General features: G+C 46.1%; 4 protein-coding genes and 1 non-coding gene across 11 annotated transcripts; 2 read left to right on the top strand and 3 right to left on the bottom strand.

Annotated features, from left to right (window-relative positions):
• Window positions 1-752: 752 nt before the first annotated feature.
• On the bottom strand, window positions 753-25,725 carry NCAPD2 (non-SMC condensin I complex subunit D2). 3 transcript variants are annotated; one of them, XM_027730387.2, is made up of 31 exons: window positions 25,100-25,723; window positions 24,930-25,005; window positions 24,764-24,822; window positions 24,125-24,306; window positions 23,401-23,540; window positions 22,951-23,078; window positions 22,743-22,866; window positions 22,514-22,661; window positions 21,379-21,576; window positions 20,730-20,864; window positions 20,080-20,164; window positions 19,311-19,488; window positions 18,936-19,057; window positions 17,783-17,992; window positions 15,795-15,969; window positions 14,232-14,316; window positions 13,949-14,082; window positions 12,848-12,980; window positions 11,217-11,298; window positions 10,960-11,121; window positions 10,510-10,724; window positions 8,763-8,874; window positions 8,338-8,461; window positions 7,978-8,133; window positions 7,585-7,762; window positions 6,472-6,566; window positions 3,947-4,027; window positions 1,704-1,890; window positions 1,357-1,483; window positions 1,063-1,224; window positions 753-890 (listed from the first exon to the last, which is right to left on the bottom strand). In XM_027730387.2, the coding sequence occupies exons 1-31, from the start codon at window positions 25,230-25,232 to the stop codon at window positions 808-810; spliced, it is 4,209 nt and encodes a 1,402-aa protein (XP_027586188.2). In that variant the 5' UTR covers window positions 25,233-25,723; the 3' UTR covers window positions 753-807. The 3 variants fall into 3 exon arrangements, with proteins under 3 accessions (XP_027586188.2, XP_027586189.2, XP_039244839.1); XM_027730388.2 differs by having other exon boundaries at window positions 19,311-19,485; XM_039388905.1 differs by lacking the exons at window positions 753-890; window positions 1,063-1,224; window positions 1,357-1,483 and having other exon boundaries at window positions 1,799-3,585; window positions 25,100-25,725.
• On the bottom strand, window positions 24,381-24,703 carry LOC113992795. The gene has a single exon (XR_003542357.1). It is a non-coding gene; the product is annotated as a small nucleolar RNA U85 (small nucleolar RNA).
• Window positions 25,391-26,190, top strand: MRPL51 (mitochondrial ribosomal protein L51). Its single transcript, XM_027730406.2, has 2 exons — window positions 25,391-25,769; window positions 25,932-26,190. The coding sequence occupies exons 1-2, from the start codon at window positions 25,496-25,498 to the stop codon at window positions 26,126-26,128; spliced, it is 471 nt and encodes a 156-aa protein (XP_027586207.1). The 5' UTR covers window positions 25,391-25,495; the 3' UTR covers window positions 26,129-26,190.
• A 2,339-nt stretch (window positions 26,191-28,529) lies between these two features.
• VAMP1 (vesicle associated membrane protein 1) lies at window positions 28,530-43,940 on the top strand. 4 transcript variants are annotated; one of them, XR_005566335.1, is made up of 7 exons: window positions 28,530-28,614; window positions 29,195-29,354; window positions 30,021-30,179; window positions 30,429-30,480; window positions 33,253-33,343; window positions 38,717-38,832; window positions 42,462-43,940. XR_005566335.1 is itself a non-coding variant. In XM_027730401.2 (6 exons), coding segments are annotated over exons 1-5 (426 nt in total). In that variant the 5' UTR covers window positions 28,530-28,612; the 3' UTR covers window positions 33,306-33,343; window positions 38,717-43,940. The 4 variants fall into 4 exon arrangements, 3 of the variants coding, with proteins under 3 accessions (XP_027586202.1, XP_027586197.1, XP_027586206.1); XM_027730401.2 differs by having other exon boundaries at window positions 38,717-43,940; XM_027730396.2 differs by lacking the exons at window positions 33,253-33,343; window positions 38,717-38,832; window positions 42,462-43,940 and adding an exon at window positions 31,492-32,309.
• SCNN1A (sodium channel epithelial 1 subunit alpha) lies at window positions 39,397-46,956 on the bottom strand. 2 transcript variants are annotated; one of them, XM_039388907.1, is made up of 13 exons: window positions 46,894-46,956; window positions 45,957-46,330; window positions 45,288-45,543; window positions 44,239-44,426; window positions 43,335-43,435; window positions 42,486-42,649; window positions 42,069-42,167; window positions 41,785-41,902; window positions 41,456-41,534; window positions 41,078-41,135; window positions 40,895-40,950; window positions 40,272-40,347; window positions 39,397-40,057 (listed from the first exon to the last, which is right to left on the bottom strand). In XM_039388907.1, the coding sequence occupies exons 2-13, from the start codon at window positions 46,304-46,306 to the stop codon at window positions 39,731-39,733; spliced, it is 1,872 nt and encodes a 623-aa protein (XP_039244841.1). In that variant the 5' UTR covers window positions 46,307-46,330; window positions 46,894-46,956; the 3' UTR covers window positions 39,397-39,730. The 2 variants fall into 2 exon arrangements, with proteins under 2 accessions (XP_039244841.1, XP_027586195.1); XM_027730394.2 differs by lacking the exon at window positions 46,894-46,956 and adding an exon at window positions 46,567-46,670.
• Window positions 46,957-60,669: the final 13,713 nt, after the last annotated feature.

Genomic DNA, 60,669 nt, shown 5'->3' with positions numbered 1-60,669 from the left:
GTGCCAGGACTGACTTGAACACTGATGTGGCATTCCTGGAAGAAAGAGGGTAAGTGCCAGTCTTATTTGAAACATAATTGGATTTGCAGCAAATACGTTCCAAAAAGCACAGTGAAACAACCAATGCTATCAGTATACTTAACTACCTGATCAAATCAGAGTTATTAAAAGTTAAAGTTTTCAGTGTTATGTTGTTTTTGTTTTGTTTTTTTTAAAACTTTTAAAAGATTTATTGAAGTCTTTGGAAGCACTCTAGTCTAAGTTAACCTCTCTCTCTCTCTCTCTCTCTCTCTTTCTCTACAGCCCCCAATCCCTCAACTCTTCTTTGATGAGATCTGTACAAGAAAAAAATGCAGGTAACTTCCCCTCAGAGCCCTGCTGAGCTTTACAGGGCAAGAACTCCTAAAAGGATCAAACATAAAAACGCCTAAACCCAGCAAAATCGTATTGGTCCTGTGTTGAAAGAAGCTGAATATATAAGCATATACAAAATGAGAAAAGAATGAGAAGTAGTTTGGCTCTTCTTAGAAAGAGTTTCTTTCAAAGATTTTTTTTTTTTTTTAATAAAAGCAGCTTACTCTTATCTGCAAAGCCAGGGCAAAATTGGTCAAAGTGGCAGCTATGTTCAGCACTGCCTTTCTTTGTGGAGATCCCAAAAGGCAGGATTGGAATTGCTTTAGCCTGGTGTTAACTTCCATTTTGTCTTCATTTAAAGCACTGTCATATTATGGGGTAGTTCAGACGAGAAGATGACTGCTGCAAGGGATGAGTTTTATTTTTAGTTAAAGACAGTGGCAGATGGTTCCCTCAGCGCAGCCGGCGAGCTGAAGATCTGGTGATGGGAGTTGTTTTGGTGGGGGTTTCTTCCTCTCTTAATTCTGCCAATAGCTCTAAAGAGAGTAAAATGTGTCAATAACCAGCACTCCACTGCCTTGAACAGAGAAATCTCCAGGCAACCTCCACAGTGCTCTGAATCCCACTACCAAAGGAACATCCCTGTTGGGCCAAACCTCTAGTTCTTCTCCCCTTTCACCTTTCAAGGGCACATGCAGGATGCCTTACCATCCTCAGAGCTGTTCTCCTCGTCACTGGAGAAGGTGATCACAGCTTTTTTGCGTGGACGGCGCTTTTGGGCACGCTTCTGGTTTCGGAGGGTACAAGGCTGGGGTGTGACAAAATCTTCATCATCCCTGTTGACTGGGCTCAGGGGCTGGCGGCACGAACCTGTCAAGAAAAAGGGGAAAAAAAGAGAAAGGTAGCAGCCATTCTCTCTGGAAGGGTAAGGGAAAACCCCTAGGTGTCTCTGCTGGACTGCAGGATCACAGGGAAGGCTGCAGCCTCACAAAAAGAACATACTTCTTATTGTTTTCTGCTTGGCTGGCACTGACACTGGAATTTGACTGCCTTCCTGGCACGTCTCTGTTGAATCCAGCCCTCGGTTATGGGAGGCAGACAGCTTCTGCTCCAGCTCTTCAGCTAGAGCCTGATGGAGATGTAAAACAGTGCAGGGGGGGAAAAAGAGAAGGTGAAGGGAGATAAATATTACATCCATACCAGAATTGCCATCAAGTTAAATAAATAAATTGGTAAATTGTTAGGGATGAGTAGTAGTCTGTTTAAAATGGAAAGCTGCAGGGTTTTCCAATCAATATATGTAAAAAGCAATCGCTTTTCTGGCCTGGACACTTGTCCCATATCCTTACTTTAGCCTCAGGTTTGACACCTGCTCTGCGGAATCGAGCAAGCACAGTTTGGAAACAACTGTAGACAGCTGGATCTTGGAGCTTATCTGCAAAGCAGTCAAAGTTGTCCTGCAGCTTGTGAAGGCCCCGTTCCGAGACTGGAAGCAGAGTAAGGCAGTGGGACAGATCCCGGTATTGACGCTCCGTTCTGAGAAAGACAAAGATTGCCATTAGCTCTTACAAAAAGCGGGTTGTGAGGGTGAGCACATCTCACCTAGAGCTACAGCATTTCCTGCAGGTGCTTCTGCCTCGCAGAATGTGAGATTCAGGTTGTTCTGTTACAGGTCAGTGACAAGGTGCTGTGCCATACCACACACAACCACCACTGTATGCCAAAGACACTGATTTAGTGTCTGTCAGAAAAACATGAAGGCTCCACTGCTGAAGAACACAGTCACTTGTTTAGAAAGTATGAGAAGTTATTGCTGACTAGGAAGAAAAGATGACTCAGAGAGGTCAGGACTCCTCTTGAAGGGCCTTATTATAAATAATAAAAAACCCCTGGCTGCTCATTTTTGCATGTTTGAGATGATCTCAAGCAGAAGCTGTATTTGATGTTCTCTCTCCCTCTCTTTGCTGGCCAGAAAAGGACATAAAGAAGGTCATATTCATTAAGTTATGAAGTCAACAAATAACAACTGCTGTATCAAAGGACTACATTCAAATTCCAGCAAAAGTTATAGGGAAAAAAAACAAAGGGAAAGAAAAATAAATGCACAAACTATTAATGTAGCTCACCGTGATGGAATGGGAGGGGAAAAAACTGAGGCCAAAGCCCCTATTATTAATATATACTAAGCAGAGGGCCTGAAGTCTGTCTGCATCTGCTCTGTAAGAATGCTCTGCTAAAACCTAAACAGATGCAGAATAAAGCTGCAGCATCCAGGTATTTACATCTTTAAAGTCTGTATGATACTTGGCAAGTTGCTACATTTGGAACTCCAGAAATGCTGAGGAGGGTGATAGTAGGGGCAAAATCTTCTCTGATAAGCTCCTGTTTTAACGTGGAGAGAGAGCCTTGCTTTGGCATTACCATTAGTGTTCATCAGGCTGATCATCTTTGTGGTACAGAAATATCAGGACATTTTACTAAAGGCTAGACACAACTCACACAAAGATGGTTATTTACAATGTTGTGTGAAGAGCTCACCAGTGTTCCTGGGAGGCAACCTGGGAGAGAGGGACCACTCTCCACTCCAATTCAGGAAACAAAATCCAAATATTTTGGGAAATATGCAACTCCCTGAAGCAGCTGAGCAGGTCACATGCCCAGGCACTGTGTACAAATGGCCAAGATAAGCAGACACAGCTTAAACCTCAAGGGCAAAGCCACAACAATGGGAAAGGAAAACCACAGGAATGGAGGAAGCAGGGTGCACCAAAGCCAGTGGAAGTTAAAATGAAGATATCATTGGAAGTACATAACAGGGAGGCAGATAAATTTGTTACCTTTCTTCTTGGGAAAAAAAAAAAAGTGTACACCTGGGTTACAGCTTGGGGAACAGGCAAAAAGAAGCAAAAAACTCTAAAACCTACAAAGCAAAATGATATCCCAGATTCATGGGGTAGGCCCTGCACTATATACTCTGTAATCAGCACAAGGAGCAATGCATACATGTCTTCCAGATAGAGCAGAGCAAAAGCCTAAGTGAAGCCCTTGAATAACATAATTAAAAAAACCCACCCAAAACAGAGTCCCAGGCATAGAGTTAGTACTGAGCAGCCCATGCACATAGAACAAGGACAGGCCTTTATCAGCTGTCATAGCTGAGATGACTGCTGGGGAGATCCCAACTTCTTAGTTGAACACACTGATTTCCCAGCTGAGCTACAAGGGAATAGCCTGTGGAGAAGGACCACAAAGATACGTAAAACCCGCATGTGGGATGTCCCCTTGCTCAGCTGTAATGCAGATCTAAACTGTCACAAAACTTTTTTCCTTAAGAAAGGAGGGAAGAGGGGCCAATCACTGCCTTAATTTATACACATTTATTCATGTATTTTTAGGAGGAAGGTAGTTAAAAAAAACCCTGGGACCTAATCCAGGTTATGTCAGCATTTGTCACTTTGCTACATGAAGATTATGATGGGAACCTGTAACAACTATCACTGTACAACAATATAACAACTATACAAGCTTGTTTCCTCTAACAATTCCTAAGAAACAAAAGTGCTTGTCAGGAAAATTAAGATTACAACCCAACCTGGCAGTCCGGAATCGCTGACAAAGTTTCTCCACCAAGCTCTCTGTCTGTTTGTCTTTTGTAATATATGAGAAGAGATGTCTGCAAGGGAAAAAAAAAAAGCAAAGTTGAGAGCCCAGAGAGGAGACCTCATTTCAGGTAGGAGGGGTGCTGAAAAGGCAGCAGTGCTGACTTCCTTCTGTCCAGTTTTAAGAGCAGGCAACACTTTCAGATGATCTCCTCACTTCACAAGTTGCACTGACAGACTAGTATGTTTGAGAAGCAGACCTTGAGAGTAGCAGTGTGGCATGCAGTATTTTTTCCCCCCTTCAACACCATTCTTGTGACTTTTTCATTATTAATTTGCTGAAAGCGTGTTGTATTTTGGATCAATGCAAAAGTGAGCATTACTTGGCACTAAAATGGGAACAAAGCCTAACAGAAGTTAAATGCTAACGTAATCCCATTTTTTCTTAGTTTCTTGAGGAATAGAGAGATCTGGAATTTCACACAGTTAAGTACTTGTGCATTTTGCACTATGTCCTCATAGAAATCACTGAATAACTTCTATTTATTAAGAAGGTCCTACTGTCCTCCATTTTTCTTGTACCAACATTTCTGTTAACTTAAGCTCAGTCAGGTTGCCACTGGCCTTGATATAATTGCTCTAAAGCACCTCCGTGTTCAGTCTTTGTTATGTCTTCAGCATTCACACCAAGCTATTTTTCCAAGATACAGAACACAGACAGCATTCTCAAGAGTCCTCCCTTTGCAGTTGTTCCAGCATCAATTCATCATTAACTTAAGTGACCAGAACTGTGGTAGTACTCCAGGCAAGGTCTGACCAGCACTACCAATGCTTCCCTATACCAGAAAAAAACTTGACTGCTAAAGCAGGAATTGGAATGTATCTCTAACTTGAGCCATAGCTTTACAGAAGACGTTAAACAACATTTAAACATTCAACTTCATGCTTATTATGCTAGTTTTCATCTCAGTTATTACTGCTGTAACTCTCTCACTCTTCAAGTTAGTCCTTTAATGCTGACAGTTCCCCCACTCCCCCTATCTTTTTTACATGTCCCTATTCTCTGGTTTGGCAAGTATCCCTGGAGTATAAGGCACTGCTTCATTCCTAGCTTGTGCTTTTGTCCACCACAGTTTCCAAGTTAAACCAGATCCTCTTCACTTTGGAAGGATTTCATATAGTGCTACATGGGGAAATAGTTCAGTTTCAACTACTATTCCCTTTTTTCCCCATTTAAAGGATATCATGTGGTGTGATAAGTGATGATCAGGTCTTCTTGAAAATCATTTAGGCTAATTTGATACCTGTCTACTTTGTTAAATCAATACTGCCTTTTCTCTCATTTGCCAGATACAGTCTCTCCCTGTATGTTGCTGGAAGTCAGAGAAGTCCATCTATAGTTTTCTTAACCCCACTAATCACACTTTAATGTGAGTGCTACACGTATTATTCTCTAAGTCTGTGGTAACACCTCCAGTTTGAAATTTATTAAAAATGGTACTGAAAATTCCAAAATTACTTGGGATTTTTCTGCATGCTGCCTCTTGTCTCTCTATGATGCTTTGCTTCGACTTCAGACATTAACTTCCACTTCTACAAGTGCTGTCAGGAGCCACATGCAGTATTTCACATTACCGTCCTTAATGAAAGCTGAAGCAAAATATCCATCTACTTTTGCTGCCATAAATTATTTTCAGTCTCAATTTCAGCCTCAGTAATAGGCTTTTCTGTGTCTTGCAGTTCCTACCTGTCCAAAATCCCATCCCTCTTCCTAAATCCACTGGATTCTCACAGATAGAAAGGCTAGTTGAAAAATCACGGGAGATTTTATTGTTCTTCTCTTCAGCAATAGCAATACTTTTGTCCAATACTCCCCTCTGTAATCCATAGGGATTCAAGCAACTCAGAAAACCCGCCACGTGGTTAAGTTTCAGACATGAGTGGTAAATATGTGTACTTTACTAATAAAGACATTATTTGTGTTATCTATGAGCAACCAATAACCTCAGATTGAAATATTCCAATGTCTCTATACTATACAGTAAGGCTTTCTTAAAAAAAAAAACACAACAAAACACAAAGCACCAAAAAAACCACCCCAGACCCAAACCTGTAGTTATAGTTACTATAACTACAGCTTTACTAAAACTGCTTACAAAAATCCATTAGGCCACCAACATGACAAATGCAGTAGTCTTCAAAACCTGTTGTGTTCTCCCAGTGTTGCATATCCATATTCCAATGTATAAAATCAACTATTTTCCTTTTCTAGAGGGAAAGTAATTTTGAGTTAGTGGTAACTCTTTGTAGAGTCTCCTCTCACCCCCAACTATGTGGCTTTAAAATCAATTCCCCTCAGCATGAATCCATTTCAAATACAGACTGAAAAAGTCAGATCAAGGAGAACAACTGAAATAGCACTTTGCATATGTCACTGTAGTTTTTCTTCCCTGGATCTGGCACTCTCTTTGCATAAACATAGTCCTGGTCCTAAGAGATTTATTTAACTGCAAAATACCTCATAATAGTGTGGAAGGATTCCTCCTCTATGGCGCAGTCAGGATTGGAGAGATGACTGATTATGTCTGGAAGCAGGTTATAGATGGCATTACCCTGTGCAGAACACAAGTTTCTATATGAGATACAGAATTATAAAGGATAACTTGAGTAAAGCCAATTAAGCTGCTCATTTAAAATTACTTCCTTTTTCCCCATCCCAAATCTACTGTCAGAAAACACCAGCTTTTTGAAACGAGCTGTACACAGTCAGCCAAACCTTTCCAGAATACTTGACTGAAGCTAAGGGGGAAAAAAACCAGCCAACCAACAAGCTGTAACTGCAACCCAGCTCTGCTCTTTGGCAGACTTGGATGCAGTTTCTTTGCTTTCCAACCTTGTCAGAACCCAATGAAAAAAGCTTCCTGATAAAAGAAACAGCTTGAGCTGAAGCTCAAGGAACTGCTTCCCATCTTGCCTGAAAAGGTCCAGTCCATATTCACTTTCCCACTGCTTCTACATAGTTTTGTCATACACACTGAAGAGATAGCAAGTCAGCACAGTCAGGTGGCTGGCTCTGCTTTAATGGAGCAAACGAAGACAGAAAAGCCCCAGTGTCACTGCAGTCTCTCAGGCAGTAAATGTCAAACTCTGAAGGGCCCATGTGAGGCTACACTTTGAATGAACAGGGGGTAACCTGTACTGTTCTTACCTGTTTGGGCTAAAACTGCTTCAGTTTAAGTATCTCAATGTCACACAGCCAAGAACAACTTGGAAAGGTTTCAGAGAAGGTGCCTGAGCCATAAGGTCAGGGAACTCTGCTGTAAGGCCTAAAGGTAAGCTGCAGAAAACTGCTCCAAACCCTGTTGTATGCATACACAAGAAAGCAAAGGGACAAGACACTGTTTTGGAGCCTGCTTTCCAGTGTGAATGGATGAGATCAAATTTTTAGCAACATCAGGCAAAACTTGTATTGCAAAGTTTCTTTTAGCTACTCTTATTTGGGCAACACAGAGGGACAGACAGCTGCTCTACACCACTAACACACCTCTCCAGGACCCGGGTCATTCATTGATCCAGCCTCCAACAGCCCTTCCCTGCTCTTGTGAAATAAGGTCCCTGATCATCCACTTGCCTTGTTGGAGAGTTCGCCAAAAAAGTTCTGAGCCACTCCCACGACTGCCTCGTCTGGGTCTATCAGCAGAGCTGCCATTTCGCTCACTTGGCCCTTCACCTTCACCATGTCTTTGAGGATGAGGTGAGTCATCACGAGTCCAGCTGTCTGCCTCACACTTGGGCAGGGGTCCTGCAACCTGACAGAAACAAAGAGTTACTGCGGGAAGCAGCGGAGTGAGGGTCTCTAAGTTACTGATGCTCCTGACAGCCTATTCCATAGCCAGGCCTGTTGTCTTCCTGCACTATCTTCAAATTTGGTTTCCTGGGTCATTCTCGCCTTCTGGAGGTCCAGTGTAACCCTTCCACAGAGTTTTCATCACCTGTCCTCTCCCAACGATGAGTGTAGCATTACCTGGCATAGAGATGTGATGTCCATGGCTCCACCAGGTTGGGGAAGTGGATGGCCAGATCTCCTGCTGCAATAATGAGGTTGGATCTCACACCAGGCAGGGGGGACTTCTCCATCATCGTGAACAGCAGACGCAAGTGAGAGTCACAGAACTCAGAGCTGACAAGACAGGGTACAGGAAAGAAGGGATAGATACCAAAATTCCATCTCTCACAGAGCAGAGAAGAAAAAACAGTTAAAGAAAAAAGTAATTTATGAACACTCTTCTGTGTTTGTTCTTTCTTTGGAAAAGGAGTTACAACATTTGCTTATGCTTAATACTAGGAAAGCTGGGAAAAGAACTCTGGCATGGCTCAGTGGTACCTGATCATGCAGAGTTTGCCAAGAGTTAGGGCTGCAGCAGCTGACAGTGCTGAATCGCTGTAGAGTCCAGGGTTGTTGCAGATCTTGAGCACCAGTGGAACAAAGGCAGAGAACAGGTGCTTCCCTAGAGAGTGGGGTTAAAGACAGTGAGTATAAGAGCACTGTTTGTGTATCCTGCTTTATAAACAATTACTCAATTTATCCCAGAACTGCTGCAAACTACAGGAACTGGTTGACTCACTTTCGCCACAAACAACCACCTCCAGAGAGGCAGAGCAAAAAACCAGCCACATGGAAACTGACACCAGGCCAAAATGACTGTTCCCTTCTGAAGAAAACAGCCTTCCTCCTTCAGGATACCCACCATACCTGTTCTTTCACACAGGTAGACAGAGCTAGTGCTCCTTGGTGGCAGCCACACTTACCATCTAAAAGTTCTGTCTCACAAATACTGTGGATGAACTCAGCCTCAGTGTCATCAGCCGTGGCTGTCACAAGGCCCAGCTCCTCCTCCATAGTGGTCTCGTTTCCTGTGGCCTGTGCAGAAAGGAAGACTGTAAAAAAGATGTCAGGCAACAATAACCTCTTCCTTCACAAAGTTCTCTTCTCTGAAGTGTGAGGTATATGCATATTACCAGCCGCACAACTAGAATGGAGAACAACAGACTGATGGAGATTTTATAACCCAAGAACTCAATGAAGTTGTGAAGGATAGTCCAGGATTTGCCAGCCCACATGCCACAGAACACTAACCACAGAATCACATAGTGAGGTTGAAAGGGACCACAGTGGGTCATCTGGTCCAACCTCCCTGCTCAAGCAGGATCATCCTAGAGCACATCGCACAGGATTGCAGCCAGACGGTTCTGGAATGTCTCCAGTGAGGGAGACTCCACAACCTCTCTGGGCAAACTGTACCAATGCTCAGTCACCCACACAGTAAAGTTCTTCCGCATGTTTAGATGGAACTTCCTGCGTATCAGTTCCTGCCTATTGCCTCTCTTCCTAGTGGTTGGCACCACCAAGAAGAGTTTGGCTCCATCCTCTTGACACCCTCGCCTCAGACACTTATACACATGGATAAGGTCCCCTCTCAGTCTTGAGGCTGAAGAGGCCCAGCTCCCTCAGCCTTCCCTCCTAAGAGAGATGCTCCAGGTCCTTAATCATCTTTGCTGCCCACTGCTGGACCTGCTCCAGGAGCTCCATGTCTTTCTTTTACTGAGGAGTCCAGAATGTAAAGAAAGCTTAAGCTACCAATGCTACTAAGATGAGACAGACTTAGGACACATCTGGCATCAATGTGGGAGTCCTGTACAACTTGAGGGACATTCAACTCCTAAATGCAAGCAGCCTTTAAATTGCTGGTCTCATGAGCAAGATTATGGGAAACCTTATAATAGCAAGGCAAAAGTAACATAAGGGAAGAAGAGAGACATGGGTGTTGCAGTGGGGACCAAATCTGTATCCAATTGCCGCTTCTTGGAAAATCTCATAGTAACCTCCTCCTGTGTGGAAAATGGTAGTGACACGGATAAGCAGGTGGATGAGGAAATGAACTACAGAGTTCTCTGGGCATAGCAGGAAGCATCTAATAGAGACTGGATACCTAGGGACATACAACATTTTTCTCTATTCTTACCCAAGAAAGTCAGCCTCATTACACTCCGGAAAATGTTCCAAGGTAGACCTAACCAAACAGGGCATTTCCATCACATAGATCCCGTTAAGAAGGCTCCTGTTAAGCCTTCATCATTACACCTAAGAGAGGACTAGACTCTCAAGTTTCTGGATCAGGGTTCCAGAACCCAGGGAACAAATGGGTGTTCTTCACCACCAGCAGCAATTGCAAAAGACTGCACTGGTAAAAAAAGAGGTGATGAGTGAAAAGGAAATGTTTACCTAAAACAGGAAGATAAGTACGGCCAGGACTTCACTCTTCATTCCCTCCCCTCTGCCTCTCCAAAACCCAAGACCAATGTGAGAGTTTTACTGAATAGGGTCACTCAAGGACTTCAGCTCTCCCTGTCAATCCTGACCAACATCTGTTTGTTTCTACTCCCAAAGCACACATTACCTTGGACCTTGTGCAACCTTAGTAGTGCATTCTCCAGAAGTCAGCTGTAGCTGGGACACTACAAGAGCTGCTCATAGGAAAAAACCCTTGGTTCTCACCTGGGATCTCCGCTTCTTTTTGCTGCTGTCAGAATGCTTCTTGGTCTTCTCCTCTTTGAGGATGCGGCGTCTGCGTATCTCTGCACTCACTGACACTTCCAAATGTGCTACCTGCTGCAGTGCCACTTGTCCCACGAGGGACACCAGGTGCATCAACATGAACGTGGGGAGACTGGCAGCACCACCAGAGTCTCTGCTGGGAGAATTCCCTGGATCTGAAGGAGAAAAATTACTACAGTTCAGTGTTTATCTAGATCTCTTTCCCATTAGTTACTGCCAAGTCTCACTGTATAGCCCATCTCCACGCTCCACAGACTCCTTCACAGCACTTGCACCCTTCCATGCCAGCACCTCCACTAGCCCCTCAGCTCTATTCTCCTGCAGTTACTCTAGGCCACACAATTTTAGCACTGGAAACTATAGATATCCTTCATCAGCTTTTTTTCTCACCAGAGTTCTGCTCATCAGCCTCCTGCAGCTTCTCCAGAGCTTGCTGACTGCACACTTGCAGGATGTGAGCACATATCTCCTCTGGCCCTTCTGCCAGCTGGTAGATGAGCATCACTGCTGCATCCATGAAGGGGATCCAGTGAGTACTTGGCTGGGCAAAGCCTGAAGAGAAGAGGTAGCAATGTACCACATATACCAGTGACAACATAGGCAGCCCAACCTTATCTCCTCTAAACCTACTGCTAACTTGAGCTCACCTTTACTCACAGTCTCACTCAGGCAACCAAAGAGCATGTGATTCTGTGGCAGTCGAAAAGGTGCACTGTTCTTCTTTGCTGGCTGCAGAGAGAACAGATGAGTTACTCATGTAAGAACAGCATGTGAGATTCCCCCCATGCCCTTCCCAGTACTTAATCTTGCTGTGTGCACAATGCTAATCAAACCCATGCTAGGCCCGTGACAGGGATACCCAGTACTGCTCTGCAACTGAACATACAGCAGGGACATTACTGTCACTTTTGAAGGCATGGTGACAGCAGTGGGTGGATTTAAAGCTTGGCCAAATGATGATCCCAGGCCAACCCAGATAGTTTCACTATTTCACCTTAAATCAAAATAACTCTTCAAATCTCAAAAGGATTCTTTTAAAATCTGATATTATTGATTCTTTCTTCACAACAAATGAAGAAGGAAACCTTTAGAGCATCTTCAGAGTCATCAACAGTAAGCCAATGAGAAAACCCTTGCCTAGGGGTACTCCAGAACCACAAGGTTTTGTTTAAAACCAAAATACCATCAGAAGAAATAACAGAGGATAAGTCTGGATCCAAGACCATCTCACATTAGGCTGTTGCATATACTCTGTATCACTCCCATCACATTTTAGGTTGGGCATAAGATAACCTTGAGAACTACTAAACCAACTGTGACAGTAGCCAAGCTGTCCCAGCACATCTGTATCCGCCTGATGAAGATATACATGACCAAAACAGAGGGTTTACCAGCTTTCAGTAGCTGGAAACAAAAATTCTCAATTCACCACAATCTGTCCTCTGTACTGAATTTCTGGTCAGGAGGGTGGGGGGGGGGAGAGAGGAAGAGCTACTACAGTCGGTCAAGTATTTTTAGTTCTGTCCCTTCTCACATACAAACTTAGCTGCAGACTTCAGTCAACTTAAAATTGAATTACATCCAATTACAGAACATTTAAGAATGTTGTGATACACATTAATTCACGAAGTTCCTGCAGCAACATCCCCAGCAGAAGGGGCAAACACAGAATGACGGTGCTGTGTGAAGGAGGGCTGCTTTTATGATAGAACTCCTGAACCAAAATGCCCCAAATGCTTGAGTCAAAAAAAACAAAGAGAGGTTTTTTCCCCAAGTGCATTAAAAAAAAAATTATAAATTGTTTCCCAGGCAAAGAAGCCATCAATCATCATGTTGTTCTAAGTACAATATGGACAGGTTTGAAAACCTTTCATGTTTTATATTCTGCTGTACAGCTGACAACTCCTGAATATCAATTAATAGGGAGGGCAAAAGAATCACACCACCAGAAAACATTAGCAGAGGAAAGGGCTTCATGGTTGAGAAAACACAAATCAGTTTAGAATTGGGAGTCTGAAGAAGAGAATTGAAAGGAAAACATATTTTCTTGTGCACTGAACTCTTTACTAATTGAATTCAGCCTGTTGCCTAATGAAAATTCTTTTATTACATGCTCACTGATGTGTGCTAAGCTTTCCAGACAGTGCTGCTGAATGGTCTCAACCTGCTTAATTTCAAAATCTGTAAAAATTTAATTACTTCTCTCTCCTCTCAATACAAACCATTTCCCCCCCTTCTTTGTTTCTGGATGACCTCAAGAACAAACCAAGAGTCTCACCTTAGGGTCACCACCAAGTTTGGAGATAACATTGCATACTTCTTGAGCCAGGCAATAGTCTTCACACGCCTTCTCAGACAACCCTACTGTTATCAAGATGTCCAGGTTGCTACCTATGATCTCTGGCTTCCCTCTGTGGAATGGAAGGGATGGGGGTATTACACGAGGTGCTGCTGAAAGTTTACAGAAGTGTGGATAACCAAGATAAATACTCCTTTGTGCCTTCTGGAAAAAAATAAAACCCATCCAATGGATCAAGATATAGCTATAGGAAGAGCAAACAATATTCCTCAAAAGCCAGTGTAATCCATACTCTACTAAGAGATGTAGTTCTCCAAAGTGATCAACACTGGGCAGAGCGTCTTTACAAAGGAAGAAGATTTTTGACTCTTCTTCTTTATCAGAAAAGAGCAAAACTTATAAGGGTAAGACAAAGAAAAATGTTGCAAACTAGAAAAGAGCCCAAGAGCTCAGGATTGGTGACACGTGCCATTTCCTCCCCTACTGTGGGAAACAAAATAAAACAATAACATCATCCAAACCCCCCCCAAACCCCACACCCACCCATTCCCCTTTCTGCTTGTCAAAGATCATCATTATGCAGGCCTATTTTTGACTGATGAAGAACTGAGGTAGGGACAGCGAGAAGCAATCAGCAGGTAAATCGAATGCCAAAGGGTTACTGGGCTGGGAAACTGAGGAAATGAAAACCTTATAGTGCAGATACATTCTTTTTGCTCCCAGAAAGTGAAACAGATTTATTTCCCTTCATGCTATAAGCTCCAGAGATCTCTACTCAGCAGCTTCTCACTGTTCTTATTCAAACACAGACAAAGCTGCAGAGCTGTGACACAGTAAACTCTGAGAAGGGATGGACATTCAGAACACAAGGAAAATAATGTCATACTCATTCAGAGGCTGTGCTGGTGAGACCCAGCACAACTATGTTTAGTACCAGGCTTCATTACCCCATGATAGGGTTACTGTTTTTGAAGTTACAAAACAAAACAGTCAGCTGATGCAGCACCCACAGTTCTTCAATAAAAATCGACTGCCTGTACATCCTCCCACTCACAGGATTCGACCTGACCCCAGGCTCACCGTGCCATCATCCCCAGCAGCATCACAGCAGCACGTTGTTCTAGTGACGAGCACTGAGATTTTTCTGTGAACTGCTCCCAAAGCAGCTGGATCACAGCAGGCTTTATTTCATCTTTCTGCACAAACTCTGAGATCTGGAAAAGAAATGCAATTAAAAAACTAGGGAGAGGCAGAGGAGGATGGACTTCAAACCAAAGACAGTAACTGCAGTGACTACCATTTTAACATAAAAGACATCTAGAATCACAAAGAAAATCCAAACCCAGGCAAGGCAGATACTCACTATTTCTTCTAAGCACTGTATTGTTCCTAGCGATGCATCCACCATGATGAGAGAGAGAGAATGCACCAGGCTCTGGGCCTTGGCCCTTTGAAAGGGGAAAAATAATAACAAAAGAAATTAAAGGTAAAGAAAAAGCTACTGTCACAATTACTATCCTATTAGAGAGCTGAGAACATCTATTAGGTAACAGAGTTAATCCTTGGGAACAGGAAAACTTTCCCCACCACAGGCTTGAGTATTCCTAGCCACCCAGCTCAAGTGCCAATGAGCATGACATGGGCTCAAAAGTCCATGCTCCTCCTGGTGCTCAAAGACCCAGCCAGAGGCACTCAGCAGCCACTTCCCAGTTTACTCTCAACCACAAGTCAAAGTACGATTCCCTAGACCATAAGACACTGAAAATTTCTCTATGAACAATTAAGGCCAGAGCTCAAACTGCAGGGGAGTTGTCTCCAGGCAATACTGTCAAGAAGAAATAAGAAGCAGTGGGTGCTTTATATTGCCCTGAGGTACAAATGAGGGTGAGGTATGGTGCATCTCACCAGAGATCACACTTAACAATTATTGTATGTGTATCCAACAGGATTTACAAGTGGGCAAGCGCTAAAAAAATGGGCAAGTGCCAGAGCAGAGAAGAGACACAGCTCTTCTCCAGTACAAAAGAAACAAGCCTGCAAGTGGTACCCAGCTCCCACCCCCAAATCCTCAAAAAGAATAAACAACAAAGAGCGTTTAATATCCTCTCATCTAACACACATAGAAATTTGTTATAAAAAGATTTAAGATCATTTTGACTGAAATACAAATAGAATTCTGTGTGAAAGCACCCAAATGATAATAACAACTAACCTTCAACAGTGTGAGGAATAAAGAAATGGTGTATTACTGAAAAACCGAAGACACAACAAGGACAGCAAGACCCCCAGCAAACCCTGAGGAATGTATTGTGTACATCAAAAGCAGAGTGCCTACACTCAGATAAGGCCACAGGATGCATGACTTGCCAGCAAAAAAACTTGAGCTCTGGTAACAAATATAGCTCCAATTTCAGACAATACTGTATACCATTCCTCTTATTATCCCAAGAGGATGAGCAAACTACAGTTATAAGAAGCTCAAAATGGGGAAACAGACACTGGCCGCCAACAACTTTGCCCACAGAGGGTGAAATGTACCAGATTCTTGGACACGGGATGACTCTGTCACAGCAGTTGACTCCCAAAGGGTTGAAACATCCATTCAAAAAGACTAGTTAATTGTTGCCAAGCAAGAACCCTTCTGGCAAGAGAAACACGCACAGTTGACACCCCTTGGAGTTTTGCTGCATGAATTTCCCATACCCGAACACTATGACAATCCAAGAGCAGAAGCTCAGCAGTATGTCCTGCACGAAGGCTGGGATACCCAGCTATATAACCTTATGTTTCAGCTCAGCATGAAGCATGGCAGCTTTTAGTTCTCTTCCTGTCCACACCCCATTCCTAACAGCAGAAAGGGGGGGTGGAAAGATGAAATAAAAAATGAAACAAACCCATAACACCTTCTGCTTACAAAGGCCCATACCTCTCGGAATCCTCGCTGGGGCTCAGATAGAGTTGCCTGTAGGCGTTCAGCACGGCCTCCTTAATGCCAGGCTCCTTTGACCATATGAGAGGGAGCATCCTGCGGACTCCAAGCAGTGCCTGGGGCACACCAAACTGTGAGACCGTCACAAAGAACTCAATGGCTTCCTGCACCACTGCAGAGGGAACAGTTGCATTAGTGCAGTTCTTTCCCAATTCCCATTAGAGAGGCCATTCAAACAAATTCACAGGGGTACTGCTCTCACAGCAAACTCTACAAGCATCTAAAGATCACTGCTAATGTCTGCAGAGGGCTCAAGTCAGAATGGGATCACTAGTACACAGACATAGGAAAAAAAAAAATCTCATGGTCGCAGCAGACAACAGCTGAATATAAGTCCCAGGGCAATACTATAACCAGATTAACTAAGCTATTGATGTACAAATGGGCTCTGGAATAACGCATTTGGTTCCAGCTTGACTACTCCTGAAATATACTGCCCAGTCTCCTGCTCATAAGACAAAAAAAAACATTAAGTAAGCCAGCATTCCCAAGAGAGCCAAGGTAGCTGTACAGAGAAGCTGTACAACAAACAGTTCATAGTCTGACCTCTGGTTAAGTAGGAGTTTTTACCAGTATAAGCCCCAATTTCCAAATCTGAATTAAGTACATCTATGAGAAAAGCTGGTATGCTTTCCCTGCCTCCAGTCATACCAGAAGGTATAAGTTTGCAACAGAAAAAAATTTAAATCTTCAAATATTAAATCTTTAATTACAAAAAGCTAAATCTGAGCACACACATCCCTTAGTACCAGCCCCTCATCCAGCAGTGTACTCTTTCCAAATGGAGACAATGTCTCAAAACATCTCCACTGTCCAGACACTGAATCTGCCTTCCTGACACTGCATCACAGGACAACAGGGAGATGGAAAGTTAGTAAAGTCTGCACAGCCAGAAAAAAACCCCAACCAAAACCCAGGTGTTTAAAGTGTCAGATAGGGGCACTCTCTTGACCTTGAACTTCAAATGACCTGTAAAGACATTGAACTCAGGAGTTCATTTTTGTGTGTGCAAATAGCTAGATATCAAACCTTGCTGGAGAAGCCCACATGCTTATCACAAGTAACATGTGAGTTCTTAACACAGTTGAAGCCTCAGAAGTGTTTCCATGAAGCCAGGGCGCTGTTGCACCAGACCCATCTTATCCCAGATCTGTGCAAGTGGACATGCTGGAGAGGATGGGAGAGGGAATTGTGCCCCTCTGTACCTCAGCTCCCTTGGAAATGCCAATTCATGATAAACATTTCAAAAAAAGTCTAAATGGTTACAGTAGTTCTAATTTTAAATATGAACAGCTGAATTAACTCAAAACACCTTTCACTACAGCACTGAAGAGAACCAGGCCACAGCTCATGTTTAGCCATAAAATAAAGTTTGAGGAAAGGTGAGGTGGATGAGATCAGCTGCTTAGTTCCCCTCTTGTGGCCAGCATAACACCTGAAGCTCTATCAGGGCACTGAGCATGTAACAAAGCCCAGTTTCACTGGCCATGCTTACTCTGGGAGAACCTCAGCCAGGACGATGAACATACATCCTTTCCCCACAGGAGGCAGAATAGCTTCCACAAGTGAAGGCATTTTGGTCACCTGACTGGTGACCAATAAAATGGTTCAAAACCATTTTATTTCAAATGTTTTCAAAAACATTTTTTAAAATATTTTAAAAACACTTCCAACTTTGATATTTAAAAAATGGATTCCTAAAGAGCCCATTCATGCCCTATTCAGCCCCTTCCTGACATTCATTTAGATAGTGACTGCTTTTCCAATATCCTGGAAGTGCCTGTGACACCTGCTCAGCAAAGAGCAGCTCCTCCAATCTTTTCCCCTTCTCCTGGAGCTCCATCACTACAACATCTCTCCAGCAAGGGGAGAGACCTGGAAATGCTGAATGAGGAAAAAAAATGCCCCATGGTTATTTCATGTACCTGAGACAGAGTTTTCATACATCAGCTTGCTGATCAGGTTCAGAGCTTCTGTGATTTTCACTGAGAAGTTGTAAGCATCTTGCAGGTATTGCACCAACGTCTCCTGTTTGAGCAGCTCTGTTTGAGACTGCTCTTCCTGTACAACTTCTTTGGTCTTATGACTACTGTTGTCATTTGGAGGATCCTCACTGTTCTCTCCTGGGCATGAACCTGCACAGCACACTTGTTTGTGAATAATATAGAAGACACAAGAGAAATAGGCACGGGTTCAGGACATTTTAACCCTTCTCTCCCCACCACATAGTGACACCTTCCACGAGCCACGATACAGAAGTCCAAATTTTGCCTTCAGATCTGACTACAAAATCTCAGCATTCTCTAGGGCAAGTTCCAGTACTACAGTGAGATGCTCCACAGACATGCCAGCTTAATACAAGGATGTAGAAAGGCCCAGTCCAATTGGTGTAAACTCCATTAAAATCCTGAAGGGGTTAATCTGAACTTGACAGCTCCCCAAAGATAGATGAGGCACTAAAAGAAAAACAGGGCAGAGTAGGGAGAAGGCAAACACTACTACTCACTAGCAAAGTTTGTGCGAGTGTGGAAAGTTGACAAAGTTAAGAAGATTTTTAGACAGTAGGCTTCTGATAGAAATGTGGTCAAGGGGATTGGCTAAGTAACCTTATGCTGAAACAAATACCAAACAAAGCACATGAAGTCTTGCAAATACACCCAGAGACTCAAGCCCCAGATAAACAAGACTTTGCTTGAACCAGATACTTGGTCAAGGCTAAGTGTTATGTGCCACCACCTGTTCAGGAAGCAGAACTCCTAAATAATTCACACAGGACAGAAAGGTGTGAGTGGGTAACATGGCTTCACTCCCCTCAGCAGATATTACATGAGGTAAAGCATCAGAAATGCACTTCTACTGGGAACATGGAACTGTTCTGACCAGAAACGAAGTAAGACCAAGCAAGACAAAACTAGATGAGTAAATGATCCACAGACGGTGCAACTCCATAAGCTGTCAAATACACATAGAATGAGCCCCAGAGGTCAGAAGGAGTGACAAGGCATTCCAGAGGGTTTTGGTCTAGTTCTGGTATCATCTTGGACTTAAGAAACAGACAAAATGATCTGAAATAGTTACCTGTGTAAAGTCGCTTCAGAACATCCAGGATTGTTGCCTCCTCATTTTCCTCCATGAGGCTACTGAAGGGTTCCTTCCCCTGGAAGCGACACAGGGCCTTCTGTGTAAGGCAGGCTGCACTCCTGGACAATGACATTGCCCAAGAGAAGAATATTAGCGACCCACCAGGGCAGAACACAAGGGAAACCATCCAACTTTGCCGTGAACACCAGGGAAAGCAGCTCCTACCAGCATCTTGTGCTGGGTGGCCATGTCAATCTCTTCCTACAGAGTAATGTTACTGGAAATCATCCCTCCGCCCTGGAGCTCAAACCTTTCTTGAACAGAGAACATCCCTGGTGGAATAAACACTCTTACACCGCAGAGCCTTCTTACTTGTAATTCAGCTTCCTCAGCAGCCCAGTGATTTGCTCCACTGCACTCTCCACTGTTTCCTCAACTTCCAGCATCTCCTCTTCCCTTTCCTGCAGTGGTTGAAAGAGCTGCTGTGTGGCAGCCCTAACTTCTGGCAGCATCGCTTCCCACTCTTCCTCTGGGGTGATCACTGGAGCTAGTTATAAAACAGAAGGAACGAACAACTCAAAGACTCGGGTGACACCTTAAACAGGGAGAAAAACTCACCTGGAACTTAGGAATTCTACTTCCCCCACTCCCTCCTTCAGCAGGCACTATTTCCATTGCTGACCCCACCCAGACTACAGTAAGAGTAAGACAAGAACTCTGGCACAACAAAGAAACCACTGAGGGTAAAAAAAAAAAAAAAGCCATCATTTGTTTAGCCTTGGACTTGCTGCTGCCTACAAATCACGTTTAAATTAATATCAGACCAAAATTACAGCTCAAGCAGTCCTTTGGTGGTTGAAAACGGAAACCTGGGAAGGTGTTCATAGGTATTTTCAGTTCTTACCCTGAAAATAGGATATTTAGTTACATGGACTGTTGATCTAGATCAACATCACTATGATCCCTTTATAACACCACTATACGAAAACCTGTTCTGAGTTTAATCCCAGTTATCTGATCTCACAATCTCACACAGCTAAGATCAGAGACAAAAGCCATCCCACCTGGGAGCAAATTTAAAATGAGGAAAAGTAAATTCTGGACTGCCCTGGAAAGGGAAAAGATGAAGAAAGGAAATTACCTGCTGTGGATCTGACACGGTCCCTCATTTCTTGCAGTTTCTGCACTTCTTTCTTCAGTGGCTTGTCCAAGTCAGCACAGCTTAGCTGAAGATGCCACGAAGAGAAGAAGAAATATGTTACTTATCCTTTTTTTTTCTGAAATGCCAGACTTCTCCTTTCTCTTCCACTCCCTGCTTTAGTTGTCAATCCCCATAGATAACCCTGTTTTGGGAAACTGGAGTAGCAGACGTTGGCCCCGATCCTAGAACAGGAACTGCTGCAAATTGCAAGTCTAAGGCTCAGAAACTTGGAAGGAGGTGCGGCTAAACAGAGAGCTGCAACTCCGTGCAGACCATTCTAAAAAATAATTCTGATCCTAAGGAAAGAAACCCCACAGTGGATTCAAATAAAACTGCTGCAGGTTTTCACCTCGATCAAATACATCCCTCCTGGCCTTCAGTAAAGCTACCAGTTACACCAAGAGAGAGAAGAGCCTGAGACCACAAGATCTGAACCTGGGAAAACAAGAAAGCTCCCATCTGCATAGTCAAAAAGCTACGCTGTCCCTCCCACAAGACACAGAAAGGCTGCTCCCCAGGCTATAGCACACTGCAGATATTTGGCCTGCAAAACAGACATACAGCATATCCATCACACTAATCATAATTACCTTGCAGGAGAAGGGGTTGTTGGACAAAAATGCGGCCAGGAGCTGGATTGCATTTTTAACTACTATGACAGATTTGTCATTGAGACGTCCAACAGCCAGTGATACCACAGACTGGAAATGAGTCAAAGGCAGGGCCTAGCACACAATGAGAGCACAAAGTTATCAGAGGCTTAGAGACTTGGGAAAAGTTATTTTACTGAAGATGTATTCATGTATTAAATGGCACAGATTATAGATTTACAGAAAAGTCTAGGTCTGAAAGGATCTCTGGTATCTTCTGGTCCAGCCTCCACTGAAAGCAAGGACTTAGGTTATACAGGGTCCTGTTGAGTCTAGTCTTAGCATATCTAGCAAGGGTGATGTTCTCCCATACTAGTGTCCAAAAAGAGGCTGCATGCTGTGCTCTTTCTTCTAGTTTGTCCCAGTAATGAAGAGCACCATTTAATTTCTGCCCCCAGTTCCCTCACCCCTAGATGTTTGGTCTCTTGGAAAAAAGGAACTGCAAACACCAGAGTACACAGGGACAATACCTTTCTCTGTTAAAACTTTAGTCTCTGCAAACAAAAGGCAGAGTGGCAGAAATTCCTTCAGAAAACACAACAGGGGAAGGGATGACTGAGGCAACACCTTTTCCCCAGCACAGACTTACCTTGCACTGAACGATTCGAGTGAAAAGCTGCAGCACGCGGCTGCGCACGAAGCTATGGACGTCACACACGTGGGCCTGCAGCATACTCAGGAACTCGTCCCGAGTGCCACGGGCAGCTTCCTCCAGCTGGTCACCATTCAGCACCTGCATCAGCGCTTCTGCCATAGCTGCCAGAATGGCATTTCGCATCATGTAACTCTGCAAAGAGTAGAGCTGTTGAACCAGGAACAGCCAAAAGACATGACTTGATATGGCAAGGGATGGCCCAGAGTTTGGGTCGTCCAAGTCCCAGGCTCCAGCCTTAAGTGAGTTTTTTTATTATGGACATTATATTAAACTTGAACATAGCTGTGCCTGCAAGACAGAGTAACCTCTCCTATGCAGACAGGCCAAGGGAGTTGGTGTTGTTCAGACTGGAGAAGAGAAGGTTCCAGGGAGACCTTATAGCACCTTCAAGTTCCTAAAGGGACTACGAGAAAGCTGGAGAGGGACTTTTTACAAGGGCAAGTAGTGATAGGACAAGGGGGAATGGCTCCAAACTGAAAGAGAGTAGGTTTAGATTGGATATTGGTAAGCAGTTCTTTACTGTGAGGGTGGTGAAATACTGGAACAGATTGCCCAGAGAAGCTGTGGATGCCCAGTCCCCAGAAGCATTCGAGGTCAGGTTGGATGGAGCTTTGAGCAACCTGGTCTAGTGGAAGACGTCCCTGCCCATGGCAGGAGGGTTGGAACTAGATGACTTTTACGGTCCCTTTCAACACAAACCAATCTACGATTCTAATCCAACCCTGCCATCCAGCTGGGTCCACAGAGGCGAAGAACTGACATAAGAAACACTTAAGAGAAGGTAACACAGTGACAAACTTGTTAAGTACTGAAGACCAAGAGACAACAGCTGGGAGCTCAGACCAGTAAGCAGTCTCCCTTTCTCTGACATCCAACCATGACTACCAGGCAGTAGATGTCATGGTTTCTGTTTCCTTTGTAGCATTTAGGTAAGGGAAGAACCTATTACAAAGGGCAGGTTTTGGCTACTTGAGCTCTGTGAAAGAGATTCTGTTTTCAGACAGAAAAACTGGATAGCAGCACCTCCACCACTTGACTTCTCTGGACAGGTAACAATGCAGAAACATACCTCCCCATCCAAGTGGTGCAGGAGAACGCTCATGTTGGATAGCACCAGAACTGGAATCTCTCCGGCCAGTTCAGTTACAAAGGTAGAATAACCCTTGACTCCAGAAGCCTCACGAGCCAAATCCTGTGGACATTTCTGTCCAATTTCCCTGCAAAGAAAGATGAAAAAAGGAATAGGATGCCTTAAGTTGCTAGGGGTAGAAGGACAAGTGTCAAGGTATTTTTCTCACCTTAGCAATTCACCCACCAGGCTTTTCAGACCATACTCTTTAGCCCAGAGGCTCACGGCCTGTGCAAACACAGGGGCTACATGTTCAAAGTGCTGCAGCATCTGCGTGATCTTCAGCGTGGCACCTTTCACACGAGACAAGGAAGAAAGAGGTCAGGGAAAGTGATTGGGAATGGCTTCAGGAAGAGGGCAGAAGAGCAGGAACTCACTGAACATTTGACGACAGTGAATCAGAGCTCCAGCAAGCAGATGTGTCACAGCCTCCCGTGTGGCACGATACTTCTGAAGACCGATACTTGGATTCTCCAGGATACGGTAGCAGCTTCCCATCATTAAGCTAAAGCCACAGAAGACAGACAGCAAACCTATCACAACTAGAACCAATATCATTCTACCACACCACACTAGGCAAACATTTCTATCAAACCAAACAGATTCTCCAATATCTTCTAAAAATTAGCAAGCAACATCCGAATTTTTGAGGAAACAAAGTGGTTCCTATACACACTAATTTTGCCTCAAGCTGGTTTCCTCAGTTTCCCAATGATCTGCACCCTCCAGATGACTGTAATGCCACCTCATTGGTCGACTTAACATTTAACCCTCCCTTCCAGAGAACCAGTCAGTCATCCCACCTTTACATCTGCTCCATCCCATACCTGACAAACTCTTCTTCCACCGATAAACCACCCCAAAGCTGACGGAGATCCAGCTGCAGCACCTGCGTAAGCAGCTGTAAGACTGGCTCCCTCTCCTCTTCCCAGAAGGATCCAGAAGTCTTGGCATGGTTCTTCTTGTTCTAGAAGGGAGATTAGACAATATGATAACACCAGCAGCTTGATAACAGAAAAAAAATAAATCACCAACCTTCTTCCCTCGAAATGTCTGTTAATTCTACAGCATTAGGAAATGCACAGTGATATGCATGACATCACAGAGTCACACTGGACTTTCCCAAATTCTTCTCTCTGAGCTCAAGCTGCCCCACTGTCCAGCACAGGTCACAGCTGGCACCCATGGGCACCTGGACCGAGGCCAGCACTGGTGTCTCCCGTGGTCTAAGGACATACCTGCATCCGCTGCCTTCCTCTTTTCCCACAGAAACAAACTCATGAGAAAATACTGGCACACTAAGTACCAGCCAGACAATGAAGAGCAAAACAAAAAGGCCTGAGCATCCCAGTCCCTGCTGATGTTTAGACATGACTGTCCATTTGTTTTCCACATGCAGTTTCACAGAAACACCAGCCCTCCACCTTATGCACTGCTTTTGCTGGCATCAGGCTTAAATAAACCCAGCTATAACATCTCATAGATGTTCATCAAGCTTAAAAATTTTTCTGACTTTTATCATCTTGTTTTTCTCCCAATCCCCTCACCTACCTTCCCACCAGGATCCGCCTCTGACAAACTGTTCTTGAGGGTTTCCATTTCAAAGGCATCCACCAGGGAAGTCAGCAAGTAGCAGTTCATCTTAAGAGCATTGAGGTGAGTGGCACGGTCTGCATGGCTCAGCCCAGCGTCACTCAGGATGCCAGGAAGTTCATTGGAATGATGGGACACCACTGAAGAGAGGCAGAAAGTCATGAGCACTCCTTGCCGGGCCCCTCAGCCATTCTCTCTTTTGGAGGATTAGAGCAGTCATCAGATTACCAAAGATGTGTGCTCACATCTCACCAGCTGTAACACGGGCTGCCCCTTGCAACCCAAACCTTGGACACGCTGTCTTATCCTATCCCCGCAGCCCTTTTTCAGCTCAGAGAAACACTCACTCTGAGCTGATGCATCCTGAAAATGTATTTTCCAGGGATGTGGGCTGAAGGATTTTCTGTTGGTCTGCCCTTACAGCGAACATGCACAGCTCAGCATCGTCCACCAAGATTACAGACCCGTATGATAGGAGTGGGTTGAGGGTGCAGCCCAGCTGGCTGAGTCACATTAGCCTTTATATCATCATTGAGCTGCCAGGGGAGAGCAACCTCTCCCTTAGTCCTGCTTCGGCCAGAAACAGCGGATACCCACCGTTCACCATCAGCTCCAGGGCGTCCTCCTTGACAGCGGTGCCCACGGTTCGGAAGTGGCTGTGGGGCAAGCACAGTGCGTGAGGGCAGCGGGCAAACAGCGCCTGGCGAAGGGGTGAGCGCCCGCCTCTCCGCCTCCCTCTCCGCCCGCTGCCCCCCGTACTCACTGGAGCACGCTGTACACCGAGTCGAAGTGCTGCAGCACGGCCAGCGCACCCCGCGCACGGAAGGCGGCCCGGAAGGCTGCGGGAAAACACGGGGAAGGGCGGGGGAGACACGGTCGTGAGCCGCGGCAGGACCGGGCCAGGTCGGGAGGTGGGGTGCGGGGACAAGTTACCTGCGAGGGCGGGTGGCAGTTCGCGGATGGGCAGCACCTCCTGCACCACGTAGTCCCCGCGGCCATCGTCTCGCAGCAGGTCGGCGGGGGAGACGGGCAGCTGGAACTGCGGAACCGCCACCGCGTCCGCCATGGCCGCCACAGCTCAAAACAGCGCGCGCGGGCCGCGATCGCCCCGCCGCCTCCACGGGCCTATCACCGCCCGGCGCCCTCGCCGCGCGCCAGCGTCGCGCCCAATCGCCGGCCCCCTTGCGCTCGCGGCCGTTGGCTCGACGTCACCGGCGCGTCCCTGCGCTCCCCGGCGGAAGGGGCAGCACCGCCGCCCGGCCCTTCCTGACCCTTCCCGTCCTTCCCTCTCGTCCTGTCCCTTCCCCCGGAGCACCGGGGGTCACCCCGATGGCGGCAGCGGCGGCGGCGCTGCTGCTGCGGCCGGCGGGCCGGGCCGTGCTGGGCCGTGCCGCGCCGCTGCTACGCGCCGAGCGGGGCATTAGCGAGGGCGGCGGGGCGTGCTGGGCGCCCGTGCGGCCCGGCCTCCCCGTGCCCCTCTCCTCGCCCCTGGCAGGGCTCACCCGGCCCATCCGCATCAAGGAGCCGCCGAAGCGCAAGCAGGTGGACCGCTGGACGGAGAAACGGGCCTTGTTCGGGGTCTACGACTACGTGGGGATCCTGGGTAAGACGTACAGCCCGCCCGCAGGAGGGGGGGGAGGTTGGACCCACCTGCGGGCTGGCGCCTCCTCCAGCAGCCAGAGGGGGGGGAGGATTTGGGCCGGCCGCCCTAGGAACAGCCTCCTCCAGAGCCTGGCTTCACCTCTGTCTCCCCTCCTGTTCTCAGGCGGCTTCCAGATCCACCCGAAGAGTCTCATCAAGGGGCCCACGTGGCTGCGAGGCTGGCGGGGGAACGAGCTGCAGAGGTGCATCCGCAAGAAGCAGATGGTGGGCGATCGGATGTTTATAGAGGACCTTCACAAACTGAACAAGAGGATCCGGTACTTGTACAGGCGCTTCAATCGCACCGGGAAGCACCGCTAGGGTTCAGCATGTGGAGCGTGGGTTTGTGGCATTGCAGTCAGAATAAAGACAGCTTTCATTCAGTTGGGTTCCCAGTGTTTCCTACAACCTTTGCTGTGTATTTCTAGCTGCTCCCAAGGTCCTGCTGCTGCTCCAGCCCTGAGCTCCTCTGTGGAAGTTCTTCTATGCCCCCTTAAGCATTTCTGACGTACTTCTTGCAGACATCTGTTCCAGCCTGCATCTCTGAACTTAACCCTTGGGTCTCTATTTTTTGGTCAGGTTTCTAGCATCCTTTTAGTCTCTGTTAACCCCAGGTTCTCACATCCTATTTGACAATTCCAGTATGCTCCAGCTTAGATAACCAAATTTTCAAGTTAGTGCCAAGAGTGCCTGCTAATATGTCTTCCTGCTCACTGCTTTCCCCCTTGCCCTCTACTTATTTGTGATTAAGTGTGAATGATCCAAATGTTAGTTGAAATGCATCAAAACTTGTCTTAAGAATGGGATTTGTCTCCTGTTTCACACTTATGATGACTTAAACCCCTACTAATGACATTTAATGGCCAAATGGCCTTTTGTTTATAATTTAGTTAGGATTTGCAAAAGTAATTCAGGTGTTTAACTGTTTTTAAAAACTCTAGCTTCTAGTTTTCCATAACTATTACTGGTTCCTTTAGTGGAGAAGTTACAGTGAGTCACAGCTGGCATCCCTCTAGTCCAGCATCACAAAGACTTGGGAAAAAACTGTAGGATGATCAGGCATTTGCCTACCTCTTCTCCCTTAGCTGTTAATTTGGCTGCTGAGTAATTGGGGAGTTACATCTGCTGACTTGATGTATCTTGCTACAGAGCAACGCTGCTCTGTCTCCAACAGCACTTGGTTGGAAGTGGCAGGGAATGAATGGAAAGAACTTTCTTTATGTCTAAGCCTGGGAAAAGTGAAGGCAAACTCTATTCAAACAGCTGAAGTTCACATTCTCAGAAGCAGGGTGACAGACCCGTGGGAATTGCCAGAAGGTGGTGTGGATTCAGGAAACGTGCACAGATTCAACTGGGGACTGAGTAAACACCTGAAAGAGAGCAGCTAGGGGTTATTACATATGTAAACTGTAGGTGTAGGAAATCCTTAGCTGAAAATATGTCAGAAACAGGAAGAGTGTCAGAGCAAGTACCTTGTACCCTTTGTCATCTCTTAATCCCTAAGCACCAAGCTGGCAAGGGCTCTGTGGCCACTACTTCCATAAGCTCCATAAGCTCTGTCTTTGGTTATTTGCAATGGTTATTGGAACAGGCCTTGGACTGCGGTGGGAAGGTTGCCAGGCTACAGAAGCTTCTTCCATAACTTGTCCCTTCGCAGCTTGACTGAAGGCTCATCTTAAAAACCTTGAGTTCTGCTGAGCCCAGTGCTAGTCTGCTCCCATCTGCAAATCACCTGGCTCAAGTCACAACCCTGTATTATGTGTTCACCTTGTAGCCGTGGTATTTTGGTTCCCATGCTGTCATCTATAACATATCTGTCTTGTGTATCTACTAATCTATCAGATCTGATACTAAAAACTTCTATGAATGTCCTGTATCACCTTACGAAAGGAAAAGGTGTTTCAGTGTGTGAACCCACGCTTGTCATCCTACTCACCACACCAAATGCCCTATGAAGAGACTTCTTGTTCCAATATGCTCCTGCCTCCTTTTGTGTCCTGAATTGAAGAATCTTCCCGTTTGATCCATCAGGCTTCTCCAGATCTGCAGAGGGGAAAAAATGCAAGCACGTTGCTGTTTGCGGGGCTGCTGCAGGAGCCTCATTTCCCCCAGCAGGCTGCAGAAGCTCAAACGGGACTTGTTCAGGTTCCCTTTCATGCTGTGTTGTATGGTGGAAGTGGGCCAGCGACACCATCTCTTAATTGCAAGGGCAGCGGCTTCCCCAAAGCCAACAGACACACTGCGGAGGTGGGATTACGGAAGCGCTCCGCAGTCCCCACCGCTACGGCACCCACTGGGATGGACTCCAAGGGAAAAACCGGACGGGGCGGATAACCACGTTCAGGCTCTGCGTGACCGACACGGAGTGCGGCGGACCCGCTCAGGGCTGGCGGGGCCGGAAAGTGCAGCGCCTGGCCACGGGAGAGCCCTAGATCGGGATGGGGATTAAGATGGGGGCCGAGTCACCCCCGGTTCCGCAGGGGTGGGGCGGGGCCAGCACGGGGGGCGGGGCACTGGCCCCTGTCCCATTGGGCGGCCCGCAGGGGAGTCACTGGGGGGCGGGGCTTGCCCCCGCGGCAGTCCGGGGGCGTAGCCGAGTGGCTCGCAATCGCGGAGCGCTGATTGGCTGAGGAGGAGCCCAGGGACGGGGCCGATCTACCACTCCCGGCGGGACAACTTTTGGTTGGCTGCTGGCTCTGTGGGCGGGGCCCGGCCGGCTATAAGTGCGAGTGCCGGGGTTCCCTGGCTGTCGGTGAGGAGCTTTAGCTGTGTGTCCGTCCTGCGGGGTGTCGGTCCGGCCCGGCCATGTGAGTGTCCGACCGACAGACTGGCCGCAGGCTGCGGCGGGCGCGGCGCGGGGGCGGTGGCTGGAGCGCGAGGGAGCGGGGTCAGCGCAGAGCCCGCGTCCCGGCCGGCGGCGGTGGGGCCGAGTGGCGCATTGCAGCAGCCGCAGGCAGGGCTGCCCGCACCGCCCCCGGGCGGTCCTGCGCTCCTGCCGGCTGCGGGTGGGTGGGTGCGCGGGCCGTGCCCCGCTGGCGATGCGCGGAGCTGTCGCGTCCCCCTCCCGGCCGGTGCCAACCTGGCCGGCGGCCACCGCTGCACCCAGCCCGGGGGCTGCCGCGTCCCCACGGGTGCCCCTGCGCTGTCTCCCCCTCCCCGTTCCTCCCCCTTCCTTCCCCGTGTCCCGGTCACCTCCGTGCGGCCCCCCTGCACTGCCGCGACCGATCCCCGCAGCCCCCCTGGGCTTGTCGCTGCTCCGGGCTCTCCAACGAGGCCGCCTGCTCCCGGTCCGAGGGATCCAGGGAAGGTGCGGGCCCGCGGGGCTTCGTGTAGATCTGGGGAGCTGTCTCTCGAGCGGCCTCTTTGCCCATGTGTGTCTCTCCCTAGGTCTGACCCAGCTCCGCAGCCTGCTCCCGGGGCCCCCGAAGGGGGAGCCCCCGAAGGAGGAGCTCCTGAAGGGGGAGCCCCCGGTGCAGGCCCCCCCGGGGCTCCCCCTAATCTGAGCAGTAATCGCCGCCTGCAGCAGACCCAGGCCCAGGTGCAGGAGGTCAGTAGCTCAGCCCTGCTGGCTTCCCCATAGGATGCCTGGACTCTTCTCCCGCTGCTCTGCAGCAGCGATGTTCTTGACAGATGTCTGTCGGTGCGGGGGTGGCTCTTCGTGTCACACCAATGCCAGAAATGCATTAATACATAAACCTATAAAGAGGCTGAAGGAGAGACTGGTTTTTGTTTAAAAGCTGCTTAATTCTAGATATGACTTCCAAAGAGCAGGCCAGTTAGATTTTTTTTTTTTTAAGCACTTCATATCGTGCATCTCTTATGAAAATAAAGCTATACGGCATCCAGGACAGCTCTTAATCCCTGCCTGCTGCTTCAAGGGAACAGTGTGTGTGCGGTGGGATGTGGGGGTATCCTTGCCTGGCTTCCCGGGATCAGTGCCTGCAGCTTGGCTGCTGCCGTGCAGTAGCGCCTTTGTGCCTCACTGGGGCAGCAACAGGAAGCTCCTAAGTTAATTTTGCAGTTGCCGGGGAGTGAGCATATCATTCCTCTCGCGAGGAGAGTGGCTTTGGCTTGCTGCTGGATTTGAGAGCTTTTAAAAGCAGGTGAGAATGGGGGGCTGAAGACCTGGTTTAAACGTTAGTTATTGGCCTACTTCTTATTTTTTTAACCGTCTTTACCGATACAACTGCTGCTACTATTCTTCCTTCTGCAGGTGGTTGATATAATGTGTGTAAATGTAGACAAGGTGCTGGAACGAGACCAGAAACTGTCAGAGCTAGATGACCGGGCAGATGCACTTCAGGCCGGTGCCTCAATATTTGAAAGTAGTGCAGCAAAACTCAAAAGGAAGTACTGGTGGAAGAACTGTAAGGTGAGTTTCCTAGTGCCATGATCTCCTTCAGCAGAGGGGAAACTGGGTTATTCCTCTCCTGCAGGACTTTGCAAGTATACTTGGGGCTTAATGACCATTTCTAATGCTTAAGATTCTTTCACTGTGGAAAGACTTTGAGGCCTTGGCTGCCATGCCTTCAGAGTCTCGCTTACTTTCCCTGGCCGTCAGGGAGGATGTGAACTTGTCCATCTGTTCTGAGTATTACTCTTTGACAATCTTTTTCTCTAGATGATGATCATGATGGGAGTGATTGGTGCCATTATTGTGGTGGTGATTGGAAGTAAGTACCAAAAAGCTCAGGCTCAAGGGTGAAGAAACACCAGCTCTAGACTACTTTAATTTTTCCTTTTTGGTTTGAGATCTCAAGGGTCTTAGTTGCATAAGTGTTAACTTCAGTCCTTGGGGAAGGGAGGTGGAAGTGCTGGAATTCCCTCACTTATTGCAGAAATACATACTTTACATAGTAATAGAAAGAATTGGGGATGCCATCATTGTAGAAATGGGAAATTCTGCCTGCAAAGTCAGGTAAACTTGTAAGTATGAGGGGCCTTTTCCCTGGAGTGGGTGGGTTGGCAAGTCCCTTCCCTGGTGGGTAGTTTGGAGGTCTCTGAGGGACCTTTGGTATAACTTGCCCTTTTGTTCTTTCCTTTTCTTTCCCTATTGCTTTGTCTCCAGTCTACTTTTTTACTTAAATGTAGCTCCTTCAGTCTGCAACCTACTGTCCCCTATCACCTTGCCTGTCTATTCTTGCCTCCAAATCTTTAATTTCCTTCCCTTTTCTTCCCTTTCCTTCCCTTTCACCTAGCTTCTTCATTGATTTCTTTATTGTTTTTAATCTGTCTTCTGTATAGGACTCTGAGCCGCTTACCAAACATTGCTAGACTTTTCAACAGTTGCTGCAGCTTTGGGGAGGGTCCTCTATGTTTAGAGGAAAGGGAAATAAGGAGGAGTGGGTAGCTATTTGCTTCTACTCTTCTGCAGGGAATTTTGGGGGTTTATTTTCAGCTGTGAGCTTGTCAAATAGTGCCTGTGTGAACTCTTGCAAAATAAGAATGCCTTAACGCAGTGCCTTTGGGGATGAAGGACTTCAGCGTGTGAGATTCTTTAGTGTTCTGCCTAAAAAGAGTGGCAGCATGACTTGACCTTTTCATTGAGTTTCTGAGATAAAGGCTAGTTAGTGATAGCCAGTGACTGTGAGCCGTCTGACTAAGCTAGACATAGTGATGTAGATTTCTCTAGCCATGGAGAGATGAGCACTTAAATGATTTATTCTGCCTGTCCTTATTTTCAGATGACTTGATGTCTGAACATGGCCATTTCAAGTTTTATAAAGGCGAGCCTACATGATTACCTCAGTCAAGTGCAACAGGCTAAACACAGTTAAGTGAAAGGAGCATTGTTATTATCTAAAAGGCATGTGTAAGAGTAAAGTCTCTCTCCAGAAAGAACAAAAGAACAATAATTAGTCTGGTGGGAGTTGTCAAATACTCCTTTCATCTATGCACACACAAGCCAGGACCCTGTAGCTTTCTACTATCTTGTAACTTTCTTGAAGGAAGACTTTGGGGCAGAATGGGAATGGGTGTTTGCTTTTGTGTTACTGGGTTGGATGTCAAAGGAAGCTCACTGCTGTAGCAAATGGAGGTGAAGGGGACTGGTGATATTCCAGATGAAACTGAATGAGCTGCACAGCTTTCTGATTAAGAGTATCTGTTCCATTTCTGCTGCCACAAAACACTACCTTTCAGCAGGAGTAGGAAAATACTTGAAATGGTTACCTAGGGATTCAAAGGGAAATGCTGCTTTAGGCGTGGATATTGGAAAGTGACAGCAGATGTTTGGCAACTTAGGTCTCTAGGGATCTATCAAGCCGAAATCCTCCTACTTGCTATGGATTCTCCTGAATTTAGATCCAGGGTGGTCTCTGCTGTAAGTGAACTTGCAGTGTGGAATGCTCTGTCATTCTGTAAGGAAATCCCCTTGTTCTTCTCCATCAAAAGTAACAAGAGCTGTGAATTGCTTCAGTGTGTTGTCAGACATGGCATTAAATGAGCTGCCCTGTTTCTGTAGAGTCTTCCAAGGAATGTGTATCTTGTCTTTTTTTTTTTTTTTTTTTTTTTTTTTTTTAAAAAAAAAATCTGAGCTGTAGCCTGTAATCTAGACTGGAAAGAGGGTGCTCCTTTAATTTAGACATGAGAGGAGATGGGGAGAACATCACCAGAGTTCCTAGATGGGAGCAAAGTACAAAAGATGGGAGGAGCAGATGTTTTTTGTTTCATTTGGTGTGCTGGGGAAGCCCCTTTCTTCCTCACAGGGCATCTGGCAAGAGGTTAGGTTTTGCATGCTCACTTCCATGCCCCAGCATTTCATTTGCTCAAGTTCATCTCCCTGCAATTCCATTCCTATCCACCTTGGGGGAGGGCAGAGATGAAGATCTGGAGTGAAGCAGCCCACGTCCCCTGAGCACTTCCCTAATTCCCTGTGGAACTGAGATGTGATGGATGGTCGGAAGTGCATCTACTGAAGAGGAGCCAGGGCCTGCTTGTGCTACTTACTGCTGTCATTTTAGGGGGTAGGCATACAAGCTTGAGGCTCCCAGACCAGCAATTCTCTCGAACTCTTCTAAACAAGCCTTTGGTGCCCCATTCCTCCTGTCTCTCTGGGGGCTGAGGTTCCCCCTAGGCTGTCTCTTTCATTTCTTTCTCTTAGATGTTGTGTGTTGCCTCCTCCTGTGCTCCCTTTCCCCTCCTTTGTCTCTGTGCATGGGCAAAACAAATCACCAAAGGCCCTCTGAGTAAAAGTGAGGGACTCTGCTGCCCGCTGCATTACAGCCACTTATGCACGTGCAGTTTATTTATTTAATTTATAAACACAACTGTAATCTCCTATGGCATGTTCTAGAAATCAGCTCATGTACTTTTAATGGTCTCTAAGAAACACAATTCACCACCTTACTGAGTCTGTCTGGTCTGTCAGTGAGTGGGGAGGGGTTGGGATGCCAAACTGGTTTTGGAATGTCTTTTTTTTTTTTTTTTTTTTGTCACTTCCATAGCATACACATACCTGAAGTTCTGGCCCTCAAAGCAGTGGCTGGTTTTCCATTGAAAAATGATGGTAGTTCCAGTTGTGCTGGACTGACTCTGGTAAGTCTGTAACAAAATGTACGAACCAGCAGCTCTGGAGTAATAGTCTGCCCAAGCTAACTCTACTTCCAGCCACCAAACATCCAGCTGCTGTGTCCTATTCAGGGGACTACCTTCCTATGCATTCGAGTGTGTTAGTGACAGCTCTAGCTCTCAGGCTGTGTTGTCTTTGGGTTTCAATAACCTCAGATCCTTAAGCCCAGAAAACAATTCTCCATTGGTGTTGGAATATAAGTTCAAGATCCAAATGAACTCCAAGAATAGCATCCTGTTCACAGCATATCTTAGAGCATGACTGGAATAAAGGTAAGTGCCCCATTGTTTTGCTTCACGTGAAACAATAAAACTCATTGAAACACTTGAAACTCATTAAAAAGAAATGACAGATCTTCGTCCCGTGCGGACTTATTTTAAAATGAGGTATTTGTGCCCTTGTCGGCCTCTACTGCTACAAAGGTTAGACTGTAAAACAGTATTCCCTGTAGCCTGGAGTTCCCTTATGATCAATCTTTGTCCAGTCTTAAACATCACCAAAATCGTACCAGAACAATGAACACACCAGAACAATTCAAAATGGTGAATTTGGAGCAAGGCAGACTAATTCTTCAAAGATGAAAGCTTTCCTGTGAAAGGAGGGTGTCTGGACTGGCTGGTGGATTAAAGCAGCATGTACAGTCTAAAATTTCACACAGTTCGGGCCTGCACAACCTGAACAAACTAGTCATGCTACAATTCCTGCCAATTTGTGTGTTGTCTTCCTGTCAGTTCCCAGCCTCATTCATATAGGGGGATAGGGAAAATGTTTCTTGGGACAGATGCATTTTTAGACTGTTCACTGTGCAGTCTCAAAGTCTCTAGCCAAACCTGGGGACTTGAATGCTCATTTTCCAAAGCTGTCCAGCTGGAACACAGAGCTGGAGCTGAACATACTGCTGAAAGTTGCCCCAGGGTTGAGCCCAGTTCATGAGTCACGTTGCGGATGCTTGCAAAGAGTTGCATGTTTAACCGTAAATCCTACAGTAGGTGTTGGAAATACCATGCTCTGCTGGGAGCTCATCTTCTGAGGTGCCATCCTTTAACATATCAGCATTTCTGCTGCTCCTGCAGAGTCTGTTAACCTGGACAAAACATGGTTTTAAATGTGCTTTAAAAGCAAGGCCAAGGCTTTGGGAGAATGGTTCTTCATAGGTCTAATTAAAAATTCAAGCTCTGCCTTTAAACATGAAACATGTTTAACATGCCTTTGAACTGGAACAGATTGCCCAAAGAAGTTGTGGATGCCCCATCCCTGGCAGTGTTCAAGCCAGGTTGGCTGGAGCTTTGAGCAACCTGGTCTAGTGGAAGGTGTCCCTGCCCATGGCACAGGGTTGAAACGAAGATGATCTCTAAGGTCCCTTCCAACTCAAACTATTCTCTGCAACATGCAGCTCCCATATCAACTCTTTCATCCTGATGTCTTTAGATTTGGTGGAAGAAAAGCCCCAACTATACTGCTCTTAAATGGATATGCCTTAAACCTTTATGTTTCTAGATGCCTAAAGCATTGCTCTGACCTCTCCTGAGGTCTCTGGGCACTGATCAAAGCAGGCTGCAAGTTCTCATCAGTGGTGGGGTTTGTGGTCTCAGCTGGCGCGTAACCAAATGATAGTGGGGAAGACAGATTTTTCTTCAGAGTAGAAATGTAGCATCAACATTTGTTTAATGGACTTAGCTTTCCTGTGAAGGGACAGAGGTCCCTGCTCTGATGTATCCACTGGGGTTGGAAGCCTTAACTTGGTGAAGAGAAGCAATAATGGGGAGGTATAGAGGTTTTATCTTTGTTCTGACCTCTTAGCAAATAATTACTCTCTGAGATGTAATAGATAAAGATATAGGTTTTACAAATAGGCAACTCAGCTGTGACTGTTGGATACTTCAGCCTCCATACTTCTGATAATCTTTGACCTATTTTTTTGCCAGAGATAGAGTGCAGCACCTATTGAGAACACCCTTACTTGCTCAAATATGACCAGGCCCATAACATCCTTTCCTTCAGTGCACAGACCCACTAAATGATTTCTTCAGAGGCCAAAGTGACACTTTCCTTTCATGTTCTTTCCTGCCAGGCTTCTTTTCCAAAAGACTTTGTACTATTTTTTTAAATAAATTTGTTGTAATCTCTAAAAAAGCTTTTTTTTAGTTCATTGCTTTTAAGCATGTACTTGAAAGCTGAAGGCACTTTCCTCTCTTGTGCTCAAAAGCCTCTTTTAAATATTGCACATTGGTAAGTACAAAGAACTGCAAGACTGAACACAGACATCTCTCTGGTATGTTCCTGATCTCCGTGGTTCCCCTCTGTCCTTTCACCAACAGCACTGCTACCCTTTTCATTCCTTGATGTACTCCATCTCCACCCCTTAGCTTTTAATGAACCTGTCCAAAGAGCCTGGTAACCCTTTCCTCAAATTCATTCTTGTTTTGACCTCAGTCTATGAAGACAAACCTTGCACCTATCTGTCCAGCTTCCCTAAACCCTCCAGCAAGCAGAGTTTAGTTCTTCTAAACGTACTGGTTATTTTTCCAAGTGATCATTTTTTCATTTTTTTCCCTAGCTTTCTTAGAAACTTATGTTGTACTTCCATGCATTTCCTCTATTACCTTAATTTTTATGGAAAAACAGTAGTTTTGATATCTGTCAAATTGTGACTATCTCATTCTGGAGGGACAAGTTTTCAGCAGATAGCTGGGTATGCCTGGCTATGCCTCTGTCTCTGTGTTTCCTGCCTTCTCAACCATCCTGTGCTTAGTTTTCCTCCTTCATGGAGGGTCTGACCCATTCTTTCCTTTCTCCCAGTACTTCTTTCCATTCCCCCAATCTCACTGCACTCCAAATTTCCTTAGAGGTTCTCAGATCCTCTGAAGTCATCTGATCTCACAGTTGGAGTCCTCAGAAACTTCAGTATCCCTACATTTCCCAGACACTGTATCCCTTTTCTCTTCTAGCACATGATTTCCAAATGCTCTTAACACTCAATCAACTTGCGAATGTCTGTCAACTCCACAGTCCCACAGGTGCTGGGGCCCTTTATACCCCATCTCTGCAGGTTGTTTCATATCCAAAAGAGCCCACCTCTCTTTCCTTGTATTTCAGCTGTATCAAACACTTAAACAAATATTCTATTGTTTTTTAGGCCGTAAACTCTCATCCCTCTTCTTCCTCTGTAATTTCTCCACCATATAAACATTCCTCTTTCTCGCTCTTAAATACATGGAACTACCGACTTCTGTGCTGCTTACTCCTGCAGAACAAACCACTCTAATACTCCAACTTATCCACAAAATGTTTTCTCTTCTTCTGCACTTTCCTTTCCCCTTCAGGCACTTGTATTTCTACTTCTCTGCCTTCTTCCTGCACAACAGGTGCTCCCAGTCCAAAAAGACACAACTCGCTCTTCTTCAGTGTCCTGTGACCTTCAGGTGCTCTTTGTGTGTTTTCCATGTGCTCCAAATAACTGTGCTATGCCTCTACTGCGCATTTACATCCCCTCAGCTTTCTCCTCTGGTACAAATCCACCCCAGCTCAGACCTTTAATTTGTCTTTTGCTGACCTGCAGATCCCTCTAAATGTGCACTTTCTTCCCTTTTCTCTGCTTTTTCACATTCTTGGTGAAACACTCCCATTTTCTGCACTCTCACTCCAGCACTGCTGGACTCGCCTCTTGTTTTCAGCCAGACCAAGCTCACTATACATCTGTTGAGCTGATAATTTGTGGTCTTGTCAGCCTACAAAAAGTGTAGGGATATTCCTGGGAGGATCACCTGATTTCTCTCAAGATGGCAATTTTTGCACTGATTCTCAGGAAAGGGAGGGCTAATCTACTGACCAACCTGTATAACATCTTCTTCATGTTTGTATAGGCTTTTAAATCTGGATTTACAGCTATCCAGAATGGTGCCATTACTTTGAGTTCATCAGTCAAAGCTCTTGCTTTCTTTTTTTTTCTCCTTATTTTAACACTTCTACAGAAGTGAGAGAATATGATGCCAACTTCTCCCACGGAATACTTCACCACCTTCTGCAGCTATATTTCTTTATGATGAAGAGAACTTAGTTTATGCCTCTGATTAATCTTTTTTAATCACCCACTGTGATCACTGTGTGTGATGCAGCGGGTCTTATCAATTTTATGGTTATTAGAAGGTACCATGTGATGTGAAGAATCGTGTCTTACTCTTTGGATATTCAGGAAAGATCATGCTCACCATATGAATCATCATACATTTATGATATACAGAGACTGTTTTAGGTGTTACACCTGCTCTTTCTCCTTTACTTCTCTATCTGCCATTCTTGTTTTAATTGTGACCAAAGTTACTTTTAGGAACTAAACCTAGCTTTTAGCTCTGCTTCTTGGGCAGTGTTTTTACAGAATATGAAAGTCCCTTCATCAAGGCAACTTAGAGATTTCATTCTTTAATTCCCCCTTTTTCTTCATTTAAAATTACCCACAAACACAGAAAATGGACTTTTTTCATGTTTGCAGATGCCCTGATTTTTTCCAGGGGCAGCCTCCAAAGAGGAATACATGTTCCCATACCTCTAAGTGCCTGTTGCAGGACTCTCCCTCCTGCTGGGCTGCCACCCTTGCTGAAGGACACCCCCTGAATTGTTTGCTTCTATTCCCAGCAGAAAGACATCATCATTTTCAAACCAGGGTCATCAGCTGAGCACTGGGATAAAATTTGAAAAACCATGAATATCTGTGCGATAAAGAATGTAGAGTTTGTGTATGTGAAGAAGAATAAAATCACTCTCTGCTGGGAACTGAAAAGTGTGTTTATGTAATTGAGGCAAGAGCAATACAATCAGCATGTGTTTAGCATCTCAAAGGGAAAAATTAGGCAACAGTTTATAGACTGCAGTAAACCCCTCCAACTTCCCAAGGGCAGTGTATCTACCTTAATTTTTAAAATAACTTAAGTTTTTCTTTTGTTATGATTAACTAGTTTTTAAATTCAAAAGCTGCTCTTTGCAATGTGATTGGGTGCATGGTACCACAGGTCTTTGCCTAAACTATATGCTTAAATTCTGGTATCTGTGTTTGTGTCTTGTGAAGTGGATAATCCTGTTTGTTAAGGACATCACCCTTGCTCTCTTGATACCCCATAAAGTGCTGTGTGAACACCATTGCATCAGAAGTCTGAATATTTGTAAGAAAAGAGTATGGCAAGCTTACTGCAAGAAATAAGATGTGTTCTCTTATGCAAAGATCCTCAAATTAGTTTCCGAAAGGAGGACCATCTTTGCCTATGTGGTCCGATCGAATAGGATAAGGCTTTAACTGGACGGATTTTTGACTAAAGCCTGCAAAACTTCTCCTGTGCTTCACTTAGGAAGAAGAGCCTCAGCAGAGTCTCTGTGGGTGGACCAGATAAGGGTCGGGTCAAGCAGAACAGGCACTGCAGGACCTGTGCTCTTCTGATTTTTGTGGGATCCCATGGTAGCAGAGGTACTGTTTGGGATTTTTTGAGGGTGTGCGTAATCCTGCCAAACTCTGTTTCCCTCATGAAAGCAGGGAGGGCCAAGCAGGTGTAGAGATCAATTTGTCCTAGACCTGTTGGCAAACATTTAAATTGCCGGATGTACACGTGTATGGTGCATCACAAGGAAGGGAGGCTATACACCCCTATAGATCTACAAGTGCAACACAGGCAGCTTGAAAAGGGAAACCTGGCTCTGCCAGAGGTGTTTTGTCCCAGACCTGGGAGTGGCAGCAAGCATCAACCACCTCTCCAGGGAATTGTGCATAGTAATGGTTGAGATTATGCCTGTGGCTGTTGTCTCAAGTAGCCTTTTCTCTGAGGGAGAAGGGGGTGAGTGGCACAGTCTTGGGATCACAGTCAGATATTAGCAACAAGGAAAGAGCAACCAGTTTCCAACCTTAGGGAGACCTTAACAAAGCTCCGCATGTTGAGAGATTAGTACCCCAGCTGAGGCTCCATTCCTGTCCCTTGTCATACCACAGAGGAGGCCAGTCACACCTGCCAAACCTCTTTAATTAACGACAGACCAGAACGGTGGCAGCATCCTTGTTGCGGGGAAAAGCAAGCGTGCACGCATGTGTAGGTGTGCACATGCACAGAGTGTAAGGAAATCAAGGGGACATCTCCCCCATACATAGACTAGATCAACTCTCATCCCTGGTGATCCCCAGAGCAATAGTATTTTATGAGACTGAGTAATTCACCTACTGTAGTGAAAGCAATGAACCCAGGCCAACCACAGAGCAGTCCTCTGCTATGATTCAGGTGCAGCACCCAAGAAGGAAGGAAACACAGGTCCCACAGCAAAGTGTGCAGCCTTTGCTCCAATTGCCACCCATCTGAACGGTGGAATAAGCTGCTGCCTCAGTCGTGTCCCACCTCACCATCCCTGCTTGGCCCATGTGGTTCCAGGCTGTTATAGGATGGCAGAGTGGTCACTACAGCCTCAACAGTGAAGCGATGTGGAGCACTGAGACCTGGTGTCTCATCCTGGAAAGCAGTGTTATCATGACTGTTTGGAGAGGGTCCCGGTGGAGAGAGTTTCTGCCGGGAACGGAACCAGCGGAAGGCCAAGATAAAGGTGATGGCAATGAAATCCAGAATCAGCTCTGCAAGTTCTATCACAGAAAGGACAGAGGATCCGAACCAGAGACTCCACTGGTTCCCAAGCTGGGACAGAAGAGTCACTACCTGCAAGAGATGGAGAAAGAGCAGTGAGGACAGCCCTCATTCAAGACTTTTGCCTCCCTGCCTTTTCCCACTAGCAGTGCCCCTGTGGTGCTGGGAGGTTCCTCTCACCCTGCCACAGGAAAAGAGACTGAATAGCCAGCAATGCTGCTGGAACAAACACGTGGCATCGTGGGGGAATGGGTGGCTAGAGAAGACATGGTAATAAAGTATGTACCGTGAAGGCTGGAGACTCCCCATTGGTCTTGTAGTTCCACTCCTTAAAAAAGATATTCACTTTGGCAACTCCGTTCCTGTAAATGAAAGATGAGGCTCAGTAACCCCAACTCCTCAATCCCTGCATTTCTTCACCTCATTCACCAAGTGTAATTTTCTTCTCTGTCTCCTTTTGCCCCCATCCTTCTCCCACACATACCACCCAGAGGCCTTTTCCCATCTCTGCAGTTCCCTCATTCTGCACTGAATGTAATCTTTGGTACTTACAGCACACTTCTGAGACTGCACTGTGAAACCCAGTGTTGGTGGCAAAAGCTTCTGCCCAGCTCTCCTTCCCACTGTTCCATGAGCACGTTCTGTGATTCCAGACTACATGGCAGGTGCCTGGGGCTTACTGTTTTCATACCAGCATCTGACCCCTTTCAAATTTTTCACTTGGATCCCCAATCCTTGTTGAAATCTCAGAATATAGCTACTTGGACTCAAATCCACTGGCCTTGTCCACAGGTTCCATGCCTGATCTCTTCCCATCATTGATTTATTCTTAACTCTGACATTCCTAACACACACACTCCACTGGGATGGTTTCTGGTGTGGACACAATCTCTGTTTAGGGGCTCTCACCTCTTGGATGTGATGTTGTATTTGTTCTGTTGTGAAAGCACGTAAAAAACCCAGTCCTGAAATGAAAGTGCAATAAATTGTGTTACATGATCACAGTCACATCCTGTAGGTTTAGTACCCGTTGAGGAAGGACTAAACGGGAGGCGAGAGCAGTGCTGAGGAGCCAGGACACCATCTCCTTACCTCTGAGACAGCAGAAGGCCAGCGGGAGTATCCAGCTGACAGCTGGTATTCTGTCATTCTGGAAGACAAGAGATTGTGTTAGCTGTTGAAGCTGTAGGAGCCACAAGGCCAGGTCTTGCCATTTCCAGGCACACCTGGAGATTCCCTCCCATGCTGAAGTTCTGCTCACTTCCCACTGTGCAGAATGCACAATCCTTGGGAGCTCACCCCTAAGCTGACCCTGACGTTCCTTGGTCATTTTGGCATCGTGATGGGAGATATACCATTTTGGGTGGCAGCTTAGTTATTGACTCAAGCTTTTTCCCTGGCCAGCGAATGCTTTCCAACACTTCTAGAAATAAAAAGTTTTCAGTCTTCCTGACTGATGATCAAACTTACTTGCAAGGTTTCCGACATTTGTGGAAACAGCCCAGCACATCAGCTTTGAATTCAGCCAGGAGTTTGTAATAGCAGTAGCCTGAACAGCAGAGAAAGTAAATCCAGGTAAGCTCACAGTATCTTTATATAAAAGGTGATATGTGACAGTAAGGGGAATCTAGAGAAGGTTTCTTTCCACAGGCTCCAAGGGACTGACAATCTAAGAGAAGAGTGTCTTTTGGGTGCTCCCCCCAGGCAGCTCATTGAAGACAGTAAGATGTACTGGGACATGGGGTGCACCCAACAGGTTCAGATGGGCACAAGCTTTACTGTTCCTCCTGTCCACTTACCCCAAGATACGTGCTTTGTATAGTCACAGTACTCTGCTCCTTCAGGTAAGGGGTAGAAGTAATAGGCACAGCCACAGCGCTCAACCATGTTCAGCTGAAAGCAGGAGCGAATGCAGACCTGGGAGGCACATGAGGTGGAAAAGGCTCAGCAAGGAAACCAAACCCACTGCAACCTGTATCACATCATACTATTAACAGAGCCCATGGACAAGCATGGCCCTTAGGGAACTAAAATATTTCAGGAAAGTAGGAAAACAAGCCATCACAGGACTGGAGACAGTTACCTGTTCAGTGTAGCGGGATGAGTACAGATTTTGCACTGGCACGTCACTGCCATCCTCTGTGCAGTCACTGTAACTGCCCCCAAGACGCACAGTCATCTCCTGGAATAGCAAACTGTCATTGCGTAGAACAACTGGCACTTTGCTGTCCTCTTCCTAAGCTTCCGTGCCACGCACTGCTCAGCTATCAGTATCTACTCTTTATGCTTTTCTCAGGATGCCTCCGTTTCTTTGTTCACTGATAAAGCGCAGCCAAATGCTTCTTGTCCATTAAGTTGCCCTTCCTCTCCCTCCACTCCATGTGATTAATCCCCTCCCTTAAACACACATTGGGTCTATGACAACCCATCTGTATCTATTCACCAGTTAAACCTCCCCATAACCTCACATCCACAGCTCTTACCCCTGCTGCTTCCTTACTTTTCTCATGCTGATGGAGGTCTCGATACCAGGACGCACGTTGAAACCCCCATCATCCATGAAGGCTGGCTCATTCTGATCATGGACCATGACCCTGGCTCCTGTCACCGTGGACAACAGAGGGATGAAGTCATTCTGTTCGGTGCGCACCACCAGAGAGAGACCTGAGGAAATGTCAGAGAGCAAGGGAGGTCATGCCTGGCTGTGGTGCGGGAGAGCTGGGAGAGCACAGTGGTTAGAAGTGAATCTGTGAGAGATAAAGGAAGAGATAGACATCAAACAGGGTGGCACCGAAGCTTGGTAGCAATAGAGGGTGGCTGGAGGGAAGCCAGAGGCAAAGCTGGAGGCTCCAGAAGAGGCCAGAGAAAGCTGAATTTCATCACTGTAGCTTAGGAAAAGCAGAACTGGGAATTGAGAGAGATTTCATGGAGAGACTTGGAGTTGGATGGAAGAAAAGCCTGAAGATTTGGCCTCAAGAGGTTTCATGGAGTTTAGGAACACAAGCAGGTCAGCTGCTGGAAAGAGGGAAACAGAGAAGGAGGAGGTGAAGACCAGGCTCTCAGGAGCGCAGCACTGTGGCTCAACATTTCAGGAAGGGCCAGCACAAATCCAGAGAGAGCAATATAAGGATCAGACACTGATGGGGGAGAGAGAGTTCAGTGGGCAGCAGTGAGGGACAGCCATGTCCTCAAGACAGCTGTCCCCACATGGGCAAAAACAGCTTAGGCGAGACAGAGCAGGGCTGTAATCTGCCAGTACCAGTATTAAGCACAGCAGGATGCCCATAACTCCTAAGGAAAGCAGAGATAAGTGATACTCCTTACTCACCAAAGAGTGCCTCTCACCCACCATTATTGATCCCAGGCATCGAGGATGTCCATAGGCTGCTGCTGTTGTCATTAAAGGTATAGCAGTTCCCATACAAGGGATGGTGGAAGTGGGTATAATTCCTGAGAGGGGAACAGAAACATTCACACGGTGTGAGAAGGACTGCAAGACCAAGAGGAAGGGCTTTATAAAAGAAACAACTCTGTTTTCTATCAGCAGGGAGAGGGGCTTACAGCTGATGGGCAGTATTTGTTGTGTAAACTCACCTGAACAGGGAAAAGCAATTAAAATGTACCGTAAAAAATGTTCTGGAGCTGGACAGGTTTTTACACCACGTTTTTCATACTGCTCTCGAGGGCCCAAATTGGTTTTAGCTGTACTAGCAAAGATTGTATTATCTTCCTAATACTGAAGAATAGCTCTTTCAACCCCTTTTTCTCCCTTGCTGATGGATGTCATTCCACTACCTCTACTGCATCTTTTTTGACCAATAATAGCAGGACAAAAGTAGAATATTTTTTTACTGTCTTTTTGTATCAACTCTCTCCTCTCCTCTTCCTGTATGTGGGCTGATATGTACCACTGTTACTACTGTAGCTAGTAAAATAAAAATACTTTTACACTGTACATTGGCACCCACTCTGGCGTTTGTACCAGTGGGTAACTGGTTCATTTGTGTGAAACCCAGGAAAAGGTAAAACCGTCCTTTGAGGTTCATAGTTTCAGATCACAGAAACTGTGGCCCTGATACACACAACCCACAGAAGAGACTCAAGAAAGATCATTTGAGACAATGGGAAGTGAAAAAGGAACGAACCCACCTTGGAAAAGAGTTTCTTTAATGTGGGTTCCTTGATTCCCCTCAAACCCAGGCACAAAACAGAGTGTTTTCAGGAAGACTCTGTGGGATGTTTCCACTACTTACGCCTTGTCACATGTTGCGTCATTGAAGCGGCAAGCATAGATGAAATTCTCGAAGTCAGACTCATCCAGGGCTTTTGCATCAGGCACCTGTGCCAGGATATTGATATAGTGAAAGCTGTACCATTCCCGCACGGCATCCACTCCTGAGGAGTATGCCTGATGGAAACAGTCCTTGTTGTTTTCACTGCACTGTTGAGAAGGAAAAAACCAGCCATGTCAGAGAAGTCTTGTCCAGGAGGTGAGGCTGTGTCTGTGGAAGAGCTGTTCTCCCTCAGCACAGGCAAGAGATGACTGAGGGAGTGAAAAAGCTCCACTGGACTCCTGCACTTGACCAAAAGGTCATCAGCAGGATGTGAAAGAGCAAACCCAGGGCAGTTCATTGGTGGAAGGGAAACACTGGATGAATAAGCAAGGCTGAGTAAAGCCCAGGAAGCAGAAAGTCGCAGTGAGGTGTGCAAGATGATCTGCCCATAAATTCTGCCTGGTATAAAACCAGGAGCTTTAAATTCTTGAGTGGGGAGCCCTTCCCTCAGGGTGTGTCCAGAAAAACTTTTGTGATCCTGTGGGAACTCCAGTTAACTGGCAAGTGATTAGCTTCAGTCCTTCAGTGTCTTTTTAAATGCAAACACAGATACCCTAGGGCGAGGAAGCTGCTACCTAGGAGCAAATGCGACCATGATTGCATTTCAAGTGACCCAGGACCATCAAATACTTTACCCCTTTGAATTATTGGGCAATGCTGATAAACTGCTCTCCAAAGGCAACTGCAAGGCTGATGTAGCCTTCAGGAAGGACAAAGTTTCCCTGCTGTACCTAGGAAAAGATGGACAGTAACATGGACAAGTCTCCTTGGGGCCTGCGTGGACAGGGACAGGTCTTGTGGAGCAGGATTGCATTGGGTGAAGGATTCAGCTCTACTTCTATCTGTCATTAACAAAAGCCAGTGCAGATTAATCAGACTTCTACATAGGGTGGGCAAGGGTCTAACAAGATAGAAGTAGCTAGGCAGAGACTGGAGTGGGTAGGGCACAGGATACCTAGGGATCTCACCAGAACAAAGCCAATTTTCCAGTCATTCTTGTCCACTGAGGGACTGTTTTCTGGCAAGTTGACTAAGTTATCCCTCTTCTGCCTCCGTAAAGGGTGGCGCTGGACATGATGGAGCAGGCTCCTTGAGCTACGCTTTTGTGTAGACAGGGTGGACCAGTCACTTCGTGGCAGAGACATGTTGTAGTCATAAAGGTCTAGCAGTGTCTGATGGGTGATTTGGTCCAGCTCATCCAGCTTCTTTCGGATGGCGCTGTATCTACACAGAGGGGAGAGAGGACTTGCAGGTTTAGGGCTGGATGCACATAAACAGCTCTGAATTAGACATGCAGCAAAGTTTGCTGGGGTGATTCTGGACATTCCTGCCACCAGCTGTAAATCTCACCCTTTGCTGGAGGCTATCGTCCTTGTAGGAGTGAAGTAAATCTGCTTTAGCCCCGTGGCAGTTTATATTGCAGGCTGCTAACATACACCACCAAGTAGAGCTGCCTAAACTAACATGCCTTACTGTGAATGCCCTGCAGCAGCAAAGGCCTGTGAAAGGTGTTCTTTCCACAGGCACCACTACAGAAATGGCCCTTCAAGGACCATGAGGAGAGAAAAGAGTACATGCTTTTATCCTACACCTGTTAAAGTCAAGGCAGTCAACAGCTCTGGAAGTCTATTTCTTACCTGTATGGATTGAGGGTGCACAGTGTCACGGCTGGGAAAGTCAGCCTGTCAGAGTTCAGGTTGAGGTTGAGGTTGACAGGGTAGCTGAAGTACTCCCTGTAGAGGATCCCAAACTGCCAGTACATTAAGCCGAAGGTGAGAAAGAAGAGAACAGACCAGAATGCTGTCTTCATCTTATTCTTTTTGGAGCACACCAGGCGAATAGCCCCATGGATGGTTGTGTTGCTGCAGAAGAACTGGAATAGCTCTTGGTAGGAACTGTAGAATTCGATGAGACCCTCCCGCTCCTCTTCTTTCTGCGGCTGCTCCTCTTCTTGCTTACATTGTCTCGTTTTCTCCCCTTCTGGCATCTTCCCTGCCTTCACAGACCCACCCTGCAGCACAAACTCAGAATTAGGGGGTCGCCCTGTAAGACCGTGGCTCCGGCTGGTTCTGCATCACCATCTTCCCCAAACCTCCGTGCTTTCACCCCCTCTTCCCTGACCCCCATCCCAGGCTGTAGGTCCCCCTCCCATATGTGACACGGGGTAGATCCTCCCCCACCGAGCAGCCCCCGCGTCCCTCCCGCGGCTGCGCCCCCCGCCCGCCCCGCCGGGGCCGCGGCACTGACGCGGGACGCGGTGCCCATGGCAGGCGGCGGCTGCTCGGCCCGGGGCCGGGACTGGGGCCGGGGCCGATATGCTCTCCCTGAGCGCTGCCGGCTCTCCCGCAGCCTCCCCGGCTGGGCTGGGACCGGTTCCTTTCCAGTTGGAGCCAGCACCCCGCCCGGCTCCTGCCCTGCCAGCCTCTCCCCGCCCTCCTGCCTGTCCCTCCTGCCTGTCCCTCCTGCCTGCCCCCTCCTGCCCCTTCCCCTGGGCGCCGCTCCCGGGGAAGAAAAGCCTCTTGAAACTCTCAAGTGTCGGCGGCCGGGGGACCGGGGACACGTCTGGGCAGTGACCTTGGCGGTGCCGGCGGGGGTCAAGGCGCGGCCGCCGCGCTGCGGGCGGGCAGCGGGGCCCCCCCAGTGTCCCCCGAGGGGAGACCAGCCCCGACCAGGTACGGTTGCCGAGCAGCCCGAACCTCCTCCTCCTCCTCCCACCCCCTCCGGCGGGGACGCGGCGTCCCAGCGAGCTGAGGCGATGCAGAAAGAAAGTTGGCAGCGCCGGTCTCCGGGGCAGCCGCAGGCAGTGCCAGCCAGGCGGGAACCCCCCCACGTCCCCCGCAGGAGCGGCGGGACTCGACCGGCGGTGAGAGCTCCTGCGTGGCTTTCATGGCCAAATTGTGCTTTCCAAGGGCAAAGCCGAGAGTTTTGAGTGAGATCTGCAAAGGGGATGGGGCTGGGACAGAGAAGGCTAGGGGCGACTCGGTGATACACGAGTTACCGCATCGCCTTTGCTGGTTCCTTAACTAAAGCAATCTTTCGTATCCAGAACTACTCGGCCCAGCCATGAGGGGAAACTTGTTTTGCTGATCTATGCCTGGGAAATCAAGGCCTCCCGGCATTACCCAAAGCCTCCCTCGGTCCATGGAAATGAACACCCATAGCCAAATGTGACCAAAAGTCTCTAACAGCCCCCTATCATTATAACCATGAAAGGTTTTTACCGATCTTTTCTCCCAGTGATTTTCTTTCAAACTAGCTCTCTCTGAAGTTTTCACTTATTTCTTTCCTTTCTGGATACCTCCTCCAGAAAAGTCCGTGTTCAGAGTGTTCTCTCACTGAATTTCGATCCTCATTGGAGTTTGCTGTGGTTTGGTTAGTGACTCAAAATACGCAGCCACTTTCACCTCTTCGTGTTGCAAAATACCATGCTTGAAAAGGGCAAGCCATACACTTTTGAGGCCAACAGTTAAGTGACAGTGTGCCAGGAGCAGCCTTGTGATAGGTGCTTGTTAGAATCTTACAGCCACAACTCGGAGCTTTCCGCTAGCTCCATTCTCTGACAAAAAAACAATGCAAAGCAAAAGCATTGTTTCTCCTGCAGTTCAAAACTTAGTTTTAACTCCAGTAACTCGTTTTTGAACTTTCATCAAAGATGAAAGTTGCAAAAAGTGGGAGGGTGAGGGGAATGAGCTGATACTGTATCAAATGCCTATTACAAAGCAGCTTCCTCAGAGCATTACGACATCCAGCTCTGAGGCCACCTACGTAGGAAGAATGTGGTCCTATTGGAATGAGTCCTGAGGAGGCCACGAAGATGATCAGAGGGCTGGAGTACCTCTCCTATGAAGGCAGGCTGAGAGGAGAGAGGTGGGGTTGTTCAACTTGGAGAAGTAAAGGTTGCAGGGAGATCTTATTGCAGTACCCACTTCTAGAACCTAAAGTGGGTACAAGAGAGCTGGGGAGGGACTTTTTATAAGGACATGTAGTGATAGGACATGAGGGAATGGCTTCAAACTGAAAGAAGGTAGGTTTAGATTATATATTAGGAAGAAATTCTTCACTGTGAGAGTGGTGAGGCACTGGAAGACATTGCCTGGAGAAACTGAGGATGGCCCATCCCCAGAAGTGTTCAAGGCCAGGTTGGATGGGGCTTAGAGCCACCTGGTCTAGTGGACAGTGTCCCTGCCCATGGCAGGAGGTTTGGAACCAGATGATCTTTAAGGTTCCTTCCAACCCAAACCATTCTACGATTTTATGATTACAAGTGTCCTTCTGGGTTGGACTGATGGTCCATGCAGCTCTGTATTCCATCAGTGCCTGTGGGAGATGTCATTTAGTGGAGGGATGTGAGCTCCTCTGACTTGTGCCACTTGTGTGTTTATGCATTCAGACAGACCTGGATACTAACAATTATGCAGCATCGGTGCTTGCAATTACCATTGTAACCTATAGAGCTATAATCCAGTCACTTCACAGAGAGCAACTTGTTTGATTTACATTATCATAATTTCCTGAAATTACTCGAACAGACTAATCCTCGAAAACTGCCTCTCTCTTACTGGAATTGTGACTCTATCTTATCGGAATGACAAAAATTTTTTTGCCCCTGAAAATGCCCCTTTTATACTCATTTAAATTAACAGCAGCCACAAAGCAACTACAGCCAAATTTGGTAGCACTTAGTTAGGCATTCTCTGATTTCCACTGTATTTAAAAGGATTTTAAACTGTCTTTTTTTGAAGAAAATTAATTCAGAAACACAGTCCTTTTCGGTGGTGGGAGACAAAGGTAACTTACATGTTTTGGTTTCTTTTGACTTGAGGAATAATAAAAATTCAAACACCTGGACTGATTTGCTGTATCTGAATGACAGTCTAAAGCAATTTTTTCAGAATTTTGTCATGGCTAACAATTTCCATCACAATGTTGTTTTGGAGAACTTTTGGTCTTTGCTGTTTTGGACATGAATAGCAGATAATTAGGGTGTGAGTGCATGTATTGTATGTTTCATTTTTACATGTAGACATGATATACATTGTATATCTAGGTATCTCTACATACACATGCACATTTAATGCATATTTATTTTTCAGAAGACTTTACCCATATATTGTGGTTTTTTTAAAAAAGAATTAATAAGACGCTTACTGGCTCTTTCACCATTTCCAGTGGCCATGACAACCATGATCCAAGCAATTCCCCTTTCCCTCTTTCTCACGCCAGTAAGCTGCTCAGGCTGTCGTGTGCTATCTGCTGTTGTGGGGCACCTCAGAGCACGGATCAGCCCTGAGGTGACTTCCAGTAGCTTCAGTCATGCGAATATCATGCTTTGGCTGTGGCTTTGTAAAAGTCCCTGTGTTCCCATGGTCACACAGATGTGCTGCAAATTGATTGCCAATGCACAAAGGAACCAAAAATTAATTTTTAACATTACTACATACACAATTACCACTTGATTCCCCAAATACTTTAGAAACAATGCAAACAACAAATCTCCTGTTACCAGCTCAGCTCCAGTTTTGATCTCCATTAGAAGAAGATCAGAATTTGCTAACTCTTCAAGGTTTTTTGTTGGTTTTTTTTTTTTTTTATTACTTACCTCTTCCCAGCTTCTGTGCTTTTTTTTTTCCCAGTATGTGCATGAACTGGATCACTAAAGGGACCATCTTGACTCAGATTGTCAGTCATAAATGGTACCTTTTTCCTCAGGCCCGGTTCACTGTAACAGAAGATATTGGCATGGAATTATTAGTGCAGTTTGCAAAAGCAACACCTCTTGATAATTTAGGTGATTATATACACTCCTGTCTCAAGTTTCTATCATGCAAGAGTCTTCTGACATTTTGCTCATCCACAGCTTTCTGGATATTTCCATGTATTGACCTATCAAGATGAGTCACACCTGATGGAACTGGTTTTGACACTGATGGTTATTGCCCTCACTCCCATTCAGGCTCAGCAATTATGGGATAATTTGTCTTCTGAAATTCCAAGTCTTGCATTAGGGTGGAAGATCTTCCATCAGGCACTACAAATCCTTTCTGGAAGTTTTGATTCATAATATTTACTTCACCTCTAACAACATTCTAAATCCAAGGAGCTTTATACCGAAAAGATCCCTGTCACTAGGTTTCTTCTCTTATGAAATGGGAACTGCCCTGTTGTTCTGGGCAGTGCTTCTGTATATTACATCTTCACAAGCTGAATGCATGATTGCTTTTTATTGCTACTGAACAACCTTTGAGTAAACATGAATCATTTTTTATGGCACCAAATTGGAAATGCTTCTTTACCAACTACATCTATTATCTGCCCAGGTAGGAATGTGATAACGATCTGTAGTACACACAATGTTTTAAAACAGAACAAACTTCTTTTCAACACACTGCTACTCTGATGGGAAAAAAAGTCTCTCCCTATCTGGTATGGATTCCAAGTGTAACAAATTATACATGTTTTTGAACTACTTGATAGACCTTTGATCAGTTTAATTCTTTTGTGTACCCGTATGAGCAATTGTATTTTTCTTTTTCTGCAAGATAGAAGCTAGTGATTATTTCTGGACTATTTCTGGATTATCTACCTCTGCTCGTATTTTTCTGCATTAAAACTAGCAGCACAAACTGCCACGGTCCGAGGGGGGATGGGGCCGTGACACAGCACGGAGAGGTCAGGAGACAAGGTGGAGGTGCAACTAGAATATTTTATTGAGGTGTCCAGAGGTTTTATGGGTTTAGGCGGGGAAAGGGCTAGAACATGGGGTGGAGCATGAGACAGACAAACGGGGGAACAAATCGGGGTAGGGACACAGGCGAAAGGGGAGGAACGTGGGAGGAACCGGGGAAGGAGAGGGTGAATGGTAACTGTCTCCTCTCTGCAGCTTCTGCAGCCTATCAGACAAGGGAGCGGGGAAGCAGGGAGCAGGCAAACTTGGTGCAAGCCCGAGCATGCCCAGCCTGTGCACTGTGTAGTGTGGATACAATGAAACCACATAATAACAGTAAAGTCCATATGATAAAGTCCTGTCAATTGCTGTATGTTTTTCTCCATGCCTGGAACCTCTCCCATCCTGAATCTTGTTCCTTCACAACAAACGGTCAAGGAACAGCATCATGGATGTTGCTATATGTTTAAGTGTGAGGTTACACATTGCACCACTGTTGTCTTCAACAGGGAGATATTTATGCAGGTTGCATGGACTCCCTTGAGGCAGAGGTGGTGATCTCTAAAGAGGGTCATTATTAAAAAGCCATCAAGGATTTGCAAACTAATCTAATGGGCCGTTGAATGCCTTCTGCCTTGCTGCTGATGTAACCTACCAGGAAACAGTGACATCTGTCCCAAATAACCAGTGATACCACAGCAGCGAGAACATGTCCGTGTACATACTTCCATTCCTTCGAGTCCCAAGGAGGCCGATTTTCAATAGCTTTATTCATTTTTACCTTGTAGGAGCAGAGTGGCTGCAAGGAGCCATTCTGGTGAAGCAAAAGGGAGCCCTGGGGGAAAATCAAAGCAATATGTGTTATCTCTATCTTTCAGCATGAAAGATGGGACACTACCAGGTAGAGTCACGAATATCATATTGTAGGACTGAGAAAATCCTGCTGGAAACTATGTGGAGGGAACCCAGTCTCTTTTCCTAGGAGAATGAAGTCTCTCACAAAAAACACGACTGGACGCCAGGAGACTCAAGTGGATCTTCTTCCGTTGCTGCCTTCATACTATAATGCAGTACAAAGCCTGGAGGAGAGCCTGGATAGTGGCTACTCATGTTCTGCCTCAGCTGGGAAATCTGAATTAGCTTCTGAAAAATGTAGCTGACTCCCATCTGTTGTTCATATTGCAGGACAAGGGATATTGCTTCCTGGAAATGCATCAGTCAGGGTGCTGAAGAAGCCCAGTGACCCAGACCCTTTAGCCATTTTACTTTGTGTCCAAGTCAGCTGCCATCCTTGCTACTCATGACCTGTCATCCTCCATGAGGGAACCACTGAGCATCGAGAACAGGCTTTCAAACTCTAACTTTGCTGCATATTCCCTCATGTAGGATCACTCAGCCAGGATGATAGCTCCTCAGATACTGATCTCAGTCTGGTTCTACTTCAGTGGGGCCAAGTGCGGAAATGGCAGATGAAAATTCCCGCCCACTGGCACATCTAAGCTAACACCCATCTGGAAGCTGGGTGAGCAGTTCAGGCTGGAACAGCAGTGAGCAAAGCTATAGGACTGATTTCTCTGTTTGCTTTGTCTTGAGGAGCAATTAAAATGTGGGCAATCAAGATGGAGCCTCCTTGAGATCCCCCCACCCTACCCTGCTCTCCCTAGCTGAAGTCTTTAATTTCCTCATTCCAGCCCTAACAATATAACCATTATCACAGCCACCTGACTCCCGGGGCCTCTGTCTCCACCCCTTTCGTGATCTCTCCTACCTGTTCCTGGAAATTGGAGGCAGAAGCAGCCACCTCGGACCAGTTTTTCTTCCGGCAGCTGCTGCTCCCCACCCAACAGAGATGACAGGGCAGGGGCTGGTCACCCTGTGAGCCCAGCACAGCGCCCGGCACAGCACAGCTTGAGGGATACAGGTGCTTGCTGCTGCCTGCCCGCAGCTTTGTAAGAGCTGACAATACGACAAACTTGCTTATGTTCAGCTTGATTTTTGACACTGCCACATGTAATCCTCCAAATGCCCCCCTCTAGTCACTCCCATCCCATTGGTTTCATGTTGCTTCTACTTCTTGGCTCTGCTCTGGTCATGGTGATTTCTCCTCCTCTGCAATATAAGCCAAAACTTATTTCCTTTAAAGGGGATCCAAATGGAATTAAAGCCTTAAGAAGAGAAGTCAATCTATAAATGCCATTTCTTTTATGAGTAAGGCCAGATTTCATGGTCAAATGGCTTAAGGGAGCACTTCCCACTACGCCCTTCTCAAAAGGAAGAGAAGGCAGGATCACCTCCCTTTCTCATCTCCTTTTTAATTGTTCTGATGCATTCAATTCATTCATCTGCTTGAGAGCCTTTATGTCTTCCCTCACAAGATCTCAGACTAGCAATGATGGAATTGTCTGGAAATTGTCTGAAAGTCCCGGAATGGTCCATGAGGCAAAGAACCTAATTTTTTTTCAAGACGCAGCTTGATAAATTCAAGTTAAGGACTAGGTGACAGGATACCCTTTAGTGTTGTCTTGGTTTTTATAATGAAGTAATCTGAGATTTATCCTCTGTAGGACCTGGAATGTCTGGATTATTATCTTAAATTTTTTTTCTTTTTTTCTTTTAATTCTTTCTTTTAAGAAGAAAAGCTTGGCCAACAAAACATGAATCTTAGTCAAGCCACGTGACCACTTCTCGTGATATTGAGAGGAGTGAGATTTCATCATTATATTTCTTTCAATCCTGTTACCTTTTCTTTTAATCCTCTATCAAGACTGCAGCTGCTTCAGGTAAATCTCACATATCAAAAAGCTTATATTCCAGGGCAAATTTTGGAGTCAGAAAGCAGTTTTCATCAAGTAAAAAACATAGGTTGTGCTTTTAGAGAAACAATCTTCCCCTGTAGCTTGAAAAACAGTCCACTTCAAGGAGTCCAAGGCCTTTTGCCTTCCAAATCCTCTGCCAGTAAAGAATCTCAAAGTATTTACCTTCTGGTATGAGGCTGTGCATATTTATCAGCTGAGGCAATTGATCTTTTGTGCTAAGGACTTAATAAGGTCTTGATGGTATTTCATGGGAGGGCAGGTCTGTGAGGATCTTTTAGGTATGTACAAAAGTAAAAAAGAAGGAGAAAAAACCAATTCATAAAGAAATCAATACTAAGCAAACCTGGGACTTCAGAAGTGTTTGAAAAAGGGGGAAAAGAACATGGTCAAAAATACATTTGAAACCAGGGGAAGTAGAGGGAGATGAATGGAAAGAACAGTAGTAAAGGTACTAAAGAAAGGAGAAGGAAACCATGCCCTCCTTCTCAGTGAACTGCTGTGGTGGGAAGGCCTGCATTGCCCAGTGACACTGAAATACGTGCTGGCAAGTTACATATCTCCTAGAAGATGACACAAGCAAGACAGTTGCAGCATAGGAGGCTGAATTTAGTCCACAAACTCTTAAAACAGTGATGTACTGCCTTTCTTGCCTTTGCAGTCATTTTTCCTTCCTTTGCTGCGCCTTTTTATATTTTCATCTTCATCCTCTGAATTTACTCTCTGTCACCCTTTGCCATCCTTACTAACTGAGTATGTTCATGAAAAATGGGGTGAACACCTTTTTTGTGGGACACATAAACCATTGTTCAGTGGGGTAAGGGAAGGTACAAAAAAATCATCTATCAAAAAAAGCTGGAGCTGTCTACAGCTGGAAAATTAGAGAAGGATGTAAACTTTGGTATGTTGCATATAGAAAGGCAGCAAGTCAGGTCAAACAAAGCTTCAAGGAACAACTAGCAAAAGGAATCAAAGCTAACATTAGATCTCTCTTGAGACACATCAGGCACCTGCTAGATGTTCTGAAGGGCAAAACAGTGATCAGGCTGTGTGAGGAGCTCACAGCAGAGATAGGGCCATTGCAGACACCTCTGGAGCTGTGCTGAGCATTGAGTGACCAGATCAGCGAGATCAGCGTGGCAGAACCCATTCTTTGGCAGGGTGGGGCTTGCCAATGGACATGTCTGAAGCTGAAGCAGCTGTGGAAAAGGCTGTTAACACACTGACAAAGTGAACAGTAACAACTCGCTGAAAGCAATGGCATTTGTCCAAGAGTCTTAAAGGATCCCAGGACTAAAATAGCTGAACTGCTCCAAGCAGCGTGTAACCCAATGTTTACCACCAGCGCGGTACCTGAGGAGGGGAAAGGGGTGAATGTGGTGCCACTGCAGGTGGCCAGTTTGTCCAGGGCCAGGTGATGGAAGGGTTTCTGGGACTTATTTGGGCTTCAGATGAAGATAACATGAATTAAAAGATGAGAGGTAAGTACAGCTAGAGTCTAAGAGAGTCTGGAGCAGCCTGGCACACCACTCCAGGGTCCCCAGCAGGCTGTGAAATCCATACTGTCATCTGTCAGTCTGAGGGAGGTGTGTGCTCTGGTCGACCTCCTGAGGATTTGGATGCATGTTTGGATGAATGTTGCCTGGTAGCACTGGAGCCAGCTGGGACCTGTGGAGTGGTTGGCTCTTGCTGCAGGGCATAAGGGATGTTGTGGTCCAGGCACTTTGATCCAGCTAGTGGTGAAGGGGACAGCAGCACTGACAGAGGGGTGTGTTTGTGTCAGCACCAGAAATAAAGCTGCTGCTTGTGACCTTCTCCTTTCTCCTTTCCTGATTCAGAAGGAGCTCCCAATGCTGCAACCATTGCATCTATCTGGGGACATGGGTGGGGGTGGTCCTCATTTCTCTTCTGTCTCTCCTCACTGGGGACTGCTGGCAGCTGCTGCTGGTCCTGGAGGCTGAAATCAACCCTCTCCACTCCAGATGGACTTTTTGAACTTCTCAGAGCGGGCATCTGCCATACTCCAGCATCTGATCATCACTCATTGAAGGGGATGCACGGGAACCCACCATTCTGTGTGCTGGGAGAAGCTGAATTTTCAACTGATCTGGGAGGAGGAGCATGTTTTGGCAGTGTGTAGGAGCTGGACTCAGTGAGACACATCATGCTCTGGAGGGAAGCAGGAGTCCATGCTTTTGCCTGGGACACAAGTTAGGGGTTGTTGTAATAGAGCTAGAGGCTTTGGGAAAATAAAAGCCCAGTTATTTTTCCATTGTCCATTTCCCTTTCCTTCGTTCTCCTTTCTTGTGGTTGGTTGTTTTCTTGGTTTTGTTTTTTGTTTGTTTGTTTGTTTGTTTTTTGGTTTTTTGTTTTGTTTGGTTGGTTGTTGGTTTGTTTGGCTTTTTTTTAGGAGAATGTGGAAGGTTACAGGCATTTCATTGTCCATTGTAGCTTATCATTGCTCATGCCACTGAAGTCCAGATGAAGGACACATCAGAGAAAGTTGTCAATGCAGAAGATTGCTGTTACTAAGAAAAGCAAAAGTGCAGCACTAGTGAGGACGTGTCTTTGGTCAGCATTTCATACTCTTCACAGAGAGATGCCTCGGGGCAGTGTTCCCACAAGCAGTGCTAGGGAGGAGAAGCAGCCATTGTATAGCTGAGATTAGCTTCTCTTGGGAAGATTACCAATTCTTGGGAAGAACTGCCTGATGTCTGTGGGCTTTCAAGAAGCTGCAGGCATGTGGGAGTCATTTTACTGCCTGTATGTGTGATCCACCTCTGCTCACTGGGCTGACACAACTGAGGACCCTGATGGTGAGCTCTCGCAAGGAGGTTGCTGCTTCAAGCTTCTGATCTGGGAGAAATGTACGGCTGCAGAGCATGAATGCTGGCCCTGACACTTTGCCCCAGCCCACCCCTACCAAGTGTGTTGCAGTGATTCCTTGCAGTCCATTGACCAAGATGGGGGAGATGTGGGAAAGGTTATTATTATGTCTATGGTCCATGTGGAAATCTGTATCTAGGCTTGAATGAGATACTGTCTGTCATTGCCTGGTGAATGGTGGGAGAGGAGTTTTGGCTTTGAATGATTCTTGTGCATTTGGCACTTCACTATGAGTATGCAAGAGGCTGAGGGTCACAGATGAAATTTGAAGTGTCTCAGCCTGAGCATAGGACACCAAGGGGGGAACCAGCTTTCTAGAAGACAGCTTTCCCCACTGTAGAGAGCTGTATCATTGTAACACTTCAGACCCCAAAAAAAGGGCTCTTCCCAGTCTGATATGTGATGAACTTGGAAATTATATAGGAAGGTGGGCACAGCTCTCAGGGCTTCTGACATTTTCAGAGATGTCATAGAATCACAGAACGGTTCACGTTGGAAGGGACCTTAAAGATCATCTTGTTCCAACCCCCTACCATGGGCAGGGACAACTTCCACTAGACCAGTTTGCTCAGAGCTGCATCCAGCCTGCCAGGCTGCATGGAATCCTTCTCACGTGTTTCGAGAGTGATGTCTCCGCATGGTTTAAAAAGCAATCCTTGGTAAGCTTTGTCTTTCCTGTGGTGCCTTGCAATGGGGCCACTTACGATGAATTGCAATGACACATAGGTAGCAGATGCATGGCTGGAAGGGCTGGCACACTGACCTTAGGGGTTGAGAGGAGCCTCTCATGTCCTGTGTCTGCCACATTCCAGGAAAGGGCTTCAACTGAACAAGGTGCCTGTGCTGTGGTACCTGTGCTAGAGAAGCAGTGTCCATGGTTGCTTTGGAAGTGCTGCAGAATGTGTGATTATGATATAGTGTGAGGCTGAAGCAAACACAGTTTATTTAAAAGCTTTACTTCTAGTTAGTGTATGCTCTGTGGGAGCCACATAGCAGCTGAGTTTCAGCTATGTTCATAAAATGCTTCCAAACTGGCATAGTTAGACTGCTGGATCTATTTTTCTAGCTTAAACTGAATGAGCAGTGTATTAGGGAGGGTTCAAAACATACCGAATCTTGAAACCACAACATCGCTGAAAGCTCAACAAAAACCAATATTTATTAGCAAGAGGTGGCCAACAAAATGAACAAACCCAAAGGGAAGGAAAGAGGAGAGAAATAAGCCCCCAGCACGACCTCCCCAGTTACCCAGCTGTTGCCCATAAAGTTATCTTACCGACCTAGCATGCCTATAATTACCCATAGCAGAAGCTGCATCCTTGGAGAGTCAGTAAGTTCACAAACTGGCACAAACCCCATCAAAGGCAATGTTGTCCTTGAGGTAAAGCTAGCTCTCATTCAGGAAAGAGCCATCTGCTTTTATACAATTAACTGAGTGACCTCAATCTCCCAGGTGTGGCCAGCACCACCCAGCCAGAGGCCCTCAGTCCCACCTCCTTAGTTATTAAAGTGCATCTCTTCTGCGCACGCGTGGCTTTCCCTGCGCCTGCGTACTGTACTCAGGGGGGTCTTTTCCAAATGAGTCTGGGGGCGTCCTTCATCCTCCTCCTCCTCAATCTCTCCTTCAACTGACCTTGGAGGACAATTAGCCAATCACAAAACACCAATTAAAACAGTTTACACAAGAAGCTCTCTTCAAGGACAACTTTCCCGTTTATCAGTGCTTGTTTTCCCATAACTTGGCAGGGAAAGAGCAAAACTTTCACCGGTGGTGGGGCAAAAACACAGACCAAAAGTATCAGCATAATTAACCCCTGATACAGCAGAGGCATAACCAAACAAGGAGAATGTATGCGGAAAAGATAATATTGAGCTTGGCTTTATTCTTTGCAAAATATCTGCTCTTTCAATATCAGCTTAGAAGTTTTGGCTTTGTCCAAATCCACAGTACAATGCATCCACACCTCTAAGTAATCTTTGTTGGCCAAAGTGCAAAGAGCTTAATCTTGTGTTTTGCAGGATGACAAAATGTGTATAAAATTTCATATCTTATGTCAAACAATTCTCCTAAAGAGCTAGTTTAAAACGCCTACATTTAATACTTATTTGTGTGGACGCAGTATGCCTTATAAGGGGTTGGTCTGCCCAGCAGCTAATCAGATGATGACCAGCCTACTGCTTCTCAATTCACGTGGCCAGGCAGCGATGCCATGTGGCACTTGGCCACAGCACATTTGACCTTGGGAGGCAGAATGGCTGTCTCTCAGGGAAGCAGAACATCTAAGATTACTTATCCCTGTCTTTCTAATGCAATCAAGTTTATGTTTGATGCACTTTTAGTCTTGGTGGCATTTTCTCTAGTAAGTGTTTTATATTTAAAATGTAAGGAGGAGCATTGTTGTTAAACAACAGGTCACCTTGTCTACAGGTAAGTATTACTTTTTCTGCTTTAGGGTAGCTGCTTTACTAGTTTTTGTGGTTTAAATTCAGTTTGAGACCTTCAAGGACACACCAATTGTGGGCTCCAGTGGAGAGCATCAGAGAGTAGGGAGTCGAGTAAAATCAAGTGACATAATGTATTTCTCTTTATGAGGAATAGGGCCACTCCTAATATGTTTGTTCCATCTGTCCATTATTTTTCCTTCTTTCCATATCAGTTTATGGGCCAAAAAGGCAGACAAACCACCAGCTCTCATTTCATGTGTAACGCAGGCCTTGGAATTTGACCCAGTGTCTCTTTTAACTGATGCCATTAAATTTTTAAAAAAAAATATTATTAAAGGACAGCTTGAAAAAACTATTGTGACCTTTATTGGAAGACCTTGCAAGGTAGTCAACCCCTTTTATTGACTGATGGCTAGGACAATCATCCTCACTGTTGAGTATATTACTATAATTACTATTATTATTATTCTACTCTGGATGTGCCTAAACATGACTTGCAGCTGTTGATTCTCATTGTGCCTTTCTCTGCAGGTGACAGTGCCACCAGTACTCTGTAATTTCTGTGGTGCAATTGAGAGATGAGAGTCATGCCTCCAAGTGCCCCCTGTAAGGCATTTTTTGATCTTACTAATTGATCCTGTCCTTTCGCTCTGGACCATCTCCAAGCTTTCAACATAATAAAAAAACCCGTGGGTGGCTGCTCAGTCAGTGGGTGTTGCAGCTCCAGGCTTTGCTGGGCTTCCAATTCCTCATTGTCAGTCACAGGTGACAGTGACTTCTCCAGTGGTTGCCAATGAGGTTCCTGCTCTTGTCAGCTTGTCCTTCCTTGCTGGCTGAATGGGAGCCAGCTGTCACATACTTACCTGTTATCTGGGTGTGTCTAAATCCAGCAGGCAGTCAAAAAAGCTTCTGTGAGTCCTGACCCAGAATAGCAGCCTCCGGGAGCAAGGGGACTGGTATTGACACCAAGAGTCTTTGCAACTCCTCTTCCTGAATCCTGGGTGGTTCCCACCTCTCTGTGGGCTCAGCCAGCCTGTTCACTGGCCTTGGAGCCCTGCAGTAGGCTTAACTTCACAGAGTGGTGTGGGAGGTGCACAGGCAGAAGACAACCATTGGAACTAAAAATGTATTGGTGATGCATCAAAAATGAAGAGGAAAAGATACGAGCAAAAACTGCTTCCACCAGCAGTTACACTCTGCCCGTAGTTGCTCTTAGGTGTTCCTACAGGTCAGACAACTCAAATGGATTCATGGATCAACAGCATTGAGGCAGCATGGTGGTCCAGGACCTGAGGAGACTCCACTAACATTACTGAGCATCTGCTCTTGTTTGAGTACCTTCAGCTGTTCAGGTGACTTGTGCTCCTCTGAAGGATTCCCTCTTCTTTAGCTACTGAGCTTGCCATTTGCAAATTTCATCAACAATATTTTTTACAGTTGTATTTCCTGCTGCAAATACTAAACAGCACAGTTATTGCAGAGAGGCACACACTGTCTGCAGTGATTGCTGCTTTTTTTGGACCATGTATTTTTGTCTGTTAG

The sequence above is a fragment of the Pipra filicauda genome, unplaced genomic scaffold, assembly GCF_003945595.2.
Source record: "Pipra filicauda isolate LSUMZ 115617 unplaced genomic scaffold, ASM394559v2 scaffold69_size3009148_pilon, whole genome shotgun sequence".
In the NCBI taxonomy this organism is placed as follows: Eukaryota; Metazoa; Chordata; class Aves; order Passeriformes; family Pipridae; genus Pipra; species Pipra filicauda.
The sequence above is the reverse complement of the archived record's forward strand: the minus strand, read 5'-3'. Positions and strand labels throughout refer to the sequence as shown.

What these genes read in the sequence shown, in the direction of transcription:
- NCAPD2 (XM_027730387.2), bottom strand. Translation starts at nt 25,232, where the DNA reads ATGGCGGACGCGGTGGCGGTTCCGCAGTTCCAGCTGCCCGTCTCCCCC. An exon ending in TCTGAAGCGACTTTACACAG is followed by an intron (nt 17,993 to 18,935) that starts GTAACTATTTCA and finishes TGTGCTGTGCAG; the next exon opens with GTTCATGCCCAGGAGAGAAC. An exon ending in CCCAGCGAGGATTCCGAGAG is followed by an intron (nt 14,317 to 15,794) that starts GTATGGGCCTTT and finishes CCCCTTTCAAAG; the next exon opens with GGCCAAGGCCCAGAGCCTGG.
- SCNN1A (XM_027730394.2), bottom strand. An exon ending in TGCACCCTCAATCCATACAG is followed by an intron (nt 45,544 to 45,956) that starts GTAAGAAATAGA and finishes CCCTCTGTGTAG; the next exon opens with ATACAGCGCCATCCGAAAGA. An exon ending in TACAAAGCACGTATCTTGGG is followed by an intron (nt 41,535 to 41,784) that starts GTAAGTGGACAG and finishes TCTGCTGTTCAG; the next exon opens with GCTACTGCTATTACAAACTC.
- MRPL51 (XM_027730406.2), top strand. Translation starts at nt 25,496, where the DNA reads ATGGCGGCAGCGGCGGCGGCGCTGCTGCTGCGGCCGGCGGGCCGGGCC. An exon ending in CGACTACGTGGGGATCCTGG is followed by an intron (nt 25,770 to 25,931) that starts GTAAGACGTACA and finishes TCCTGTTCTCAG; the next exon opens with GCGGCTTCCAGATCCACCCG.
- VAMP1 (XM_027730396.2), top strand. An exon ending in ACTGGTGGAAGAACTGTAAG is followed by an intron (nt 30,180 to 30,428) that starts GTGAGTTTCCTA and finishes CTTTTTCTCTAG; the next exon opens with ATGATGATCATGATGGGAGT. An exon ending in TATTGTGGTGGTGATTGGAA is followed by an intron (nt 30,481 to 31,491) that starts GTAAGTACCAAA and finishes CCTTATTTTCAG; the next exon opens with ATGACTTGATGTCTGAACAT.